At 45.9% G+C, this 72,089-nt stretch overlaps 1 protein-coding gene and 1 long non-coding RNA gene across 2 annotated transcripts; one reads left to right on the top strand and one right to left on the bottom strand.

The window, feature by feature from the left end:
• Window positions 1-14,927: 14,927 nt before the first annotated feature.
• Window positions 14,928-15,722, bottom strand: LOC141021544 (uncharacterized). The gene is made up of 2 exons (XR_012182871.1): window positions 15,620-15,722; window positions 14,928-15,113 (listed from the first exon to the last, which is right to left on the bottom strand). It is a non-coding gene; the product is annotated as an uncharacterized lncRNA (long non-coding RNA).
• A 24,686-nt stretch (window positions 15,723-40,408) lies between these two features.
• On the top strand, window positions 40,409-41,219 carry LOC109763175 (uncharacterized). The gene is made up of 2 exons (XM_020322059.4): window positions 40,409-40,657; window positions 40,772-41,219. The coding sequence occupies exons 1-2, from the start codon at window positions 40,573-40,575 to the stop codon at window positions 40,945-40,947; spliced, it is 261 nt and encodes an 86-aa protein (XP_020177648.1). The 5' UTR covers window positions 40,409-40,572; the 3' UTR covers window positions 40,948-41,219.
• Window positions 41,220-72,089: the final 30,870 nt, after the last annotated feature.

The following is a 72,089-nucleotide window of genomic DNA, read 5'->3' on the forward strand; positions in this document are numbered from 1 at the left end:
CATCAAGGACATAATTCTTCTGTGCATCAATGAGGATAAGCCTTAGATCATGGACCCAGTCCGCATCATTGCTACTATCATCTTTCAACTTAGTTTTCTCTAGGAACACATATAAAACATAGGGAAGCAACAACGCGAGCTATTGATCTACAAAATTATTTGCGAAATACAATCAGGACTAAGTTCATGATAAATTAAAGTTTAATTAATCATATTACTTAAGAACTCCCACTTAGATAGACATCCCTCTAATCATCTAAGTGATCACGTGATCCAAATCAACTAAACCATGTCCGATCATCACGTGAGATGGAGTAGTTTTCAATGGTGAACATCACTATGTTGACCATATCTACTATATGATTCACGCTCGACCTTTCGGTCTCCAGTGTTCCGAGGCCATATCTGCATATGCTAGGCTCGTCAAGTTTAACCCGAGTATTCTGCGTGTGCAAAACTGGCTTACACCCGTTATATGTGAACGTAGAGCTTATCACACCCGATCATCACGTGGTGTCTCAGCACGAAGAACTGTCGCAACGGTGCATACTCAGGGAGAACACTTATACCTTGAAATTTTAGTAAGGGATCATCTCATAAAGCTACCGCCGAACTAAGCAAAATAAGATGTATAAAAGATAAACATCACATGCAATCAAAATATGTGACATGACATGGCCATCATCATCTTGTGCCTTTGATCTCTAACTCCAAAGAATCGTCATGATCTCCATTGTCACCGGCATGACACCATGATCTCCATCATCTTGATCTATATCAATGTGTCGTCACATGGTCGTCTCGCCAACTATTGCTCTTGCAACTATTGCTATCGCATAGCGATAAAGTAAAGCAATTATTTGGCGCTTGCATCTTATGCAATAAAGAGACAACCATAAGGCTTCTGCCAGTTGCCGATAACTTCAACAAAACATGATCATCTCATACAACAACTTATATCTCATCAAGTCTTGACCATATCACATCACAACATGCCCTGCAAAAACAAGTTAGACGTCCTCTACTTTGTTGTTGCAAGTTTTACGTGGCTGCTACGGGCTGAGCAAGAACCGTTCTTACCTACGCATCAAAACCACAACGATATTTCGTCAAGTTAGTGCTCTTTTAACCTTCTCAAGCACTGGGCGTAGTCACACTCGGTTCAACTAAAGTTGGAGAAAACTGACACCTGCCAGCCACCTGTGTGCAAAGCACGTCGGTAGAACCAGTCTCGCATAAGCGTACGCGTAATGTCGGTCCGGGCCGCTTCATCCATCAATACCGCCGAACCAAAGTATGACATGCTGGTAAGCAGTATGACTTGTATCGCCCACAACTCACTTTTGTTCTACTCGTGCATATAACATCTACGCATAAAACCTGGCTCGGATACCACTGTTGGGGAACGTAGTAATTTCAAAAAAAATCCTACGCACACGCAAGATCATGGTGATGCATAGCAACGAGAGGGGAGAGTGTTGTCCACGTACCCTCGTAGACCGAAAGCGGAAGCGTTAGCACAACGCGGTTGATGTAGTCGTACGTCTTCACGATCCGACCGATCCAAGTACCGAACGCACGGCACCTCTGAGTTCAGCACACGTTCAGCTCGATGACGTCCCTCGAGCTTCGATCCAGCAAAGCTTCGCCGGAGAGTTTCGTCAGCACGACGGCGTGATGACGGTGATGATGATGCTACCGACGTAGGGCTTCGCCTAAGCACCGCTACGATATGATCGAGGTGGATTATGGTGGAGGGGGCCACTGCACACGGCCGGGAGAGATCAACAGATCAACTTGTGTGTATAGAGGTGCCCCCTGCCCCCGTATATAAAGGAGCAAGGGGGAGGCCGGTCGGCCCCTTGTGGGAATGGAAGGGGGAGAGGGAGAAGGAAAGGGGGCGCCGCCCCCCTCTCCTAGTCCAATTCGGACCAGAGGGGGAGAGGCACGCGGCCTGCCCTAGGCCAACCCTCTCTCTCTCCACTAAGGCCCATAAGGCCCACTATTTCTCCCCGGGGGGGGGGGTCCGGTAACCCTCCGGCACTCTGGTTTTCTCCGAAACCACCCGGAACACTTCCGGTGTCCGAATATAGTCGTCTAATATATCGATCTTTACGTCTCGACCATTTCACGACTCCTCGTCATGTCTGTGATCATATCCGGGACTCCGAACTACCTTCGGTACATCAAAACACAAAAACTCATAAATACCGATTGTCACAGAACTTTAAGCGAGCGGACCCTACGGGTTCGAGAACTACGTAGACATGACTGAGACACATCTCCGGTCAATAACCAATAGCGGAACCTGGATGCTCATATTGGCTCCTACATATTCTACGAAGATCTTTATCGGTCAAACCGCATAACAACATACGTTGTTCCCTTTGTCATCGGTATGTTACTTGCCCGAGATTCGATCGTCGGTATCTCAATACCTAGCTCAATCTCATTACCGGAAAGTCTCTTTACTTGTTCTGTAATGCATCATCCCGCAACTAACTCATTAGTTACAATGCTTGCAAGACTTATAGTGATGTGCATTACCGAGAGGGCCCAGAGATACCTCTCCGACAATCGGAGTGACAAATCCTAATCTCGATCTATGCCAACTCAACAAGTACCATCGGAGACACCTGTAGAGCACCTTTATAATCACCCAGTTACGTTGTGACGTTTGGTAGCACACAAAGTGTTCCTCCGGTATTCAGGAGTTGCATAATCTCATAGTCATAGGAACATGTATAAGTCATGAAGAAAGCAGTAGCAACATACTAAACAATCAAGTGCTAAGCTAACAGAATGGGTCAAGTCAATCACATCATTCTCCAATGATGTGATCCCGTTAATCAAATGACAACTCATGTCTATGGCTACGAAACTTAACCATCTTTGATTCAACGAGCTAGTCAAGTAGAGGCATACTAGTGACACTCTGTTTGTCTATGTATTCACACATGTACTAAGTTTCCGGTTAATACAATTCTAGCATGAATAATAAACATTTATCATGATATAAGGAAATATAAATAACAACTTTATTATTGCCTCTAGGGCATATTTCCTTCATTTCTCTCCTCTATTTGTTAGGCATACCTCCCCTGCCACTTCTTACTATAACCTGTCGTTGTTGGATGCTACTCGTCGTCATATATCCAACAAGCTTGAGTTTGCTCTATTCGGAGCTCATTTGCAGAAGTTGTGGCAATTCTCGTTTCCTTGTGCATCTGTTTTGCTTGGGAGTGTCTTGTGAGGCGCCAGCGGTAGTACCGCGGCCCCGGAGCGGCAGTACCGCTGAAAGCCACAAGTGGTATTACCGCCCACGGCCACAGGCGGTAGTACGGTGCCGGTTCCGCGCTAGTACCGCCTCGACTCGAGACCTGCGTGTCTTGTGTCGGGTTCTGCGGCAGTAGCAGCGGCAGTAGGAGCAGTTGTACCGCTTGTAAGCGGTAGTACCCCTACTACCGCTACTAGTGCCGCTCAACGGCCCTCCTCTTTGTTCCTTCTCCCTTAGGCGTTGTGCGAGGTCCCAGCGGTAGTACCGCTGGGCCAAGCGGTAGTACCGCTGCAGCCAGCAGTAGTACCGCTCCTTAGAGCGGTAGTATCGCCCGCAGCGGGCTGAAAATGGGGATAACGGTTGGATTTTTCCCCTTCTTCCCCATTGAGTCCTATCTCTTGAGCTCGTGTTCTTCCCCCATTGTTGACCTTCTTCGAGCTTGCTAACTCTCAATGCCTCGATGGATTCTTGCTAGTTTTGGGGGGAAAAGAGAGAGGAGATCTAGATCCACATTTCCACCAATCACTTTCTCCTCTATGTGAGGGGAACCCCTTGGATCTAGATCTTGGAGTTCTTGGTGTTCTCCTTCTTGTGCTTCCTCTCTTTTTCCCCCATAGCTTTCGTTGCTTTGGTGGAATTTGAGAGTGAGGGTCTTGGGCACTCACTACAAAAAAAATACACTTCCGTGATGATACGTGTTTGTCACAGTAGGTCGCGTTTTTTGTCATGCATGTACATCCATGACAAATTTATGACAGAATCAAGATAGTCATACCTGTGCTGTCGTAGAAGTGTTCCATGACATTACCAAAATTATCATCACGGAAGTGTCCACTTCCATGACGATAAATCGCGCGTCACAGAAGTGCTTTCGTCAAGGGTGACCGACACGTGGCATCCACCTTAACGGAACGCCGTTAAGCTATCGGGTCGGGTTTTGGATCCGATAACCCGTTAACAGCCCCGACCAATGGGGATTTTCCATGTGTAAAATCATCATTGGCTGGAGGAAACACGTGTCGGCTCATCGTTGGGACAGATGTCATCCACTCATTGGACGGAAGGCGCCTATGATACGTCGACACGTGGCACAGCCCAACAGAGGCCCATTCCTGTGAAAAGGCCGGCCCGTTTGACTTGGTCAAAAGCTGGCGGGCCGGCCCATGGAAAGCCTGTTAACGGCCTGTTCGCATATAGCCCATTTACAGCCCGCTAACCCAAGGCCCGTTACGCCCTATCCGAATTAGGCCCAGTAGCGTCATCTGGGCCATCCAATATGATTCCAGCCCGTTTTCACTTCTGGCGCACCTATGGCCCATGACGTCTTTCGGCCCATATGAGGCCCTATGTAACTCTTGGCCTATTAACGGCCCGTGGTGAAACTGGCCCGTAATGAACAATGTATTACTTTACACCCATTAACGGCCCGTATTGAAACTGACCTGTAATGAACAATGTATCACTTTATACCCATTAACGTCCCGTTATTCCGTTGGGCCGTTTCCAGCCCATGTTATCTTTCGGCCTTCTCAGAGCCCATTTATTCTTGGGCTCATTTCCAGCATTCGGTTACTTACGGCCAGTTACTGTCATTTTCTGCTTGTGGGCCAAATTCAACCCATCGTTACAGTCGGCCCATTTGTGGTCCGTTAATACGTTGGGCCGTTTTCATAGCGTCATCAAATATGGCCTATTAACGATGGCCCGTTATGGTTGGCCCATGTTCGGACGATTCCAACTCTAGCCCGTTTACGGCCATAATGCGGTCTGTTTGGCCCATGTTTGGCCAATCGATCATACGGCCCGTATAAGGCCCATTGATGATACGGCCCGTAGAAGGCCCATTGTTTCTACGGCCCGTAGAAGGACCACTGTTTCTACGGCTAGTAGGAGGCCCAGTGTCACTACAGTAAATATTAGCCCATGGTTATTGTGGCCTAGTTTTAAAAAATAGGTTATTGTAGCCACTAGCTAACCGCGAAAAAAGAACTGCAATGACTACAAGCAAACAAATAAACAAGACAACAAGGAAATAAATAAGCAAGCAACTAGCGCTAGGCTATCACGGCTATTACACATATTACATCCACTGGGCATCAAAGTTCGCCACCAGTGCAAATATAGGGAACAAAGCAGCATATCATATACACTGGTTGTCAAAGTTGGCAACCAGCGCAAATAAACGCCGCAGCAAAACAAATCCAGAACTAAAACCACTCCAGAAGATCTCAAGAAACAATATCCTGGGTACCCATAATGCTGGCAAGATGCTTAGCAAGCTTATTAACTTTCTTTTGTTTGGCACTTAAATCCTCCAGCGCTTGCTGTTGCACCACAAAATATGCATCTGAATTCTGCAGGGACTTCCTCAATCCTTCAGCTTCCTGTCGCAGCACATCTGATCGATGTCTTTCAACTTGAAGTTGAGACTCAAGAAGACGAACTGATTCAGGCAGCGAGTTCGAAGAGCTTGTGCCAGCAGTAGTGGCCAGTAACTCGAACACTACATCAAGACAGGACTTTTGGGTTCCCTCACTGTCGTCAAGATAGTTTTTTATCAGCTTTCTTGGAGACCAACAGGGATGTCTCACTATCTTGAACCTTATCTGCATTACTTCTTTTACCATTGGATAACGCGGTACTGTTCTCCAATATTTTGTCCGCATTCTAAAAGAGAAACAAGCAGACACATCACATGTTTACCATGTTGTATATGAAACTCATTTTGGTAAATGAGTTCAGTAGTAAAGTGGACAGGATAACAGCATGAAACAAACATATATCTATGTACCATGGTCACTTTATGGTCTGTATCATTCTAGTTTTTGTTGCCAAATCAAGATAGAGACACAGTTCAAATAATATTTGTTCAAGACAAAGCAGAATAGACAGAATATAAGTGTGGGTAACTATAGAGCAATAACAACACTTGTAATGTGCATGACATGAGAACATAATTGTTTATTCCATTGAAACTGAAATCAACATAGAGCAGGTTACAACAGCAAACCAGTTAAAGAAACGGGTTTAAAACATACCTGTTGCGCCATTGGAGTTTCAATTCCGTCCTTCAAATTTGAAAATAGTTGGTATGAGTAAATACAATAATGCAAGAGCAAAGGTGTATGAACCATAGCTACAGAACCTGAACTGAGAACAAATCTTATTCTCCTTTAAGCATTGAGTTGGGATTCGGAGTGGTGGTCCTCGTGCTTTGGGCACTGCAGTTCCCTTACTAACTGCTCGTGTTTGGGTGCTCTGTGGTGGAGACGGTGATGTGTCAACTGGAACTGGGTTACTATCTGCCGGGGTTGCGGTTAGAAGGGGTGTAGCTGGTTCTCTGTCCAACTGGGTAGGGGTACAATCTGCGAGAGTCTGGGTTATGTATGGTGGATCTGGTCCTTGGGCAAGTACAACCGTGGTTCTATCTGCATCAACTGGTAGCACTATCTTTTCTGAAGACCGTGTTGTTACTCCCTTAGATACTGCCATCACGCTCTCCAATTCAAATGGCTGATAAACAAGAAAAGTAATTGAAAGTATAGACATTGTATGATAGACAGGTGCAATGGATAGTGGGGAATAAAAGAGGGCATGAAATAATTCATATTTATGTTGTCTAACCAAACAGGATAGCATGACACAATTTCACATATATGATGGCAAACTAAACAGGATAGCATGACACAATTTCACATTATGATGGCTAACTAAAAAAGATGGAAAGACATAGTTCAAAATATGAGACTATGTAAACAGGATGACATGACATAACTATATTATGTGTTTATTAAATAGGTTGGCATGCCATAATTCACATACATTCACGGATAGAATGCCATAATTCAAAATATGATGACTGTAAACACTAAACAGGATGAGATGATATAACTATATGATATATTTATTAAATGGGTTGCCATGCCATAATTCAGATAGATGATGTGTATGTACTATGTAAACATGATGGCATGATATAATTCAAATATATGATTTATATAGTAAGCAAGTAAGTAGATGGCAATCCATATATGATGTAAAAACTAAGCAATGCAAGACAACATGCATAACATGGGTAATATAACCCTGCCAAGTTTGAGCATAGACCTCAGGGGGGAAATAGGACTGGTCATCAGTCTCTGAATCCTCCTCTGAGGAGCTCTCTGTAACCAGCAAGATGTCTGCTTCAGCAGGTAGCATTGTCTGCTCTGAATACCTTGTTTTCACTCCAAATACTTCCATCACCGCTTCAAATGGCTGATGCACAGGAAGAGTAGTTGAATATACAAACGTTGTCGACAAATGGAACACGTAATACAAAAAAATGATAGCATGATATAATTCACATACATGATGATTGGCTAAACAGCATGGCATTGCATAATTCACATATATAATGCCTTTGCAACAAGATAGAATTGTATAATTCACATATATAATGTCTTGCAACAAGATAGCAATGCATAATTCACATATATGGTAATTAGACACTGAACAGGTGGCATTCACACAAAGCATGTCTAAACTAATCAATTGACATAGCAATGCGAGACACCATACACATGATATGAGAAACATAACCCTGCCAAGTTAGAGCATACACCTCGGGGGGGGGAATAGGACTGGTCATCTGTCTCTGAATCCTCCTCTGAGGAGCTATCCGTAACCAGCGAGATATGCGCTTCGTCAGATAGCATAGTCTGCTCTGAAGACCTTGTTTTCACTCCAGAATTTGCCATCACCGTGTCAAATGGCTGATGCACACGAAGAGCAGTTGAATGTACTAACATTGTTGACAAATGTAATATGTAACGAAAAAAAGGTTGGCCTGATATAATTTACATATAAGATGACTGGCTAAGCAGGATGGCATTGCAAAATTCACATATATGATGCCTGGCTAAACAAGATGGCGTTGCATAATTCACATAAACAATGAATAAACTAAACAGATGGCATTCGCACAAAGGATGTCTAAACTAAGCAGATGACATATTTGATGTATAAAGTAAGCAATGCAAGACACCATATGCATGATATAACCAACATCAGCATGCCAAGTTAGAGCGAAGACCTCAGGGGGTAAATAGGAGTTGTCTTCTCCTTCTGAATCCCCCTCAGAACAGATATCTTCCTCTCGATTACAATCCGAAATGCGTGGAGGGGGGCTGCCTTTGCGCCTACCATGGAGCGACGCCTGCATGAAATTTTATTGGCACGCAAGGCTCGTCTCTTTTGCTCTACATGTTCAGTTCCATTGTTTACAATAACTGTCATGCATAGGAATAAAACATAGTGAGATTATGTAAGGAGTGCATGCAGAAATCCAGAGTGATGGTAGCAACCTGTGGATAGACCCAAAACCAATAATAGCAGGCAGATAATGGCTTCAGTTAAAAAATACAGATAATGGCTTCTTTACTGTTTGTTTCCCACCCAACATGAAACTCATAGTACACACCGGAGATTAACCAGATAGTAGATAGATACTATTGATAGCGGCCCCGATATGTACCCCACAACCATTTAAAAACTCAAGTTTGACCATTAGTTTGGAGCTGACTCAGAGTCTAATCGGTGAACATGACGATAAAGTAGCATGTAATATTAACCGATGCATAACGTAAGCAGACACGAAAGAGTGCGACCTCTCTTGCGGACCCGTGTAGTCTTCGAGGTCATCTGCTCGGTTGATGATGGTAATGCAGTTTTCATGGCTGCCAGCGGCGGGGAAGAAGATCTGAGGCAGCGAAAGACAGTCTGGAGGCCGGATCCCTGCTGTGTTGGGCCCTTCTGTCGTTGGAGCAACTGAGCTGGGGTGGACGACAGCGCAGCAGGAGCGGGACAAACCACGCAAGGTTTTCTTTGACAACTATCTGTAAGAGAAGTAATTCTGTAAGGGCTCGTTTGAATTGGAGGATTCCAACAATGTAGGGATAGGAAATAGACAGGAATAGGATAAGAATGCACGTGCAAAACAGAGAATTTAAAAACACAGGATTTCTGCCAATTTGGGTGTTTGATTCACAACAATTGGAAGAACACAGGATGCAAAGAAGCATGGTGAGATTAAGTCAAACCACAAGAAAATGTACGGTTATAATGCTATTATGCTACTATCTCTTAGTCTTGTGCTTCATGAATAGGAATTTGAAATGGAGGACACGTGAAAATAAAAATTCCTATGTTTTTTCTTTCAAGGAGACACTATAGGAACAAATGCGTGTGCTCAGTGGACAATATATATAACATGTAGAGTAAAAAAGAGATGCAACAAGTGTACAACCTCTTTTGGCGAAGGCATGTCGATCTCAGTGTGATTGGATTGGCCGGTGAGGATGCTCCAGCTGACTTTGCTGTCGGAGGAGGGGAAGAAGATCTTAGGCTTCTGGAGATGGAGCCCGAGGTACTGCTCCGCTGTGATGGAGGGTTTCGTCGTTGGAGCAGCTCCGGTGAGTTGTACGACGCCGAGACTGAAGCAGGACAAGAGAGACAATAAACAACGTTAACCTGAGTGGAACTAATAGCATCTCCAATACATGACGTAAAATACATAACCACAAAGTGCTAGATGTAAAATATATCAGCCGCTCATCTCTGAACTTAACTGTCGAAACTGAACTTAACTGTCGCAACTGAACTTATCTGTCGAAACTGAACTTAACTGTCGAAACTGAATTTTGCTATCGAAACTGAATTTTGCTGTCGAAACTGAACGCACTAGCAAGGTGAGGCTACGCGTCGGTCGACTGACTTTTTCATCTCTGGTCAGTCGATTTTGCAGCCGTTGGATACGAAATCAAGGGCCTGCGGTTCATCTTCAACCTCCACCCCCCTGAGCCGCCAGCCACCACCGGCCAAACAGCAGCCCCCCGCCGCCCGCGGCCGGCGGTGCGCCGCCCCGCCCGCCCCGAAAACACTCCCCACCGCCGGTCCGCCGCCGCCCCGGCCATCCCTCTAGGCTCCCCGTGCCGAGCTTTTTCTCCGACGATCCCCACGCCACCGCCCCGCCAACGCCCCGCCACCGCCGGCGACCACCGCCCCCATCCTGAACCCTAAGATAGATAGTGGGGTACCTCTCCGGCGAGCCCCCCTCCCCGCTGCGGCTGGTTCTTCCTTCACCCCGGCGAGCCCCCCCCCCCCCACCCCTGAAAATCGACTGACCCAAAAGTTGATTCAGTCGATTGAAGTATAGCTAAATCGGAGCAGCATCGCAAGCAAGAGCAAGAGCGAGAGCAGCAGCGCGAGCAAGAGCAATAGCAAGAGCAGACCAGGCAGGGGACCGAGAGCAAGAGCAGAGCAGCAGCGCGAGCGAGAGCTAAAGCAGCAGTAGCTCCTACTGATGTGGACGTCGCCGCCGAGGGAGCGACGCCGTGGAGGAAGTGGCCGGCGATGCCGCCGTGGATGGAGCCGCGCCGTGTCGGCTCGGGACCGAGCGCCGGCAGCACCATGAGATCGAATCAAGAAGAAAATGCGGCGATTAGTGTACAACCTCTTTGGTGGCGCCGATTAGGCCGCAGCTTCATCCGAGGAAACGGTGATGATGATGCTCTTCCGGTGGTGCAGGTGAAGACGGCGGTGTGGGAATGGAGGTGGCGCGAAAGACGAGGGGAACGTCGGGGCAGCTCCTTGGAGGTGGAGGACGGGGTGGCTGAACCGGCGGGACGATGAGATCGACGACGGATCCTCATCCGGTACGGTGGATGAGGGATGTCGAGGTGTTGCTGTGGACGACGTCGTCGGGGAAGAGGCTCCGGCTGGGTGGCGGACGGAGCAAGGTGTGGGGTTTCGTCGCTGGTTTTCGCGGCCTCGGTGTACGAATGGGTGGGCGGATGGGATGGCAGTGGGGAACCATGGCTTAGAGACGCGCTTGTTTGAAATGTGGGGTAAGTTACGAAAGTACCCCCACCTATTTGAGGCGGTTCTTTCGGTTCAGGGGTACCACGGGCATTTCGCGTGTCGGGATTTCACAAGAGGTGGGAGTTTTCACGCACGTTGTAATTTCGGAATAGCAAGGCGCGGGTTGAGATGGAGGGAGTTGTCGGAGCACAACGAGACAAAGATATATCTTAAATATTTCGGGCTAACAAGGCGCGGGTTGAAATTTCTGGACAAGCCTAACGTGTACTGTACCAAATCAATGCGCACTACAAATGTCATTCAAAACTTTGAATTCATGTTATGTTCAATTAACATATTTCGCTACGTGTATAATGCATGCAACCTACTACTCAAATGAACGTTTTAGTGCATTCCAAACGTATATACTACCGCTTCAATATGAACTAAATTTGAATTCCTTTCTCTATTTGAATAAGATCTACAGTAATGATTGTTGTGAAGTCAAAGCATTTGATTTCGTTTCTCCGTTTTAATAAGATCTACAATCATCATTATTGTCAAGTTAAACCATCGTTTGTGTATTATCTTCACAGCACACCACATGATTAGTCTCGAGTTACATATGAACTATGTGTACTATATGAACTCGAACAAGATTTTTTGAATCCACTTTATTTTGATTTCAAATCACATTACATTTCTAGCTCTAGCTAGATCTTCATAATCTAAACCATGTCTCATATGTATAATGTGTTTATCACATTATGTATGGTGCCCCGCCCCCTACGCCTACAAGTATTTAGATGTGAGTTGCAAACACCACACATTACCACAAATTCAAATAAAATGTGAGAATGTTCGATATATAGTATTGTTTAGATTGTTCGATATTTAGTTGTAAGCTGCAAACGCCACACATTATCACAAATTCAAATAAAAGGTGAGATTGTTTGATGTATAGTATGGTTTAGATTGTTCGGCATTTAGCTGTGAGTTGCAAACGCCATGCATTATCACATTATGGTATAACATGTGCACAACATGTGTATCACCGCTATATTCATGCATGCAATGTTTAAAACACTATGATCTCCTATTCAAATATATGAATCCGCTTTCATATCAAATTATGATCTTTGTTAGTCTCTTACACCCACACAATCCTCTAACCTTTGTAGCTACCACTAACTTTCTCTCGTGCATGCACACGCCCTCCTCGCCCTCCCCCTCCCTCGGCATTCTATCCACGGGCACATTCATTTTTTTCTTTAGGTCGTTCTCCCAGAGTCTCCACAACTCCTTTCCGACACACACCGATCGATAAACCTCTCCAGCGATGCCTGCCTACAACATACACACACACCTTCAATCTCCTCCTTTATGTGTCCTTGCCTCGTGTCTCTCATACGGTCAGACACACGTGTAAACTCTCGCCCCTCTTTTCATCGATCTCACAACCGCACACTCCTCCCCCTATCTAGCTAGTAGTTGGCCTCTCGCACCACCTCCTAGCTCCATTCTCTCTGTCTATCCGTCTCGCTGGGCCTTATTTGCATCTAACAAATGGACGTACACCGACCGATCTCTCGCTATACATATAGCTAGCTAGGTCCTTATAGCTCGTTTTTACCCACACGTCAATCGATTTACCTCATTAGTTGTGTCTCTCCCTTCCTCTGACAAACAACAATTGATCTACCAATCTAGTTAGGTTTGCTTACCAAACACATGGTTCCCCTTCATCATCCATGGATGCGTCCCGACAGATCTATCACGCACAGGCACACACAGAAACACATCCCCACTCTTATTGATAACATTGCAGTTCCACCCTCAGTTTGTCTAGTAGGCCTCTCCCACCATCTTCGAGAAGCAACTCCATCACCCATCCAGCACTCTACCCCTCTCTCTTCCTCTCCCTCCCTCTCTCTCTCTCTCCTCTCTCTCTCTCTCTGTCCCATCATATTTCCCGTCCTTCAGTTATGTATGGATGTCGACCGATCTCCCTCAAGACATAACTGGGTCTCTCCTTCTCAACACATATACGAGTCGTTCTACCTCTATAGTTAGGCCTCTGCCTACCCCTCCCCCACCCCTCCCCCCACACACACCGATACATCGAGCGCTCTAGTCATGTCTCCCTGCCACACACAAACTTGACATGTGCCCTCTAACGTTCCAGTAGGCCAGTCACCCTATATCTTTGACTTGCACACACACACAATTTCGATGGCTCTCTTCATCGATCTCGCACCCACCCACTTGATCCTCTCTTCGACTCTATCGATAGCTATGACCCCTCCCTCTCTTCTCGTGGAATGCCCGACCCTCTATGTATGATATGGATAGGCCTCCATTTCACACACATTGCATGCAAAATTTTGTTTGAGATGCCATCGACAGATATTCCCACAAATAATTCACGAAATCAACCCCCCACCCCAAAGCAAAAAACACTCACGAACGTGTTTTGTATCTCTCACACACACCCACGTAGGTGGGGGCGTGCACGAAGAGAAGAGGTGCATGCACGGCGCACGTACTCCCGTCTCTTTCCCAACCACACCCGCGCAGGTACACGGTGGAGCTCATTTCTGTACGAAAAAGGCAGCCCACGTGGTAATTTGGCACGTGTACTGGTTGTCCACTTGGTGGAGGGAGGATCGTCTACCACGGGTGAACAAACAAATTGCGACTTGACGTGTTATGTTAAAAAAAGAGGCAAACCATGTGGGGCCTACCTTAGAGGCAAGGCTCTATACACTGGAGTACTTTTGATGTGTCCCGTCAGCTCGCAGAACGAGGAGAAGCTTGCTTAGTACGCCGTCTCCCCCGCCCACGGGCGCGGTGGCTCGCAGGATGAGGTGAAGCTTGCTCCGCCTTACGCCCGCTCCCTCGCCCATGCGCGCGGTGGCTCGCAGGACGAGGAGAAAAATTTACTACTCCCTCCGTTTACTCCTCGTCCCTACTACTACCTTGGTTATAGAGATTATATCATATTGTTTGGAATATATATGTCCTTTAGTAGATTTCAATATGAACTACTAGTACATACTCCAAACACTGATGTATATAGACGTATTTTAGAGTGTAGATTCACTCATTTTGCTCCGTATGTAGCACTCTCCCTCGCCCCTCCACTACTGGAATCAGGCACTTTGCCATCTGCCATGGCAGATGGCAAAGGCATGGACGGCTGATGGCAAAGGGCTTTGCCATCTGCCAGCAGATGGCAAAGGGCCGGCTGAATAAACTCTGGTAAAGGCTTCTTTGTCGTCTGCTGGCAGATGGCAAAGAGCTTGCAGTCTTTGCCATCAGCTGGCCGATGGCAAAGCCTGAGGAACGGGGTTAGCCACGTTAGGAGGCTAACGGCGTGCTTTGCCATCCGCAGGAGATGGAAAAGGCTGCAGGCTCTTTGCCATCTGCCAGCTGATGGCAATGGGTGCAGGCTCTTTGCCATCTGCCAGCAGATGGCAAAGGCTGCAGGCTCTTTGCCATCCGCCAGCTGATGGAAAAGGCTGCAGGCTCTTTGCCATCCGCCAGCTGATGGCAAAGAATGCAGGCTCTTTGCCATCTGCTGGCGGATGGCAAAGAGAACAAATAGGCCAGACGAGCGATTCACAGGTTGCTGCCACGTGGCCTCTTTGCCATCTGCCAGCCGATGGCAAAGCTCTTTGCCATCTGCCAGCAGATGGCAAAGTGCCTATATTGCCTCATTTAATTTTGTTTTTTCTTATATCAATTCATTTTTCACAGAAAATCAAACATATATATATATATATGACCAATATAGCATATTCAACACATATTACCAATAGTCATGAACGCAAATATATCCAACACATGTTACCAATAGTAGCAAGTTTCATCCATACATATACATAGTTTCATCAATATTACACAGTTTCATCATAGGTAGCAAGTTTCACAAAGTCAAAACAAAAACTAAAGACAAGCACTCCATCAACCCAAGCTTCCGTGATCTGAAGCAAATCTACAAAATGGGAAAGAAGAAGACTAGAAGAAGAAGACTATTATGATGCAACTAAAATGTGAAGATTATTATGATGCAACTTATATATGTAAAATAGGTCATTTTGGAGCTAAGTATGGTTATTATGTCATTTTTGAGCTAGCTAAGCATACTAAGTCATTTTGGTGTAAAAAATGCTAAGTAAGGTCATTTTGGAACTAATAAGTTTATTATGTCATTTTGGAGCTAGCTAAGCATATGAAGCCATTTCGGGACTAAAATATGTCATTTCCTAAGCATATTATGTCATTCTAGAGCTAGCTAAGCATATTAAGTCATTTGGAGGAAAAAAATGCTAAGTATAGGTCATTTTAGAGCTATCCTAGGTTAAATAGGTCAATTTTGAGCTAGCTAAGCATATTAAGTCATTTTGGAGGAAAAAATGCTAAGTATAGGTCATTTTAAAGCTATCCTAGGTTAAATAGGTCATTTTGGAGCTAATAAGCAAAGCACTAGGCAAAACTTACCGTCAACCCGTAGGTGAAGGATCGGGGTTCTTGCTCGCGGTAGTAGCAGACGGAGGAGGATCGGGGTTCTTGCTCGCGCCAATGGCAGACGTCGATGCTTGTCATGAGTTATGCTGCACCAAATGAAAGATCATTTGCAATGTCTCGTTAGCATGATGCAACTCAAATGTGAAGATTAATAAGTAATGTCCATTCAAATGAAACTTACCGTGTCCGCCGGAGCAATGACTGGCATCGGCGGAGGGGTCTGACCGTTCTTCTCGCACATGGACTGCACATTTAAGTGTATCATCATCATGAACATAAAAAAATGGAATACCTAACATGAACTATAATATTAATCTTCATCGTCTATATATGCTTCGGGGTCAATAAATGCATCATCATCATCATCACTATCAGTAATGACGTGCTCATCATCATCATCAATAAATGCATCAACATGTGGAAGGCCTCCTTTACGTAATCGGTCAAGCATTGACAGGTCATCCACAACAGTAACCTCTTCTTGTTCCGGCTCTTCTTGTTCCAGCTCTTCTTGTTCCGGCTCATGCTCGGATTCACTGTCGCTGTCTACTTCAATGTTCTGGGGTGAAGTAGAGCGGTTCTTGTAACGTTTTTTGGAAAGACGTGTTTCTTGGAAGAACTCTCCTTCATATGTGTCTGGGTTAATGTGAGGTTCATAATCCTCTTCATTGGGGGGAGGTGGTCTAACATGTGGCGGCACTTCATAAACGACATCCCAACCATTGAGATTTGGATCACTTTGGCAGGCCCAAGGTAGATAGAAAACTTGGGTTGCCAGTTGAGCCGTAATATAGACATCGGGAACATCCAAATGGGTGCTTTGTTTGATTTCGACTAGCCCTATATGTTCATGAGTCCTTCTAGTCTCCTTTGGCTGGAACCAATAACATTTGAAGACTACGACGTTCGGTGGGTTTGCACCATAGAATAGAAGTTCATAAATTGCTTCAACTCTTCCATAATACTCGGTATCTCCTTCGCCGATAGCAGAGACACTGAATCTTCTAAGCTTGATGTCAGTGTGTATAAGATATTGCTTATAAGATCACTTTCTGGTAGCGACGACCGGAACAAAGCAAATAGGGGAGGGGGAAGAGATGATAGTCGAGCTCACCCCTAGACCGTACATAGAGGTGATAGTCGAACGACGAGGGCAACGGCAATGGGACCAATGGTGCTCCTCAAGATGAAGAGAAGATACCTGCACAGGAAAAGCACCGGCACAACCAACATAAGCACTCACACAACTATCTAATAAACATAATCAACAACATCATCTCACAGCTCAACAACACCTAACCAAAAGAAAATACGCAAGAAAGAAAGAACCCAAAAAATAATATGTTATGTGTTCGTGTGGCCTTTGTTTGCCATGCTTCTCCAAGTAATGGGAACTACTAGTAAGAGGGAGTTCCTGTTTCTTATGTGTTGAGTTGCTGACACCATAAACAATTTGTTATTTTGATTCAGAATATATCAAGCAGCATCGGAGATGGAGCCAAATGGATGGTCAACATTCAAGCCAGTATAGCATATGCAATTGTAACATTCATAGCAAAAAGACTATGTTCAAAGAAGACTATGTTCGCTCTTTAACCACAAATTCTCGGTCACATCGGCAGTCCCCTGCACATCTAGCATACTAGCTTTCTTCCCTTTCTTCTTACCATGGCTCTCAAGAAAAGAAGCAATGTTTTAGATTATCTTCTTTGAATAGATCATGTGCAAAATTACATTCTATCAATCATAATGATAAGGTTAAGGGCCTGTTCGGAGACTTGCTAGCTTCTCAAAAACTTCTCATATCGAGCTTCTAGCCTCACTTCTCACTTCACGTGGAGTGCAGCAAACTGTTCTGGAGCGAGGCAGCTTCTCCCCAGCCCCTGGGTGAGCTGGCAGCCCAACTGGGTCGGTGAAGCCCAGCTTCTTGCCACCTTGGGCCGGCTGGAAGCAGTCCATTTCGGGCTAAACTGCAAACAGGCCAAAAAAGGGAGAAACGAGCTGGGCCTGGTTCCTTGAGTGAATGCCTGTGCATATTTTTTCATAGGAGATAAATTGTATGAATTTTGGCTGTACATAGATCTGCTCTGCGAGTTGATTGCTCTATTTCTTGGCCTTGATTTTGCTCCAATGCTCACTACTTAATTTTCGTGGCTCGTTGTACAATTAATCTACGGCTGCCACCGGCTAAACAACACGTACTTTCGTATGCAGAACCGGATAGTTTCTAGCATGACATACAAGAGCAGAGGTTTCATTCTCGTACGTGCCTAGTAGTATGAATTAGTAGTAGCAATATATTAGCCTAGATGAAGATCGTTCTTTTTTGCTAGTGTGTGTACTACAGTGCCACAAATATTCCCAGTTAAGACAAGTTATAATAAAGACGAATAACCAGTTTTGTTATATGTCATACAACAAAAGTTTACGCATATGAACTATATAGCAGTACATTTGCACACATATACCAGTAGCAGTATAACTACACACATATAGCAGTACATTTTCTGCATAGCCAAAAAATGCATTTCACTGTTCTGAAATTTGTTCACACATTAGCAGTCATTGCAGTACCCACATAGCAATATGCATTAACTTGTGATTCCAGAATTAAACAACCAACAACATGCGCCAGGGTAGGCGCAACTGGTCGGTCTCCTCCCTCGCGGTGGGGCGGGAATGGACCGGCGGGATGGCCTATCCTCCGGCCATGTAGGGGAAACCGACGGCGGCGGAGACCGGTGAGGGCGGCGGCGGCGAACGGTGAGGGCGGCGGCGACCGATGAGGGCGGCAGGGAACCCTATCCAGCACGCACGGGAGTGGGCTGGGATTGTTTCGGGGTGGCTGGTTTTTTTTAGGGAGGCTGGGGGTTTTCTTTTCTTTAATTTTTCACTCTTTGCTTTTTTTTAGCAAGGAGAGAGATAGTCCCACCTCTTTGCCATCAGCCAGCGGATGGCAAAGGCCCACATCTTCGCCATCAGCCAACTGATGGCAAAGCCCCACCTCTTTGCCGTTTGCTCGCAGATGGCAAAGAGGTGGGGCTAGAGGGCCATTAGAGCGCCGTCATCCACTGGGCCCCACCCACTTCTTTGCCATCTGCCAGCAGACGGAAAAGATTCTTTGCCCTCAGCTGGCAGATGGCAAAGAGGTGGGTTGATAGGCCGTTACAGCACCGGTGTCCACTGGACCCCACCCACCTCTTTGCCGTCTGCCAGCGGACGGCAAAGATTCTTTGCCATCAGCTGGCAGATGGCAAAGAACTGGCTGATGACAACCAGGTTCTTTGCCGTCTGTCAGTTCTTTGCCGTCTGTTTTTTGTAAGCGGATGGCAAAGACGTTCTTTGCCATCCGCTGGCAGACGGCAAAGAGCTGACTGATGGCAAATTCCATGTTTCCAGTAGTGCTCGACCCTCGCCCACGTGGTGGACGTGCAGCAATTCATTCGGTCTCATATAGCCAGAACGATCTATACTGCACTACCATTATTGCTCGACTTCCCGAAGAGGCGAAGAGCCAATCGCAAGGTTAATATTTTGGAGATGCCAAGCGCAAGGTTATAGGAGAACGAGTAGTAGGTGCCGCGTCATTTATAAATAAAGTTTTTTTTCTTCAGTGGCACGTACGCAATATGATAGGTTCATATGGAGAGAAAAGGAAACCGCTCCACTATATACATAGTCAGGATGGGCCAGCCTACACGGTTGCTTGCTGGGGTTGCTCTCTTCACACTCTCTCACACAAAATGACTGTGGCCACATCTCTAACATCCCGGCGGATCACGTCCGCTTGGGGAAGGGGTGGATGCTTAGTGTAGATGCGGCGGCCGTCGCCGACGGCGAAAACCCACTGTTGGCACGTCCCGATCAGGGGTCCCCACCGTTCTCTCTCACAAAGCCGGTGAGGTTGCCTTCGTCCCTTGCTCACTACCGCGAGGTGGGCAGTTGCCGCCTCCCGCCGCCCTCCTCAAGGTTGAGCTACGTCCCTCAGGTACAACTCCCTTTACAGCCGGCTTGCACCACTGCTCCAGCTGCCCACATCACTCCATGTGGATATTTCTCTACTTCTTTGCCCCGCACATACCTCTACTGGCTTCTACGTACTGTATTTGTGATGAGTTTATGTCTCATCAACTAGTCCCAGTAATCTTATTCTAATCACGCTTCTTCAATTTCTTTGCCACAGGGATGCTCATCTCGATTTTGGTGAAACTGCACAAAATGATCCGATGGTCAAAAGGTTGCAAACTTCATTTATTAGGAAACTCGAACGTTGCCAGCAAATTGAAGCCTGGTCAGGGTTCACGGTTCAAGGGCTAGGGACTGCATGGATCTTTTTTTCTTTAGCTGCCTCTGTTCCAAAATAAGTGTCAACTTTAGTAGTAGTACAACTTTGTACTAAAGTTTGCACAAAGTTGAGACACTTATTTTGGAACGGAGGGAGTACATATTTGCTATGATCTGTCAATCATTGAGATGCAATAGCATGCATGTTAGTCTCCTTTGTATTTGATGAAATGTTGCAACGGGCAACCTTAGACGCAAGATACATGTAACAGAAGCTGGAAGCTTCATAGCATTGTACAAATTTATCTCGCTGATAAATTACAGTACGTACTATACTAGTACTTCCTTCGTTCCTAAATATAAGTCTTTGTAGAGATTTCACCATGAACCACATGCGGATGTATATAGATGCATTTTAAGTGTAGATTCATTCATTTTGTTCCGTATGTAGTGGAATCTCTACAAAGACTTATCTACTAGTAATAGCTAGCCCCCACTACTAGGAATTCTCTATCCTCTCCTTGAGCCACATCATCAAAATTGATGTAGCCGTTAGATGAAGTAAATCAGTCCATAATAGCCATCTAATCTAGACGTTGAGAGGCTCCGCACTAAGCCACATGCAAGCATGCAGAAATACCGTGGCACATGCATGTGAGTGGGTTTTAAATCACATCAACATGTCTGCATGCAAGCATGCACCAATAGCATGCATGTAAGTGAGCTTTTAAGTCCCATTAACATGTCAAAAAGAAAAATATAATCCCATTATGCAGTAGGAGTTGGCTGATCTTTTTTCCTTACGTGGGATGATCTAAATGCTGATGGGAGTTTATTTAGTTTGGCTACCACATTTGTCATGCGGTTATAGAGTTTTTTTAGTTCTATGAAATCAATAATTTTGCGCAGAGAGATATACCGCTGTTCCGCGGCAACGCGCGTGGACTCATCTAGTAATATTTAGGAACGGAGGGAGTACTATGTAAAGAGTTAGGTGTCGCACGGTGATAGTGTGAGGCGGGCCATGTAATCACTGAGCCTGCGTGTTTTCACTGCTCTTGCACGCCTCCGCTGTAAGAATGGAGAAAATTGTAATCTAGTAGTAGTACCTCCTTTCGCCGAAAGCGTGAGACATCCAGCAGTCCTACCACCTCAGTAATAAAGACCAATGAGCCGTCAAATCACATAGACCCAGGAGTAAGTTGGACGGACGAAGCAACCATCACTCTTGCGCCAGTGAGAGGTCGCGTCCGCTCTGCCCGGGCATGAATGCGGCACCGATTCTTTGGAGCGGCGCTGACCGTTTCGGGCGGGAAGCGCGCGCGGGCGATGGAGGGGCTTTGGGTGGGCCAGGCTGGTCAGGAGCGGGTGTGGAAGCTGTCCGCATGTCCCTACCGGACATGCCCGGAAACGAGAGGATGCATCGACTCTCGCGGCTAAAATCGTACACTACACAACATCTCTCTATAGGAGTAGGTCGATCTGTCGCTCTCTCTAACACACACATGCTGTTAAACACACACACACACACACACACACACACACGCACGCACGCACACGCACCTTGGTCCCGTTGCACCTTCTAACGTGACTTATTACACCTAGACGGAGGGAGTAGTAAGTATACGAGATACGGTGGCACACTGACTTAAGTCGAATACAAGTGCCCAAAATTTGTGTGCATGTTATAATAAGGATTCACTTAAAATAGTACGTGAGCGAACAGAGAGATCAATTGGACAGTGTTCCCGAGCAGTAGCGAGATGTGTGAGGTAAGATACACCGCTGGCGCTTTTAATTTTTCTTATTAATTTTTTTGTTTCATCCTCTGACCGGTGGGACCCAACGTACTACGTGGAGAGAGGTAAGGTGACTAAGGCTGCATTATTTCTGCACCACTGTGGATAGTCTTACCACCAAAGCCACATGACACAATTATGATTGAAATCCCAATGACTCCCACTACAAAAAAACACGGCATGCTTGTCACACGAATGCAGGAATGTATAAAAGGGTATTTCCCTCTCGTTGAACATAACGGGAGGGTTGTGTAGCTGGTTAGCCTGTTCGCTCATCAAACTTGAGGTCTCGGGTTCAATAACTACACTTGAGCATAATTTGTGCCAGGAGGATTCTTTGACTGGTCAAAATGTTTTCTAGGGTTTGCACGCTTCACACTCTCTCTCTAGTATATATATACACGCTGGAGCCTCAGTGCTTGTAGTTGCTCTCTTCACACTCTCTCGCCCTCTCCCGCTGGAGCCTCAGCGCTTGTAGTTGCTCTCTTCACACTCTCTCGCCCTCTCCAGATCTAAACAAGACTTCGTTGGCCTCTCTCTCCCCTCACTGCTGCTCAAGGAGCCGGCAGGATCCGTCCGCCGGGAAGGGAAGGAGGCTTAATGTTGTCGCCGTCGGCGAGGGACTACCGGCGCAGTTGTTCACTTTCCACCCAGCGGCGGCGCGGGAGGGCCTCCGACCCCTTCTTCTTCGCCGCCGTCCCGTCGCCCACCGAACCACGCCCCAAGAACCTTAAGGTATAATTTACTTACTCCACATGCATTTCTCTAGCTGCATGTATACCATGAATCTAGGACGTGGTTCAAAGAGGAAAGGAGTGGGGGAAAGTTGTGGGAAAAGTTGTATATAGCATGAATCTAGGACGTGGTTCAAAGAGGAAATGAAGGGGGAAAGTTGTATAGCATGAATCTAGGACGTGGTTCAAAGAGGAAAGGAATGGGGGAAAGTAGTGGGGAAAGTTGTATCGCATAAATCTAGGACGTGGTTCAAAGAGGAAAGGAAGGGGCGAAAGTACTAGTTCAAAAAGGAAAGGAAGGGACAAGGCTGTAGAGTTTGAGCATGACTAGATTTGCTGCGCTCACATAGGGAAAGGTGTCTAAAGATAACAAAACTGGGACCAACACAAATTGCTCCTTGGTTGTTTGTTCTTTGTTGCAACAGACTGTGCATGACCACAATACATCGGTAGATGCACATGGTGCTGGTGCGTCCACTGTCCCGTGCAAATCATTAGCTGTTGTTAATCTAAGGCCCTGTTTGGTTAAAAACTCCCTAGTCCCTACCTGCTTGGTTCCAGGGACTAAACATGGACTAGAGGTTATTAAATGACATGCTAAAAGACCATGTTACCCCTAGTAATGAACTAATAGAGACAAGGTGCGATGCGTGGCAGGGGAAACTGTTGGAAAAAGTCCCAAAAAGACTCCCTCGGGGTCTTCTTTCTTTAGTCCCAAATGCCCACTTTTAGTCCCTAAAAGTCCCTCCTGTTTGGTTTAGATGGGACTGACACGGAGTTTTTTTAGTCCCTACACCAAAATGTCCCTGTAAACAAACACCCTCTAATAATGCCGCTGGAAAATTGATGCAATGCCACAGTTAAAAGCAAATTACATGTTTAACAAATTTTATTGTTAATATAATCTCTATGTTAATATTAATCAATGCCACCGTTTGAGAAATGCTACTGTCTTGCTTTCTTTCCCATTTAGATAAGGTAGATGCTTCTTTTTGTTGGCTTCTGTGTCATACACCGTTATTGACCACTAATTGTTTCCTTTGCACCTCTGTGTAAACAGGGTTATCTACTTCACCTCGTTGCCATTGTGACCTTTTGTTGCACTGCACAAAACACTTTTGTTTTAAGAGTGTTTTGTGCAGTTCAACCAAAATGTCACACCGACAACGTTGCTTGATTGCTTGATCTTAGTGGAACTGCACAAGAGGAGATCTTACTTCCTATCCGTTAAGGCGAATTTGGTTCAGATCTTCTTCTTGTGAGTTGTTTGAATTCTGCATCATGAGAGGTCAGTACTAGCCTTCTTTCACATGATTCTGCAGTGTGCTTTCATATGTTGTGCTACTTGTACGATAATGTTGCTTGATTTTAGTGAACTGCACAAATGGAGACAAGACTTCCAATCTGTATGTGCACCGTAATATCCCATTGAGGTAAGATAAGGATATTTCACAACTGTTGTCCTGTATTTTGCCACTTTCATCAGAAAATTAAGTTTAGTACTATACTTGTGCTCCCTAATTGACATGCCAAATCTTACATTGAAGGCGAAGCTTGTCTGTTATTGAACCAAGTGATGAAGGGGAAGAACAAGCGGAAGAAAAACAAAAATCCACTCCCGGTGCTCTAATGAAGCACTGGAACTGTGATGACACAAGTAATGATATAGTTTTGCATCTTGATTTGTTGCTATGGCTGGAACGAGCAATTGTTTTGCCACTGATTTGATGCCACTCTTAATGTAATATGTAATTATCTCTACTTGTGCTAACAGGGATCTTCTTTGAAGATACCATATATTTTAGTGGAACTGCACAAGAAGATGTTGGAAACATTAAACTAATCGAGGAGTGTATAGTAAGCACGGCCACCACCGTAGATAGCAACAGATGGTTCCGAAGAAGTGCTTCATCTGTATGCTCTACACAATAAGCCTCCTAACAAAGGTTGGTACTCGCCCACTGATTTGATCCATATGATTGAGCTTTGTCATCTCTATTGGTGTTGTGCTACTGTTTAGATACTGTCATGAAAAAGTGGTATTGTCCTTCAGAAGTGCTTCATCTGTGCTGTTTTAAATATTTCCTTTCTTTTTTCGAGCAAACAGGGATGCTAGCATTTAGTAGTCCTCTTGTCTTTGCACAACAGGATCATCTTCCTCTGAAGAAGAATATGGAGTACGTGAAGTGACTAGTTCCGATTATGCCAGGATGAAGAACCCTGTCTATCTTCTCATCAGACGGAGCAGTTGAAGGATGGTTACATTACTCCCCACAAGACCAAACTAACTTCAGCTCAGAAGGACCGACAAATCTCCATTTTTTTGCTGTGATGCGCGAGTACAATGTTGTTATAGGATTCTTTCTGGTGAGTTCCATTTTTCTAAAAGTTTGCTCTACATGGACCATGTATGTGCCTGTTGAAACTGGTAATTCATAGTACAGTTTGCTTTATACTAATCACTTTTTTGTATTTGTGCAAACAGGGGTGCTCAGCTTGATTTCAATGGGAACTGCACAAAATGTTCATGAATACATCGAATCATTCATTTCCACCACAAGAAAGGAGGTGCCGATAAGTTCAAGGCGTTGCAACATATAAGGGCGAAATCATACAAGCTACGCGCGAATTTGGTTGATTTTGGTGGAACTGCACAAAAAGAACAGCTGGTTTATTTAGCACGAGGTGCCATGTCAATGTCCGAACTGATGGCAAACCCTGCCCATTCCACAATCCTAGGCATTTGATATTTTGGAATGGGACAACCTTGTCAAATTTTGCTCATTGATTTTAGCAAGACATGCGTTTGATATTTTCGAATGGGACGCCCTTTGCTGTCAGCAGCGTCGTTCAATTTTTTATTTATTCTTTAGTTGTGAAGTAAATATTGCCTCTGACATGTGAGTCGCTGAGATGCATAACCATCGATTGTTCTGAATGTTCTCTATGAATTGCCAGGCCTCTGTGTTTGATTGCAATGTACTGAAACGCTAAAAAGCTGCTCAAACTCTTTGTACTCCTTCTGTTCCTTTTTTACTTCGCACATTGTGAAAGTGCATACTTTTTTGTATAAGATTGGTCAAAGTAGAGATACTTTGACTGCAGACAAAACTTGTATGCAGACTAGAAAGGACCGGAGGGAGTACATGTGAAACTGCTGCAAACGAGGTGATCACCCTGGGAATATGCTAGTACATATTGCTTTGCATGTTCATCCAATGCCAGTGATATAGGAATTCGAACTAATCAAAATAAATTCATTCATACACGGTCAGATTTCATATAAACATGCCGGATTTGATTACATTTTATACATTCTTCAACTAAAAAGGGGTGCGCTGGAGGTATAATTAATTATCCGAAGCTACCCACCTGTGTCCCGCTGAGCCGAACAGAAGCTTCAGTGACTTAACTGCAGGTGCAGTTGCGTAACTGACATGTGGCCTGTTGGGCCCACGTGTCAGTCAGCCAACTGCACCAACAGTTAAGTAGAAGCAGTGTTCTTCTCCAGCCCAGCTCTCCGACTCCGCGTCGCCGCCAAGAAGCTAACCGGCCGTCAATGGTCAACCCGCCTAGCTTGGCTTCAACCGGAGGGTGGCAGCGGTGGCCTTACTTGGACCCGAGCGGCGGCGACCTACCGTGTTCTACTCTTCCTTGTTTTCTGTGTGGTGCGGCCTCGTTGGCAGCGGGGCGGGGCCTCGGCGGAGCCGGCGATGTCCTCTGTCTCGTTGCCGGCGGGCGGCGCCTCAGCGGAGCGGTGGAAATCTTCCCCGACGTTGCTGGCAGGGTGGGGCCTCGGCTGAGCCGGCGATGTCCTCTGCCTTGTTGTTGGCGGGGCGGGGCTTCGATGGAGCCGGCGGTGTCCTCTGCCTCGTTGTTGGCGCCGCGGGGCCTCGGCGGAGCAGGGCCTCATCGACGCCAGTGGAGCGGGGACTCGTCGGAGCCAGCATTGTCCTCTGCATCGTCGTCGGTCTCGCCAAACAGCGCCTCGCCCGCTTCATCGCCCTCTTTGCTAGCCTCTTTGTAGGCGGCCACAGCCTCCGCCACCCGCATGCGGTACCGCCAGCGCTCGAGGCGGCCCTTGCGGGCGGAGCGGTACGAGTCGAGCAGCGCCTCCTGCTCCGCCCGCTCCGCGGCGATCTGCTCCTCCGCCTGCAGGTGCTCCTGGAGGAGATGGTGGTTGTAGGCGGCGTCGGCATGCGCCTCCCGAAACTGCTCCTCACGCATCTGCCTCACCTTGTCCATATATTGGGCACGTGCCTCGCCGATGGTCATGGTGCAATGCACCGGCGAGGATGGCGCGGAGGAGGGGGTTGGCACCGGATCGTCGACTACCATGTTCTCCATTGGGACGTCGTCGTCCTCCGGCTGCCTGCCGGCCAGCCGGTCGGCAGCAATGGCTGCCATCTCCTTGTGCTCCATCGTTCGCCCGTCCCGAAGAGCGCTGGAGCGCGAGGAAGCCATGGTGGGCAGTAGTGGTGTGGACAGGAGAAAGGGAACGGATGTGGATGACTGCGGCTATGGCCGGTGCAGCAGTTTATATAGCAATGGTGGGCGGGCGGGGGGACGGACGCAAGTGCCTCCTTATTATATATATATATATATATAACTATAATTTATTTTGCTTCCTCCTGGTTTCCTGACATCATGGTCCCACACCATTGTCAACCTATGTAGTAGTCAATAAATGAGAGAATTGCACAAGAAGCGGCCGACAGCTGGGACCAAGCAGCTTGAGCAGTATTTGTGTTTTTGAGGTGTGAGCACTGCAGAGTTTTTCGATGTTTAGCCCAAATATTAATTTTTCTCCTCTGAACAACAAAGAAAACATCGCTGCAGGTATTAACTGGGCGGGCTGTGGCCCGTCTAGCCCAGGCTAGATATCCAGCCCAGATATTAATTTTTTTCAAGCTAAAAATGGCTAGCCCAGCTATACTTTTTTTAGGAATACCCAGGCAAGGTCAAGTTGTTATTCTCTGTCCCGCTGGGCTGCAATTCTTTCCTAGGAGGGATGCATTAGGCTTAACAAGAAAATGGGCTTTAAGAAATAATAAATGGGATGTAATTATAAAAATTGGGCAGTAACTATAAAAAAATGCACCAAACACGTGATTACTTTATAAAATATTATTTTTGGATATTGAAAATTTTAATTTCATTAATTGTTGCGAGCGCAATGTTTCGTTGGATTTTTACGTAATATAAATTTATATTGAAATTGTATTTAATCTGACTAGAAATTTCGGGATAAAAATATTTCGGATCCCATCAAAATGTGGGAAATTTTATTGAATTCTGTTTTGAACGGTTGGTTGAAATGGGTTGTACTTTTAACAAACTGTAAATGGGCTGTAGTAAATTCCATTAGAATTCAAAAATGGGCTACACATTCTTACAAATCTCAAATGGGCTATAAGTTCTCTGCCACACGCTTCTGGCCTTACTAAGTTGACGCGTCCCCTAAAAAACAGAGTTGACGCGTATGCAAGGCTTTGTCAACTTATAGTCAACACACGGTTCTAGCAGCAGTGGCCGTTGGATGTCCATCCAATGGATGCCGTGCTTCTTCTTCAATCTCAGATATTCTAGCTTCACCCGCCCAAAAAATGATTCCTCCCCCTGACATCTGGGGCGCACCGTTTCGGAAGCTGACCTGTGGGCCTACTAAGTTGACGTACCAAAGGCTTTGCCAACTTAGTCAATATAAAGGATTCTAGCTACAGTGACCGTACGATGTCCATCCAACGGTCGTCGTGCTTCTTCAACCTCTGGTCTTCTTGCTCCAGCCGCCCAAAGCAGCGCCGGGCATGCCGCCTGCTCCTGCCTCCCGTGGCCGGCTGTGCTGCCGTGGAGGCCTCACCGCCCCCTACTACTCCCACCGCTGGCCAGGCCATCCCTCCACTCACCCACACCCCCTATTATTCTGCGGCGACGACAGCCTCACACCGCAGCTGAACTAGTGAACCCTCGTACTCCTCTCCGCGCGGGCTTCCACTACTGCGTCTTCCCTGGCTCCGCGTCGTCCCCTTCCTAGGCCTCGCCGTCGTCCAGACCACCGCCCTGGTGCTCTCGGCGCGGCGTGGTCAACGTGGTCAACGACCGACTTCCATCAGAAGAGTACTGTACGTGGAGAGGCTGACAGCTGGGTCCAGGCGGCCGCAAGGAAGTGCCTCCTTATTACGCGCAAAATAATTATTCCTCCACCTGACAGCAGGGACCCACCGGACGGGCCACCTTATTTCGCGAAAAAACGTTTCCCCCCTGACTGCTGGGACCCACCGGACGGGCTAGCGTATTTCGTGAAAAAAACGTTCCCCCCGCTGTCAGCTCGGACCCACCGGAAGTGCCTCCTTATTACGCACAAAAAAATGAATACTCCCCCTGCTAGCTGGGACCCACCATGGTGGGAGGCTGACTTGTGGGCCTACTAAGTTGACTGGGACGGGGGCCTTTGTCAACTTTAGTCAATATGAACGATTCTAGCTCCAGTGACCGTACGATGTCCATCCAACGGCCGTAGTGCTTCTTCAACCTCTGGTCTTCTTGCTCCAGCCGCCCAAAGCAGCGCCGGTTGTGCCGCATGCTCCTGCCTTCCGTGGCCGGCTGTGCTGCCGCGGAGGCCTCACCGCCTCCTACTATTCCCACCGCTGGCCAAGCCGCGACGGTAGCCTCACACCGCAGCCGAACCAGTGAACCCTCGTACTCCTCTCCGCATGGGCTTCCACTGCCGCGTCTTCCCCGGCTCCCCGTCGTCCCCTTCCTAGGCCTCGCCGTCGTCCACCGCCCTGGTGCTCTCGGCGCGGCGTGGTCAACGTGGTCAAGGAACGACTTCCATCGGACGTGGACTGTACGTGGAGAGGCTGACAGCTGGGTCCACAGCCGCAGCAAGGAAGTGCCTCCTTATTACGCGGAAAATAATGATTCCTCCACCTGACAGCTGGGACCCACCGGACGAGCCACTGTATTTCGCGAAAAAAACGTTTCCCCCTGACTGTTGGGACCCACTAGCTACATCTGCGCACGCAAGGAAGTGCGTCCGGGCAAAAAAAAACGATTCGCCCCCCTGACTGCTGGGACCCACCAGCTACATCTTCGCAGGCAAGGAAGTGCCTGACAGTCAGGACCCACCTGGTCGAAGCGTACGTAGCGTTGTCATTCTGGTCGCGAACGCGTACGTACATATATACTGGTGGATTTACAGGCGCGCACGTGTCGTAGTAGAGGCGCGTACGTGTCGTAGTAGAGGCGCGCACGTAGCATGTACACGTACGTACAGCGGCCAGGGTGCAAGAAAGAAAATACGGCCACGTATGTGTACATACGGGCGGGGTCTCGAACACCTACTCGCGCATACGTACGGCCAGGGCTCGTGTACATGGCTGGGTCGGAACGGAGAAACAGCGTCGTCGTCGTGTTCATGGGGAGGCAACGGAATGCGTCGTGTTCATGGAGAGGTAACGGAATGCGTCGTGTTCATCGGGAGGCAACGGGACGTGTGGGAGCCAACCGGCTGGGTCGGAACGGAATGCGTGGTCGTGTTCATCGGGAGGGCTTGGACGGAACAGGCGATGGAAACGAGGCCCGGCGTACCGCACAACGGAGGAAACGGACCTCCTACGTTCGGAACGGGGTCCTGTTGATCGGGAGGGGTCTGGCGTACCGCAAAATGGAGGAAACGGACCTCCTACGGTCGAAACAGGGGTCCTGTTGATCGGGAGGGGTGTGGCGTACTGCAAAACAGACGAAACGGACCTCCTACGGTCGAAACGGGGGTCCTGTTGATCGGGAGGGGTGTGGCGTACCGCAAAACGGACGAAACGGACCTCCTACGGTCGAAACGGGGGTCCTGTTCATCGGGAGGGGTGTGGCGTAGCGCAAAACGGACGAAACGGACCTCCTATGGTCGAAACGGGGGTCCTGTTCATCGGGAGGGGTGTGGCGTACCGCAAAACGGGACTCCACGGGATACTGTGATCTCCACCGTCGACCTCCTCCAACCTCCACGGGCTACCGTCGACCTCCTCCAGCCTCCACGGGCTCCTGTTCATCCAGCCTCCACCGCGCGCTACTCCACCGGCTACTGTTCAACCACCCCTCCACGGGCACCCCTCCACCGTCTACTGTTCATCTAGCCCTCCACACCACGGGGTCCTGTTCAACCACCCCTCCACGGGCACCCCTCCACCGTCTACTGTTCATCCAGCCCTCCACACCATGGGGTCCTGTACATCCAGAGGCAACGCCACCGCTCACTGTTCATCCAACCCCCCCTGCAACGCTCACTGTTCATCCAATCGATCGGCTTCAGTTAGCAACAGTAGCAAAGGAATCGCTCGATCGGGTTCAGTTAACAGCCATTGATCGATCGCTCGGGTTCAGTAACGCGTAGCCTGCAGTGCAATCGCTCGGGTTCAGTTAGAGCCCAATGCCTCGCTCGGGTTCAGCTAGAGCCAATCCCTCGCACACACGCGCGTACGTGTACGAGAGAAACGCGCATCGCTCGGCCCCCGACCTCCCACTCTAACCGGGAACTCCCCGAAATTTTCCTCCCCCTCGCTTCTACCATGGTTTTTTCCGTCATGGACGGCCCAAAGAATGTCATGCAGCTGCGTCTCCGGCCTGCCCAGGACGAAAAGCCCATTTTCTGTCATGATTTTTTGTCATAGAAGTAGGCGCCCACCACATCTATGATGATACCGGGTTTTGTCACAATTATCGTCATAGAAGTGTCATATGTATGACAGAAAAAAAATTCGTTCGGCCCAAAATGTCACGGATGTGTCTTTTTTTTGTAGTGACTCAGTGTGCCCTTGCCATTGCATTTGGTGCATCGATTTGAGTTCTCCACGGTGATACGTGGAAGTTACAAGTTGAGAAGCTTATTACCCTTGGGTGCTTGGTACCCTTGAGCTTGTTCCTCCTGGGTGCTTGGGCGCCCTAGACGGTTGGTGGTGTTCGGAGCTCAATCATTGTGGTGTAAAGCTCCGGGCAAGCGTCGGGGTCTCCAATTAGGTTGTGGAGATCGCCCCGAGCAATTTGATGGGTTCGGTGACCGCCCCCAAGGGTTGCCATTTTTACGGGTTCGGTGACCGCCCTCAAGGGTCCCTTAGTGGAATCACGACATCTTGCATTATGTGAGGGCGTGAGGAGATTACGGTGGCCTTAGTGGCTTCTTGGGGAGCATTGTTGTGACGCCCGGATAATTAAGCTACAGTAACCTATGCTAATGATGCCACATCACCTCGGTTACTATTGATAAACTCGCGTTAGTTCGAAACCGATTCAAATTCAAAATCAAGCAGACAATAAAACTTTTCAAATATTAAAACTATAATGTTCGGAGTGAACCAAATATTTCATAGGAAATTATGGTGGAGAAACCACACCTTTATAAAATGTTTAAATACTATAAGGTGAATAAAACAGTAGCAAAAACTATTATTTAAGTACTTTTAAATATTAAATAATTATGAAACTATTTTAGCTTGGGTAATAAATTAAGGTGACAGTGATATATTTGATGATACTAATTTAGGTGCTAACTTGGTATTAATAAAAACTAAAATAACAGAAACAAAAAAAAACAAAAAAAAAATAGAACAAAACAAAAGACCTAAGCTACTGGGCACTTTTGGCCCATCTAGCAACTTACCCAGGTCAGCCCATCTCTCCCTCCTTCAACCTGTAGCAGGGGCATCGTGGAGCACATCCACGGACACCATGGCGTCGTGGCGCACATCCGCGCCCCCCTCGCCCTACTTAACATCGCCAGGCTCCCTCCCTCGATCCCCTCCTAACCCTAGCACCAATCACTCCCTCCCTCACTCCCTTTCATTCTCTCCCGAACGCTTCTGGCGCCGCGGCGCCGTCGATCCCACGGCCTCCATCCACCCCGCGCCTCACGGAGACGTCCCGGAGGACCACCGTCGTCGTCCACGTCGGCTCCGCCCTTCGGCTCAAGCCGAGGCCCTCTCCATCAATGGGATCGAACCCTCCATCAACCTCTGTCGCCGGTCGTCTTCGTCGGAACCGCCGCTCAAGCGCCGCCCCGTCCACCCCAAGCGCGCCCCGACCTCCCCGGGGTGAGCCACCACCGTCCCCCGCTTTTCCCCCTCGCCCCTGTCGCCGAAGCCCTCGCCGTAGGCCGCCTCCGCCCACCGCACGCCCGCGCGCCTCACCCGAGCAACCCGCGCCCACCTCGTGCTCGTGGCCACGCCCAGCCGCCTCCTAGACGCGCTGTCGTCGTGCTCCGGCCGCCTGGACAGCCCAGAGCCCGTGCGTGGCCTCGCCCAGCCTCCCGCACTCTGTCACCGCTGCTTCTGCGTTCTGCTGCTAACACTGCTGTTGCCTCCTCTTCCCTGCTACTCACGTCGCGCGCCGTGCTCGCGCACCGCTGCCGGCTGCGACCCAGCCGCCCCTGGCCTCGCCTGGCCTGCGCCCGCGCAACCACGCACCCTTGTCCAGCCACCCGCTTGCTGTACTGCTGCTAACTACTGTAGATGCAACTAGCTTTACCAATATTACATTGAGTAACTCTCTAGACAGCCCCTAAACAAAAACTAATCAAGTGCTAACATGAGTAAAAACAATATGAGTAGAAAGTATACATGACAAACTCCATTTTATCCCACTGGACTAAATCCTTTCGATGCCTGGATTAAATCCTATGAAAATTGCAAAATGCTTTGTTGTGTTAACAGGGAACAGAAGTAACCCCTAGCTATGTGTTCCGTGTGTGTGTATGTGTTTTCTGTGTGTGTGGCCAGCCGTGACTAATTTCCAGCCATGTCCAATTAGTTTAGGATTAATTAGTAGTTAGGTTATCTACTAGTACATGACATGTGGGACTCCCCCTTGATTAAATTAGTGAGTTGTTTTATTAACATTTGAGACAATGGCATATGGGACCAGCCTACACTATTCATCCTTTAACTATTCAATCTTTGACTAGGTCAACCCACCCCACTGGCATACTCATAGGCTAGAATAACACTAGGAGACAAAAATAATTACTGTTATAATTTCGAATTAAATTAAATCTAGTAATTTCTAGAAAATGAATTAAATTTTAAAAATTAATATAAAATAATCCGTAGCTCGGATGAAAATAATTTATACATAAAAGTTGCTCAGAACGATGAGACGAATCCGAGTATGCATCCCGTTCGTCTGCCACACATCCCTAGCATAGCAAACACGCAACTTTCCCTCTCCGGTTCATCTGTCCGAAAACGCGAAACACCGGGAATACTTTCCCGGGTGTTTCCCCCTTCGCTAGTATAGCCTAGTACTGCGTTAGGGCACATCTAGCACTGCGTTTGCCATGTTACGTTTTTGTGACGCTTTGATTGCTTTGTTATTTATTATGTTCCCCCTCCGTTACTTCTTTCCGGTAGACCCTGAGACTGCCGGCGACCCCTAGTTCGACTACGGTGTTGACGACCTCTCCTTGCCAGAGCAACCAGGCAAGCCCCCCCCCTTGATCACCAGATATCGCCTATTCTTCTCTATACTGCTTGCATTAGAGTAGTGTAGCATGTTACTGCTTTCCGTTAATCCTATCCTGATGCATAGCCTATCATTGTTGCTGCAGTTGTTAACCTTACCTGCTATCCTACTGCTTAGTATAGGATGCTAGTGTTCCATCAGTGGCCCTACACTCTCGTCCATCTGCCATGCTATACTACTGGGCCGTGATCACTTCGGGAGGTGATCACGGGTATATACTATATACTTTATATACATGACACATGTGGTGACTAAAGTCGGGTCGGCTCGTTGAGTACCCGCAAGTGATTCTGATGAGGGGGCTGAAAGGACAGGTGGCTCCATCCCGGTAGAGGTGGGCCTGGGTTCCTGACGGCCCCCGACTGTTACTTTGTGGCGGAGCGACAGGGCAGGTTGAGACCACCTAGGAGAGAGGTGGGCCTGGCCCTAGTCGGCGTTCGCGGATACTTAACACGCTTAACGAGATCTTGGTATTTGATCTGAGTCTGGCCATTTGGTCTATACGCACTAACCAACTACGCGGGAACAGTTATGGGCACTCGATGTCGTGGTATCAGCCGAAGCTCTTCTTGACGTCAGCGACGGAGCGGCGCGCGCCGGATTGGACTGGAACGCCTGCTAGGCTAGGTCTGCTTCCGGCCGCGTACGCAACGTGCAGGTGTGCAATGGGCGATGGGCCCAGACCCCTGCGCGCATAGGATTTAGACCGGCGTGCTGACCTCTCTATTGAGCCTAGGTGGGGCTGCGACGTGTTGATCTTCCGAGGCCGGGAATGACCCAGGAAAGTGTGTCCGGGCAAATGGGATCGAGCGTGTTGGGTTATGTGGTGCACCCCTGCAAGGAAGTTTATCTATTCGAATAGCCGTGTCCCTCGGTAAAAGGACGACCCGAAGTTGTACCTTGACCTTATGACAACTAGAACTGGATACTTAATAAAACACACCCTTCCAAGTGCCAGATATAACCCGGTGATCGCTCTCTAACAGGGCGACGAGGAGGGGATCGCCGGGTAGGATTATGCTATACGATGCTACTTGGTGAACTTCAATCTACACTCTTCTACGTGCTGCAAGATGGAGGTGGCCAGAAGCATAGTCTTCGACAGGATTAGGTACCCCCCTCTTATTCTGGCATTCTGCAGTTCAGTCCACCGATATGGCCCTTTACACATATACCCATGCATATGTAGTGTAGCTCCTTGCTTGCGAGTACTTTGGATGAGTACTCACGGTTGCTTTTCTCCCTCTTTTCCCCCTTTCCTTTCTACCTGGTTGTCGCAACCAGATGCTGGAGCCCAGGAGCCAGACGCCACCGTCGACGACGACTCCTACTACCCCGGAGGTGCCTACTACTACGTGCAGCCCGCTGACGACGACCAGGAGTAGTTAGGAGGATCCCAGGCAGGAGGCCTGCGCCTCTTTCGATCTGTATCCCCGTTTGTGCTAGCCTTCTTAAGGCAAACTTGTTTAACTTATGTCTGTACTCAGATATTGTTGCTTCCGCTGACTTGTCTATGATCGAGCACTTGTATTCGAGCCCTCGAGGCCCCTGGCTTGTATTATGATGCTTGTATGACTTATTTATGTTTTAGAGTTGTGTTGTGATATCTTCCCATGAGTCCCTGATCTTGATCGTACACGTTTGCGTGCATGATTAGTGTACGGTCAAATCGGGGGCGTCACAATTGTGCCTCCACACTGCTCCAAATGGAGATTAGCATCCGCAAGGGTGTGAACTTCGGGATACATCGTCGTCTCCGCGTACCTCGGTTATCTCTTACCCGAGCCCTTTACTTATGCACTTTACTTTGCGATAGCCATATTGTTTCTTGTCATATATCTTGCCATCACATAGTTGTTTATCTTGCTTAGCATAAGTTGTTGGTGCACATAGGTGAGCCTAGTTGTTGTAGGTTTTGTGCTTGACAAATTAACCGCTAGGTTTATTCCGCATTTGTTCAAGCCTAAACCGTAATTATTTTAAAACGCCTATTCACCCCCTCTAGGCGACATCCACGATCTTTCAACCGGTACTTGTTATCGATTACCTAGGGACAAATGACTTTCTTGTTGACAAAAGCTATCCACTTTTATTACCTTGCAATTTACTTGTAGTTTTTTATTCTCGCAAAGTACTCGTAGTTTTATTCTCGCAAAATAGTTTCATAAAGCAAACGTTAAGCGTGTGTAGAGTTGTACCGGTGGTCGGTAGAACTTGAGGGAATATTTGTTCTACCTTTAGCTCCTCGTTGGGTTCGACACTCTTATTTATCGAAGAAGGCTACAAACGACCCCCTATACTTGTGGGTTATCAAGACCTTTTTCTGGCATCGTTGCCGGGGAGCAATAGCATGGGGTGAGTATTCTCGTGTGTGCTTGTTTGCTTTATCACTAAGTAGTTTTTATTTTCTGTTCTAAGTTGTTCTCTATCTTTACTTATGGATATGGAACACGAAACACCAAAAAAATTAGTGGTACTTGCTACTCATGGAGATGGGGAACCTCCTAAACTCCTCGATGCTTGTTATGTGAAAGATATTATGCACTACTTTGATAATCCTGAGAAAACCCCATTCAACTTGATAATGGGAGTAACGTTGGATCAACGTGAATACTTTAGGGATTATCGCTTGACACAAAAAGGGAAACTATTATGGGATCAAATTCATATGTTGCATTGGTATGCTCGGGAGCTATGCTTAAGATATGATTATACTTGTTGCTCTAGGATGAAGGCTCCACACCTCCCCTTTTCATGCAAATTTAATGATAATGAAACATTGGCTTCTTATGCTAATGGTATATATGATTACTATGATGTGGAACAAATAGAAGAATTTGTTGCTTTTAAGGGTGCTTATGAAATTGAATCTTTGTTTGAAAAGCTTGAAATTTTTGATGATTCTGTTTATAGACCTGAAAATTTTGCTATCCTAAAATATTGCTATGATAATTATAAATGCAACTACGATATTGATGTATTTACTGAGAATGTCTCCGCTATCCAAGAAGAGACTAATATTTTGCAGGAGTCTATGGAATAAGAAATTGATGAAACTATGAGTTCATTGGATGAAAAAGATGATGAGGAGAACGAAGAACAACAGAGGAAGAGCGGATTAGCTACCCATGCCCACCTTCTAATGAGAGTAACTCTTCAACTCATACATTGTTTAATTTCCCTTCGTGCTTACCGAAGGATGAATGCTATGATATGCTATGATCCTATTGATTCATTTGAAAATCCCTTTTTGATGAACTTGATGCTTGCTATGCTTGTGGCCAAGATGCCAATTTGAATTATGCTTATGAAGATGAACTTGCTATATTTCCTTATGTTAAACATGAAATTATTGCTATTGCACCCACACATGATAGTCCTACTATCTTTTTGAATTCTTCCCAACTACACTATATCGGAGAAGTTTGCTTTTATTAAGGATTACATTGATGGGTTGCCTTTTACCGTTGCACATGATGATTTTGATGAATATAATATGCATGTGCTTGCTGCCCCTACTTGCAATTATTATGAGAGAGGAACTATGTCTCCGTCTCTTTACGTTTCCAATATGATAGAATTGGAAGAACCTGCTTATACTATGTATTGGCCTTTACTTGATGTGCATGAATTGTTCTTGTATGACATGCCGATGCATAGGAAGAGAGTTAGACTTCGTCATTGCTTGATATATGTTGCTTTGTGCTCACTAATAAATGCCAAATCATTGCTAATTAAAATTGGTTTTGATATACCTTGGGATCCGGGTGGATCCATTACTTGAGCACTTTATGCCTAGCTTAATGGCTTTAAAGAAAGCGCTGCCAGGGAGACAACCTGTAAGTTTTAGGTAAAGCAAACGTTAAGCTTGCATAGAGTTGTATTGGTGGTCGATAGAACTTGAGGAAATATTTGTTCTACCTTTAGCCCCTCGTTGGGTTCGACACTCTTATTTATCGAAGAAGGCTACAAACGATCCCCTATATTTGTGGGTTATCAGACGCCGGATCTGCTTTGTCGATGTTGCTCGACCTTTGCCGCAGGTAGCCTACGTCCTATCGTCATGCGGTCATTCTACCCTCTCCATAGAGAGAAATCCTGCTCTGAACCTGAATTTAGGACGACGATACTTCCTTCCCTGTTGGATTGGAGATCCTGTTGCAGAGGCGCCAATGACGGAGGCACCGCCACGGATGTTGACGTTTTAGGCAGCGCAGGGCGGGAGCTGAGGTTGATGCAAAGATGGAAACATCGGTATCGAGAAGGATTGAGGTGAATGTAGCGTTGAAGGCGACCAATGCTAGATGGTTCCTCCATTGCCTTCGTATCCACATCTGGATCTACAACCGGAAAGGAGCTCTTTTTTCTTGGATCCATACAGGACGATCTGACTTGGGCTTCAAATTATGTCCCTGGATCCAGGAACATGTTAACCTTTGCCCAAAAATATTCGAGACTATTTTGAGGATTCTGAGAATTTAGAATGAGAGATGCACTCTCTCCTTGAATTCAACAGGAAAAAAGAGTCTATATGATTTGAAGATCTCCGTATAGAGCTAAACGAACTAGAAAGGCTGAGGATAGGTGGAAAGGAATAACCTACAGGATTCTGGAATATAAGCTAAGAAAGGGGGGGTAGGTTGGAGGCAGGGAGAGAGATGGCAGTCGTCGAAACAGAAACAAAACAGAGAAACAAAGGATTCAGATGAAACTGAGAAAATTAGCAGAAGAGGATGGATATAGATGCGGGGCACAGAGATGATGCACAAAAGGGAGGCAGCGGATGATGGACTACAAATGTAAATACCGAGATCGGGGAAAAACATCGATGCCCAACAAAGATTGGGGGCAAAAACAAAGCAGCGGAAGCAAGTCGAGACCATCCTAGAAGATTAGAATGAAGGAGAGATGAGCTGAAGGGGTAAAACGGCAGAGCGAGTAGATCATGAAAAGAATCGACTTGGCAAGGGGGATTCAGAGGGAGAAGACAACAGCATGACACTGATCACCGCAAGCCGCCACTCGGGCACTGTAGCGCCTAACTCTTGCGCCATGCATGTCGAGTTACTACTACTCCAGATCCAAGAGAACACATCCTCCGGGAAGGTATTAACTTTGATCGCTGACACCTCATCCCAGATATTGTTGTACTGGATCAGAACACGCATGCTTAGAGCGCCACCAATATCCCTGACCCAACTGTTGTTATTGGGGATCCCATCGGCCACAAGCTTTGTGTTGATCTTTTCTAGGCGCTACTTTGATCCAAACAAATGGGGTGATTTTACCTATCGTACGTCCTCCGATCCATCTATCTTTTTAAAAGAGGGTTTCGCGGTCATTGCCGATTTAAACCCTAACCAAAATATGTAAGTTAGCATTGGCTTTAGGGCCGGGATCAACTCAGGACCATGCCACGGTTTTGTGGTGCCTTCGTCAATCTAAGCTGTTGTGTGAGCTCAGTGACTTAGAGGTGCTCATAAAGATCAAATGTACGTGCATGTACGTTCATAGAAGTATGTGTGTGTAAATGAGCGTCTATGGTAGTATCGTGTTAAAAGAAAATCATGACGCACCATCCCGAAGCGCCAATACAGTCAGACATTTGGTTAGCAGAGAGTTATCTAACATCCGCAGTCGAAAGACCTAGATTCATCCAACAGTGATGCACCGGAGCTTTAAAATAACCATCGCAGCTCATCTTTAGCCATCAACGTTGACCAAATTACTCTACCCTCGAGCTCTGCCGTTGCGCCACACATGCCGAGTGACGAGGCAGTGCATCGTCATGGATCGACGATGAATAAGAAATATCTGGAAAACCCATCATCAACAAATAAAAATCAGTGTTGATGAATAAGAAATACTCCCTCCGTTCCTAAATATAAGTCTTTGTAGAGTTTTCACTATAAACCACATACGGATGTATATAGATGCATTTTAAGTGTAGATTCATTCATTTTGCACCGTATGTAGTCCACCTAGTGAAATCTCTACAAAGACTTACATTTAGGAACGGAGTGTCTGGAAAACCCGTCAGCAACAAATAAAAAATCTCGCCGTTGCGAATTACTAGCAGCAGCAGGTGACAAGGACCCAAGAGCTGGGCTCGCGCGGGCGACCTAACTCCATCCACTGGCACGCCCCGTACGTAACCACCGCTCAACCGCCCGCCACATACCCCCCACTGACAGCAGTGCGGATATGTGAATCTGCCAGGGGCCCCGCTTTATCAGGACCCCGCGCCTACGTGTGGCACGCCGCCTACGGCATTCCGGCACGTGCCGGCCGCCCCCCGTTAACAAACTCCCACCACCCGCGTCCGCTACCCCGTCGCTTGCACCACGGCCCCACCATAGACCACCGCGTCGGTCCGGAACGTCAGTGTCCTGGAAAATCGAAGCATCGGCGCGTGCGTGCGTGCCCGGGCTTCCACCCCCGCCCCGCGTGTACAAATACGAGCGCCCAGAAGAGGGCCGGAGACCCCGGTGTCATAACCGGCAGTGCGAAGAGGACTGACTAGAAGCGGTGCCTCTGAGGGTCTGGTCTTTTGTCTACGGCGGTGCATATCTGAGTATCTGACGACCGCCCGCCGCCGGCGATGGGCTGCTGGTGGGAGCGCCTCGTGCTGCCGGTGCGAAGGGCGTGGCTCGGCGTCGCCTCCCGCTTCGGTGTGCGCCAGTCCGGTAAGGCCGCCCGCCGCTAGCTCACCGTTCAGCCACATGCTGCAGAGGCTTCCCTCGTCGGTCCACCTAGTCCTGGGCTGACTCCGGCGTCGCTGGTTGCTTTTTTGGTTGCAGGGCTGTGGAGGCTCCGGCAGGAGGTGAGCACGTGCGAGTACGAGGACGTGCGCGTGATGTGGGAGATGCTGAGCCGCACCGCGTCGGCGCCGCCGGCGCCGGCGACCAGGCGCCACAGCAGGTTCCGGCAGCCGCGGCCGTGGGCCGACAGGCTCCGCCTCTGCCGGGACATCTAGACTGGGACCGTCGACCGGGGGCCGCCGCTTGCTTGCTTGCTTGCGGCTTACTGCTTGGTCTTGTGTCCTGGTTAATCTAGCTTCTTGATCTGTATTGACCTTCCCTTCCCTTCCATGGGTTCTCGATCTTTTTCCTCTGCTACCGCCGCTGTATGTACGCTGCTTGGGGCTCTGAGGTGTACTCCATTCCTCCCCGTGTATCCGGTCGATCCGCATGTAGATGGGTGATACCTCTGGGGTATGTGAATGAACAGAGCTGTTTCGTTCGAATACATATTACACGTCTCCTTTCTTCTTTGCTTTCCTTGCACACTTTGATCTACTAGAAATATTCAGCATGCGAATGAAAACTTCAGTCAATCCTTTGTGTTCCGCAGCCCTGTTTGTTCAGGCTTCAGATATAGACAAACCCTACTATCAGCAAGGTGCCCTCGGGTTCAGGGAACTCATCAGGTTTGATGCTCCACTGGACTGGAATATCCTAGACCCAGTTGTTGGTTGGAAAGTTATTTCTGCCGACCTACCAATTAATTAGTAGCACCAAGATTTTGACGTCTCAGTCCTGACTCCTGACCCGTCCGTCTCCATACGAGCCCGATGCGCCGTGCTGTAGTTTTCATTGCCCATCATCAACGCCTCCGGTGATCCGATCACCACACCACACAGACACTGTACCGGACGCAAAACAACCGATAATAATTGCCTCCAACCAATATCTATCTGACAATCTCCCGTGAACCGCACTTCAACTAACCTAAGATGACTGCAATGGCTGTCGACCAAGGAATCTATTTAGGCTAGTCATAGTGGGAAGTAACTTAGACTAGTGTCATATGCATGACACTAGGTGCAAAGTAACATACAAGTAGTATCATAGATGATTGCATTTATTACATTATAGACTTATTTTGCTTTGAGTTGCGTTATGTTATAGTAACATATTAGGCTAGTCACAATGGGCAGGAACTTAGGAGTAATATCACACACTTCAATACAAGTTTGCTTATGTGGTACATATTTAATGAAGAGAGAGGTGCTTGTGGTAACTAGCTAAATTACCGGAACATCACACACTCCAAGAAACAATGAGTCTATATCCTAATAAATACATCGCTGCATGACACTACATACATGTTCCTACCCACTATGGAGATAGTATAGGAAACTGTGTAGGTTACTAGCTTATGTTCCTGCCCATTGTGACCAGCCTTATGTTACTTCAAACACCTCTTTCCTCATTAACTATATGCCATATAAGCAAATTTATCTTGAAATGCGCTATGTTACTTGCTAAGTTACTCCCACTATGACCAGCACTATGACCAGCCTTAGCGTCTTTAAGCAGCAGTAGCTTAAGCCGTAAGTATTCCTCTAGAAAAATGGAAAAGGAAAAGGCGGGGCTTTCGGTCGACCGCTGGACTGACTTTTGAGGCGCCTTTAGCGTAGACAAAGTAGAGGAGGCCGTTCCTGCTTCTTGATGCTGAACCGCCCTATCCGACCAGTGGCTTCTGTCGGTGCCGCGATTCTACGCGGATGCTGCTGCCACACGAGTTTCTGTCAGGTTGGGATAATGGAGTACTGTATTCTGTACGATTATTCGACCGTGCGCACGGCGCACCTTCGGACTAAATCTGCGCTGATATCAGCTGTCTTTTAATTAGGCTTTCGGCCTTGTGGTGTGCTACTAGGATTGTTCCTGGTTCTTTCTGAAAGAAAAGCATTAGATAATGGTTGGTGTGTACTCAACGGGCAACCTAACCTGCCTCCTGCTGGAGACTAGCACGGCGTGGGATTTGCCAGTAGCTCGTCAATATCATCTCAAATATATAGCTTTGTCGCGATTTCTTGTTTAGAACTAGTGGCCTCGCGAAAAGAAAAGAAAATTGAAATTGGTGCAACTTGACACGTTTCCCCCCGGAAACAAATGGAAACTATGACTGTGGAAATAAACCTTTATAGCAAAGAAAAATTAGACACGATGGGTGGGGCTGCTTTATTTGTTTTCGAGGTTATTCTTGGTTGGAGAGAGCACTACTGCTGACTGTTGGTGGCTGCTGCCGCAAAACAACAAAATCCTTTCCGTATATGCCTTTGAACTTGACAAGTCTTTTGTTCCCTAGTATAAGGAATTTTTACTTATATATCATATTACCTTGTTCTTTTCTCTTTTTTTCCCGGGAACCTTGTTTTTTTTCTCGAGTTATTAAGTACTCCCTTCGTTCCTAAATATTTGTCTTTCTAGAGATTTCAACAAGTGACTACATACGGAGCAAAATGGGTGAATATACACTCTAAAATATGTCTATATACATCCGTATGTGATAGTTCATTTGAAATCTCTAAAAAAACAAATATTTAGGAACGAAGAGAGTAGCAAAGTTTGTTAATACGGAAGCTTAGATATGTTGCTACACTATGCGGTCATGACAGTGTACCTTTTTGTTTTATTGCGTGGCCTCTTCTTTTTAGATTTCCAGGTGGAGGCACGAGCGGATTGTTTCACTGAGGAGAAGAGTGAGTGACCAATTGCCATACAGATCAGACATACTAGTTGATAGAAACACGCTAAAGGACACATGAATATCAACTCACTCTATATTTCTGAATCCACATACCAAAAGATTTGCGACCGCTAACAGGACCATCTAGCCTGTCCATCGGACCGGATATTCCACACTTTAACTCGGAAGTCACGGTGGAATACGTTAAAACCGTTGTCTTTGACTTGTCCATTCAGATGTGCACCTCTTTCGTGTGTTTAATACTCTCCCACGTACGCAAACAACTCGAGCGTACCTCTCCAAACAGCATAGGCTGCATATTTATTCGAAAAAAAGAAGCATAGGCTGCATAGCGCCATACTCTACTTTAGCCACAGAACAGAGCCACTATAGCCGTCCGGGTCGACAGAGACGCGACAACGGTCAGGTATGTTAATATGCTATGTGACCGATATTCATACTCGTGAACTCGTCTGTCGGCAGCTTATTCCAATAGAAAGCTGCGAAAGGCCAAAACTAATACGACACTGATCATTGTTCAGCTCTCAATCTCTGAAGTCTGAACGTCTATTATGTTGTACTCCTAATATACAATGGAGTACACTGATCGCAACTTATTAAGTGCAAGCCTAATGTACAATGGAGTACAACGTCGTCACCAACCTCGATGCTCGTGCTCCAAGATGAGTTGTGAGAAGTCCGGCCCCTGAACTACGGGTTCATGGCAGTAGTCAAAGTTGTAATCTCTTCATCTTAAAAAAAAAGAGAAAAGTATATTTTCCGTCCCTCAACTCTTGGCAGAATCTAGATTTGGTCTCTCAACTCCGAAACCGGACAACTTGCACCTTCAACTACTAAAACTGGACAATGTTCGTCCCTGGACACGGTTTTGACCGGTTTTGGTGTTGACTTTCCCCGGTTTTGACCGTGTTTCGTCTCAAATTCGTGTACTTTCTTCGAATCCGTTTATTTTTTCAGGTCCGCATACTATTTTCAAGTTCACGTGGCTTTTTCAAATCCGCGTACTTTCTACAAAAATTCCTGGATTTGAAAAAAGTACACGGATTTGAAAGCAGTACATGAACTTGAAAAAGTATGCAGATTTGAGAAAAAACGTGGACTAGAAAAAGTATGCGAATTTGAAAAAATTACGTGGATTTCAAAAAGGTATGTGAATTTGAATTTTTAGGCGAACGTGAAAAATTACACAGATTTGAAAAAAGTACATGAATTTCAAAATTTTCACACATTTGAAATATATACACGTATTTAAGTCCGCACCGGTCAAAACCGGGGTGAATCAGCACCAAAACCGTTTAAAGCCAAGACCAGGGATGAATCTTGTCCAGTTTCGGTAGTTGGGGGTGCAAGTTGTCCGGTTTCGAAGTTGAGGGACCAAATCTAGACTCCGTCGAAAATTGAGGGACGAAAAGTATATTTTTCTCTAAAAAAATATGTTCAATACAATAGCCATATGAGCTGCCCTACATATGATTTATCTGATGTATTTGTAGCAGTGATGTCATGTGGACAAATATGAACATATGCCTAACCGAGACTAACACTACAAACAAAACACTTTCGTGACAAAAAGTGTTTGTCACAATAGGTCCGCCTGTACATTATTCAGAGATAGGAGTATATGTTGCTCTGTACATTAGATATTGGTTTCAGCTTCCTGCTGGAGACTAGCACAGCGTGAATTTGCCAGTAGCTCATTAATATCATCTCAATATATGGCTTTGTCATCACATCTTATTTCCGACTAGTGACTTCGCGAAAAAAAGGGAAATTGGTGCAACTTGGCACGTTTTCCCCCGTACATTGTTTTGTTCCCAGTAAGACCTTGTTCGGTTAAACCTCTTCTGGAGGGATTGGAGAGGTTTGGAGGGGATTGAGTGAGATTTTGACTTGTATGTGATTTAATCCACCCCAATCCACTTGAATCCTCTTCAATTTTGTTGCAATCGAACAAGCCCTAAAGGGGCTAAATTGACGATATGATTGGGAGAACTTTATTAGTTTTCCAGGCTATTCTTGGTTGGAGAGAGCACACTGCTAACTGTTGGTGTCTGCTGCCGTAAAACAACAAAAGGCCATTCCGTATATGCCTTTGAACTTGACAAGTCTTTTTGTTCTCTACTAGTACTACTACTATAAGAAATTCTGTTTACATTTCATAGTACCTGGTTTTTTCTTGACTTATTATGTAGCATAGAGTTTGTTAATACGGACAGCCGACGCATAATATTTTCTTTTTGCAGGCATTCATGATTTTAATCATAGATATGTTGGTCCACTATGAGGTCATGATACTGTACCTTTTGTTTTATCGCGCGGCCTCTTCTTTTTAGATGTCCAGGTGGTGGCACGAGCCGCGTGGATGCGTCCCCACCATTTCACTGACGAGAAAGTGAGTGATCATAATATCGTCACTCATGATGACGAGAAATTACACGTAGCGTGATGAATATCAACTCACTATATTTCTTTATCTATAAAGACTTATATTTAGGAACGAAGGGAGTAGCATAGAGTTTGTTAATACGGATGGCTGACACATAATATTTGCCGATATTCATGATTTTAATCATAGATATGTTGGTCCACTATGAGGTCATAATACTGTACCTTTTGTTTTATTGCGTGGCCTCTTCTTTTGAGATTTCCAGGTGGTGGCACGCGCTGCATGCATGCGTCCCCACCATTTCACTGAGCAGAAAGTGAGTGATCATAATATCGCCACTCATGGTGACGAGAAATAATATCAACGCACTGTGTTTCTTTATCCACAAGACGAAAATTTTGCGACCGCTAAAAGGATCAGTCTATTCCTCCGACCGAATATTCCACACTTAAACTCGGAAGTCACGGTGAAATACGTTAAAACCGCTGTCCTTGACTTGTCCATTCAGATGTGCACTTACTAAGATGCTTCGTGTATTTAATACTCTCCCACGTAAGCAAACAACTCGAGCGTACCTCTCCAAACAGCATAGGCTGCATATTCATTCGAAAAAGAAGCAGCATAGGCTGCATAGCGCCATACTCTACTTTAGCCACAGAACAGAGCCACTATAGCCGTCCGGGGTCGACAGAGACGCGACAACGGTCAGATACGTTGCTATGTGACCGATATTTTTATACTCGTGTGTCGGCAGCTTATTCCGATGGAAAGCTGCAAAAGGCCAAAACTGATACGACACTGATCATGGTTCAGCTCACAACTCTCTGAAGTCTGAACGTGTATTAAGTTGTGGTTTTGGTATATACCCATTGTAAATTGGGCTTGCACCGGGAAGGAAAAATCTCAGCTAGCACGCGATCATGGTTCAGCTCTCTGTAACTCTCTGCTAGCAGTGCAGCTCCAAGCTATCAAAGCCATCAGTAATCATCACTGACCGGTACTGTCAATATGACCAATCGGCGATGACTTTCCTCTGAGACCCTCTTGATAGACATCACTGACCAGCCAATTCATCTGTGTTGACCACTCTGACAGGCACATTTTGTCCGGTAGTTTTGTATTGGTAGGCGACAAAAGCTTCATAATTAAGAAAAAAAGTTTCCCCGCTTTATATTACTCCCTCTGTAAACTAATATAAGAGCGTTTAGATCAACACTCTTATATTAGTTTACGGAGGGAGTATAAAGCAAACCATCACTACATCGATCCAAGTACAGAAGAGGAATAAACTAGTAACAGAAAAACGGCAAAGATACATCATAGAGTTCTGCGTGGCAAGGATCAAGCTTCATCATTATGGCCGCTCAACCACGTTTAATGCGCATGCATGCGCACACAGAGAGAGGGATTTTGGGCGTCTTTGAAAGGCTTCTAGAACTCTCCGCCGTCAAGTGGAGTGGTGGTAATGGCCAGCACGCACGGAACAATGCTCGGTGCAGCCGGTTCTAGAGGTTCCCTAGCATAGCTTGCGCGGCGACACGCCGCGCCCTTCAATACTTCGTATTGAAGTGGATCGTAAAAGGCACTGTTGTAGTTGTAACGATAGAATCGTTCATAGCTAGAACTCAGAAAGAGTATATGCGATGAGTCTAGTAATAAAAGGTGGAAAAGGGGTACATTTATTGCAGCCATGCATTATACATACTGACTGAAGGGTGCCAACCCAAGAGGTGTCCTTCAGCCGGCGATTGCAACACGATCTGTATCACCTAGGACCAGGTTTGAGGCCGAACCGCCGCAGCGACGACGGGAGCTTCGAGGTGTCCTCAAGCCGCTGCGCCGGGCCGTTCAGGGCGTGTAGATGACTACCGTGGCCAACGTGCACTGCCGCTGGGACGGAGGTGAGCCTCTTCTTATAGGCCTAGTCGATACCGTGGCCAACGTACACTGCCACTGGGACCGATCGAAGGTGAGCCTCTTCTTATAGGCCTAGTCGATACGTTATGTACATATATATTGGTGGTGTCTTTGTTTGTATACAATGAATCTTAATTTAAAGTAAGCGACATATGTGAATAAGGTTGTAATAAAAAAGAAGTCATGCATAGAAGCAAATCAGAAATGATACATTTATTGTCACCATGTGTGGTGCATATTAGGAGGGATGAGTTGGCACTTTTCTAATAAGATTGAGCGCATCATATTCATTTCTGGCTTAAAACATTGTACACTAGTAGAAAAAGGCTCATCTGTCCCGGTTCTAGAGGCCCATTTGTCCCGGTTCAGGAACCGGACTAAAGGGTCGGTACTAAAGCCCCATACCTTTAGTCCCGGTTCTTATACCAACCGGGACAGATGGGCCTTCACGTGGCCGCTGCGGTGAGCCCATGCAGGAGGGCCTTTGGTCCCGGTTGGTAGCACCAACCGGGACCAAAAGGCATCCACGCGTCAGCAGCTGGTAGGAGCTGAGGTTTTTGTTTTTTTGAAAGGGGGTTTAGGGGGTTTTGGGGGGTTAATTTAGGGTGTTAGCTAGCTAATAGAGAGAAGTGTCCTCTCTTATCTCCGTGCTTGGTTTACCAGCGCTACTGCTATGTCTAAACATGGCTTAGATTGAAGTGAAGGCAACATGTGGTGCATGTCGAAAGTAATACTAATCCTAACTTGATCAAGTTAGGATTAGTATTACTTTCGACATGCATCACATGTTGCCTTCACTTCAATCCAATCCATATTCATTTCACCCACTGATATATAATAACTCTTCATGCTCGCATCATGCATCATCATAATAACAAGTCCTACTAATCATCATCATACAACTTTTACTTGTCATTAATAACAAGTCATACGATCATCATCCTTATAGTCATCGAACCAACCCTACTTAATTGTTCTTAGCACATGATCATGAGTATTAGGTAGGACCTAAATACCTTCTTTAAGGTAAAATAGCATAAAACAATATAGGCCCTGACTCTCCATTATGGAGAATGGAGATCATCCTGTCTCCAATTCTTGCGCTTCGCTTCCTTTTGCTTCCAAGAATCTCCTTACTACTGTCCATACATTTTTTCCATTCTTGGTTTACCATGTGTTCACCGGTTTTAGAAATCCGGTATGGACAGGTGAGATTCGTAGGATGACCTGGCTGTATGTTTAAAACATCAAGGTGACCATTCTGATACATCAAATGAGGCACACAATCCATCAGGATTTTCTGTTGAAAAATATAGTAATAACTTCGTAGTTAGCAATGATGTACTAGTTTTAGAAGTATGCAAAAGATGCACGGATGTCATAATAGTAAAAAATCTTACCAGGGTATCTCCATGGAAGTTACCGTGGTTCAACACGTGCACTAGTGGCACATATTAACCATAATTTGGAGGAGTATGATAATAGGTATTGTAATTCTCAAGTTCAGTACAAAATGTAATCAGATGATTTTTCTCCTGATAAGTTAATTCGGAGCCATCGGTGTAGTGGGTTTTGTCTACCATCTTCCGCACATTGTTTGAAGAATGAAAATAACCTATCAATGGAAATACGCTGTCAACTATTTTGAAATAAACAATATAAATTAGTTAATAACTATGTTTGAGAAACTCACATAGCGGTAGAATTGGAAGCCTATCAACAAGGACCCAAATGTCCATATTGTCTTGCTCGATGTCAGGATCACCAAGATCCATGGTGACAAGCATATCCTCATAAAAACCATACATCTTACAAAGTGCTTCCCAATTTGGGCAACCAAAATGGGTTATGCTCTGAGAATTGTACAGATTTACTTCAAAATCCATACCATGATGGGTCCTTAGGTGATTTTTTTGTTTCGAAACTTTCATGGTCTTCAAAACCTATCCTCTCCAAGACATAGCGTCTTGCATGGTATGGGATAAGCTAGTCAAATTGTAAAAGATGAAAAATACACGTTGAAATAGTTGAAGTCGTGCTTAATTAATTACGAAAAAAACACTTGTCGTCGTTGCGTACCGTTTCAACATCGAAGGTCTCCTGGAGCTTAGTGCTAAAGCGCCGATCTTCGTCCAGGTGAGGCCTGTCGCACAGACCTCGGTCGTCGTTGCACCAGTCGCACTCCCCGGGGAGACTTTCGTCGTCCGAGTACGACATTTTCTATGTTCATAATTCAAAGATTAAACTTGTAGAATTAAATATATGTACTACAAAAACTAAATTAGATCATTATTATTCATCACGGGTTGACTATCTATCTGTCGAGTCTTTTCTTGAAAACTCTCAGCTCACGTGGTGTATATATTCGACCGTCGGTGATGGTAGCTCCTCCTTTCGTTCCCGAGTGCATTACACCAAATTGTCTAGCACACGGGAACGAAGGAGAAGCTACCCCCACGACAACAGTCGGGATTCTTCGTCCTCTCATATATGGTGGAGACTCTCCTCACTGATTCCTCTCTGACATTTGCGACCGTCGGTGATGGTCGGTACTCCTCCTTCCCCTAGTGCATAACAAAGGTCTAGCACAAGGATAAGGAAAAGAAACGACCCCCACGACAACAGTCGGGATTCTTCGTCCTCTCATATATGGTGGAGCCTCGATAGACTTAAAGTCAACCCGAAATATCGTTTAATTATCTTTCTAAAATGAACTACTTCTATAGTAAAATAAACTAGTTTTATTAAATCAACTAGTTCAACTAAGCACTTACTATAAATAAAATAAAGTAGTACTTACTAAAAATAAACTACTTCTATAGTAAAATAAACTAGTTTTATTAAATCAACTAGTTCAACTAAGCACTTACTATAAATAAAATAAAGTAGTACTTACTAAAAATAAACTAGTTTAACTAGTTCTATTATTTCTCTAACTAATTCTATTAAACACTTACTAAAAACATCTAATTCAACTAACCTAAAATGCACACTAACCTAACATCTAATGCACTAACCTAAATCAGAGAATGTTCAAATAAAGTAGTATTGCTTGGTTTTTTTAAAGAAACGTTCAAATAGAAAATTTAAAAAAAGTAAAGGTTTTGCCTAATGCATTCTTCATATAGAAAATTGTTACTCTGTAATTTAAAGTGAAGAGACTACAGAAATATCCATTTCAAGATTACATGAAAAATTTACCAAAACATAGGTGCCCTATAATTTAATGATTCAGTCCTGTGACTATACATAATAATCTGTACAAATTACTAGTATATATACATGGGAAAAATACAAATATGAAAAAAAATGAAAAAAGAGAGCCAGGGCGGCGGCGGCTCACAGCGGGGCCGGCTGGCGAGGGCGACGGCGGGGGCGGCGAGGGCATCGACGACGGTGACGGTGGGGGCGGTGGACGGCGTCGGCGTGCAGGATCCGAGGCGCGCGGGGGCACGGGCGACGGCGACGGCGTGGGCAGCGGACGACAACGTCGTGGGCGGCGGATGGCGTCGGCGTGGGCTCCGGGGCCGGGGCGACGACGTCCGGCAGCCTGGCAGCGTCGAGGAGGTCCACGCGCGTTGTCAGGGGCAAACTGCAAGATGAAAACCAAAATTTTCAGAAGTGTTCCTTATATACATGAAGGTTTAGTCCCGGTTCTTGGCACGAACTGGGACGAATGCACCCCTTTGGTCCCGGTTCGTACCACCAACCGGGACCAAAGGCCTCTTTTCAGCAGCCCAAAGGGCAGGAAACAGAGACCTTTGGTCCTGGTTGGTGGCACTAACCGGGACTAAAGGGGGCCATTGGTCCCGGTTCTTGCCAAGAACCGGTACCAATTCCAGCCTTTAGTCCCGGTCGGTGCTACCAACCGGGACCGAAGACCCTGCACAGTGGCGTGGTGGTGGGAGTTTAGTCCCACCTCGCCAGTTGAGAGCGCCGCACCCCAGTTGATAAGCTCCGCTGCCTCTTCCTTCTCGAACTCCTCTGAATTGCAGGCCTATGGGCCTAATCTAATACTGCTGTGCCTGTGGGCCTACTGGGCCTTCTGCGGGCCTGAATCCTGGCCCATTGATGGGTTTCTAGTCGTATTCAGGCCGTGGTGGCCCATTAGGTGGCATTTTTTTTATTAAATTTATTATATTTTGTTTCTACTTATATATTTTATTAAAGTTTATTTTATTTTATTTTGTTTCTATTTATATATTTTATTAAAGTTTAATTTAATTTATTTTGTTTCTACTTATTTATTTTATTAAAGTTTATTTTATTTTATTTTGTTTCTACTTATTTATTAATGTTTATTTTGTTTCTACTTATTTATTAAAGTTTATTTGTTTCTACTTATTTATTTTATTTTGTTTCTACTTATTTATTTTATTTTATGATAATTTTTTTGCTATTAAAGTTTCTAACAAAAAAAGTTTTTTATGAAAATTCTTTTTTCTTTTAATGTTCTGAACAGAAAATACTTTGATAATTTTAGTTGCATAAATTTTATATAATAGGGTTGAACATCGAATGGAGTTAAAGTACGTTATTAAAAATGAAGGAGAGGCGTAATGCTCACCTGCACTTTGGTTAGCTCCATGCAGTCTACACCATTTCCACAAGGCCTGGAGCTAAGCAACGTGCAGGTGAGCATTGCGCCTCTCCTTCACATTTCTTCGTGTCTGCACTCAGGGCTTATAAACCGCTGCGAGTCCCTCTCAACTAGGGAGGTGGGACTAAATTTTAGCCACCGCCAGGACAAGGTGGGTATTGGTCCCGGTTGGTGCCACCAACCGGGACAATCTCTTTCGAAGTATCAGGGTTTCGGATGAAAACTCATCTGTTACAAAAGGATTTCATTTTTTGAACTTATTTGAACTCCAGACTCTTTGTGTGTTCAAAATGCACCATTCAAAGCCACATCATCAATTTTCAACCCTTTCTGACTTCATTTGTTATTTTTCATGCATTCACTCATATTTTTGAGCTAAATGACCCTAAAATTGAAAAGCACTACAAGTGAACTCTGAAAAGGTTGAAAGTTGCCATGCTATCATCATTTCAGCCACATAGCATGTGCTAAAAAGTTGAGAGGGTTACGCCAAAAACTGGATGCACTTCGTGTACAAAACGGACAATCTCTTTCGAAGTATCAGGGTTTCGGACGAAAACTCATCTGTTACAAAGGGATTACATTTTTTGAACTTATTTGAACTCCAGACTCTTTGTGTGTTCAAAATGCACCATTCAAAGCCACATCAGCAATTTTCAACCCTTTCTGACTTCATTTGTTCTTTTTCATGCATTCACTCATATTTTTGAGCTAAATGACCCTGAAATTGGAAAGCACTACAAATGAACTCTGAAAAGGTTGAAAGTTGGCATGCTATCATCATTTCATCCATATAGCATGTGCTAAAAAGTTGAGAGGGTTACGGCAAAACCTGGATGCACTTCGTGTACAAAACGGACAATCTCTTTCGAAGTATCAGAGTTTCGGACGAAAACTCATCTGTTACAAAGGGATTTCATTTTTTGAACTTATTTGAACTCCAGACTCTTTGTGTGTTCAAAATGCACCATTCAAAGCCACATCAGCAATTTTCAACCCTTTCTGACTTCATTTGTTCTTTTTCATGCATTCACTCATATGTTTGAGCTAAGTGACCATGAAATTGAAAAGCATTACAAATGAACTCTGAAAAGGTTGAAAGTTGGCATGCTATCATCATTTCACCCACATAGCATGTGCTAAAAAGTTCAGAGGGTTACGACAAAAATTGGATGCACTTTGTGTACAAAACGGACAATCTCTTTCGAAGTATCAGGGTTTCGGACGAAAACTCATCTGTTACAAAGGATTTCATTTTTTTGAACTTATTTGAACTCTAGACTCTTTGTGTGTTCAAAATGCACCATTCAAAGCCACATCAGCAATTTTCAACCCTTTGTGACTTCATTTGTTATTTTTCATGCATTCACTCATATTTTTGAGCTAAATGGCCCTGAAATTGAAAAGCACTACAAATGAACTCTGAAAAGATTGAAAGTTGGCATGCTATCATAATTTCACCCACATAGCATGTGCTAAAAAGTTGAGAGGGTTACGGCAAAAACTGGATGCACTTCGTGTACAAAACGGTCAATCTCTTTCGAAGTATCAGAGTTTCGGACGAAAACTCATCTGTTACAAAGGGATTTCATTTTTTTGAACTTATTTGAACTCCAGACTCTTTGTGTGTTCAAAATGCACCATTTCAAAGCCACATCAGCAATTTTCAACCCTTTCTGACTTCATTTGTTATTTTTCATGCATTCACTCATATATTTGAGCTAAATGACCATGAAATTGAAAAGCACTACAAATGAACTCTGAAAAGGTTGAAAGTTGGCATGCTATCATCATTTCACCCACATAGCATGTGATAAAAAGTTGAGAGGGTTACGGCAAAAACTGGATGCACTTCGTGTACAAAACGGACAATCTCTTTCGAAGTATTAGGGTTTCGGACGAAAACTCATCTGTTAGAAAGGGATTTCATTTTTTGAACTTATTTGAACTCCAGACTCTTTGTGTGTTCAAAATGCACCATTCAAAGCCACATCAGCAATTTTCAACCCTTTGTGACTTCATTTGTTATTTTTCATGCATTCACTCATATTTTTGAGCTAAATGACCATGAAATTGAAAAGCACTACAAATGATTCTTTTCAGTTGCATAAATTTTATATAATTGAAGTTGCATAAATTTTATTTTTTATTGATTCTTTTTAGTTGATTCCTTTTCCTATTAGAGTTTTATTAAATCTTTTTAGTTGATTCTTTTTGCTATTGTAGAATATTATAGTTTTGTTTGGGTAAAAAAACACACCTTTGGTCCCGGTTCTAGACACCAACCGGGACTAAAGGTGGTGGGCCAGGAGCAAGGCCCATCGGTCCCGGTTTGTGTCTGGAACCGGGATCAATGGTCTCAAACGAACCGGGACCAATGGCCGCCGAGGCCCGGCCCGCGCCCTGGCCTCATGAACCGGGACCTATGCCCCCATTGGTCCCGGTTCATGAGTGAAACGGGATTAATGGGTTGCCCTGCCTAGACCAAAGCTCTGTTTTCTACTAGTGGTAGTGGAGCCTCTTGCAGGATTGATGTCTGTGATGAAGTGGTACAAAGCCTTAGCAAATTGTTACCTGCGGCCTACAGGTGGCTTGTTATGTCTCAACCTAAGGACGTGCATGTTGAGGTTCTATTTCGTTCGACGATCTTAAAAATAATTTAGTGAGATTTATCCATGAATGTTAACTGGGCAGAGAACTAAAAAATAAGCCAAGAACATCCCTTCCATGCCCGATTAGTTGCTTGCCATACTGTTGTCCAAAAAGCATGAAATGCAGAAAATATGAAGTGAACTGAATTTATTCCTATTAGAATCTTGGCATGCATTGCTGAGTATTTGTCTTGAGTCAATCCAAGACATGATGTAATTAGTAACAGAAACATTCTATGAAATGAATGAATAGCTGCTGAAAATAATTAATCTGAAATCATGATGAGAAGACTCTATAGTGGAAATTGGCTCCATTGGCCCGCAGACTCGCAAAGTAACTAAATTAGGTGCTCTTCAGCCGGTATGGTCCTCACACTACATCAGTAAGGAATTGTAAAAACACACAGAGCCATACACATCAACATGGGCTAGAATAAAGAACTTTTTTCCTTCACTTGTTATATATGAAAATCAATATATGAGCTGATTTAAAAAAAAGAATCATTTCCTTCACTTCAAGAAATTGTGACTATCCGAAGGGTGTGGAGAAATAGCAAACAATTAATTTTAAGCAAGATATAGCCTGTTTGATATAAATGTGATCTTGGAACATAAATATAAATATGAAAAGGGCCATATATACAACACCAATATATTTTTATGTATGAAAATCATGGGTATAAAACTATGAATGCACATGAGGCAGACTTGCTCAAAACTGATTCCATGCCTGGGCTGAATAAACTGTGAACCAATGAGCTATGAATGCACTTGAGGCAGATTTGTTCAAAACTGATTCCATGCCTGGGCTGAGAACAGCGAGCATCCGGTTCCTCACCTTCTACAAGTGGTGGAATCAAGAAATGATGCAAGTGATATGTGAAACATTTTTTCTTCTACACCACAAATGTGATAGCCTTTCTTTTAAGGAAGCCCAAGTGGGATAGTTAATTGGAACACAAATAAGATTCAAGTTCACCACCCGGATGCTTCTCCTTTTCAAGCCATCCGACAACGAAGCCCTGCGGGCAGTCGAGTGGCTGTGGTGGCCGGCATCGATGCGTGCGGCTTTCAATGGGTGACGCGAGTGAACAACGAAGACATGCATGTCGTGCTGGTCATGCGAGTGGTAGAGCTCCGCTGGTTTGTTCCTGCGTCGGCCCGGCAGCTGCAGCTCTAGCGAGCCACAACGAGGACGCGTGGTGTTGATGGCCAGTCGCAGGGACCGCTAGACAGCACACAACCTGATGGTCGCGGCTTCGCACGTTGGAGGCGTCCGAGCGTTGGGACGGCATGGCGAGGCGCATGTATCACCAAGGGATGCGCTGGTTGCCTCCATGCATGACAGCAATCACCGCATAGCCTCGCCATTGTGCGCACCAACATGACCTCGTCCAGTCGGTGGTCCTGTCCATGTCGCCGCACCTTTGCATGTGCTCTGGCCGTCGCATCCCTCTGTCAGCGACCGACAACCATACACACCAGTCGTGGTGCCGCCGCCATTAGTCGAATCGCCATGGAAGGCCACGGATACTATGATCCTTCGACTGCATGAACCGAAGCACGAACATCACACACAGATGGCGCAAAAGCAGGCGACACACCGCGAGCTCCGCATGGTCGCGCCGGAATCACATGTGAGCTGTGTCGACGCCCACCACCCACGGGTCATGTGCACCGCCGCGACACACTGTGTGAGCCCCTCCGTGGCCTCATGCTCGCCGCCACAGTGTCGCTCGTGCGGCCGTGTGCCTCTCGCTGGTCGTCGCCCTGGCTGCGGAGCGCGAGCTCTGGTGCCACGCCGCGCGCCACTACCGCGAGCTCACCGGCCGCTGTCTACCGGCACCACCACTTCCGACTACACAGGTCAGAGGCTTCCCGCAACTGCAGCCTCCATTCGCTGTTGTGTCTGAGTGGCTAGCAACGTGCCTCCTTCCCAGATCGACGCCCAATCAGAGAAGAAGACGTACATAGTAGGAAGAAGGGAAGAGGGCCTCGCCGACGAAACTCACCCGCATAGACCTCCGCTCCGAAGGCATCGTCAGTGAGCCATGAGCCACATAACCACTACGCCTGGAGCGGCCGCTCGCACCTCTGCGAGAACTTCCCGTAGGTCGTATCACCTCTCCCTCATGCAGCATCTCACGCACGCAGGACGGAGGCAAGATGGGGATGGGAACCAGTGGGGACTCCGCCCAGGCCAGTGGGATTGTAAGAAACCAGCTATTCCTCTCTTGATCTATTGGTTTATCTCACGAATCAGTGGCAATTTGAGGTTACAGACTTGGAGTTGGATACACGAATTGGGAACAGACGAAGCAAGGTAAGAGCCACCGCCGGGTTCGCCGTTGATCCACTGGATACCTAGCTCCAGCGGGTGAGGACGCGTTAAGTAGCTGGCAGCGTCACACCCACTCGAGGCCGCTGGTCTTGCGGTTGGGCCGCCTCTGCCTGATGGACCGAGCCGGTGGCGAGGCCGGTCCGTTGCTGGATGTTGGCGTTGGGCTGCTTGTGGCCTTGACACCCCCTCCTTATTGCGATGAGGCTTGCCCCAAGCCTCTGCAGCAGGAAACCGAGCTTGTAGTTCTTCCTTGTCTTCCCAGGTGTCGCCGATCGCTGCAGGGTCAGACCATCGAACGAGGACTTGTTCGACCATGCTGCCATGCTTGCGACGCCATCGTGAAGCCAGGACCTGGGCTGGGACTACAGGTATATCAGTAGCAGTGGGAAGTTGTTGTTGAACTGGCGTACCTGGTAGGAGAGCTTTTCTCAATAGTGAGACATGGAAAATAGGGTGAACTGTTGCATTTGTTGGTAGCTCCAGCTTATAAGCTACTGGATTGATCTTGGTGATGATGGAATATGGTCCATAGTACCAAAAAGAGAGCTTGTGGTTAGCTCGTTTGGCCACTGAAGTTTGCACATACGGCTGCAGTTTCAGATAAACCTTGTCGCCGATCTCGAACACACGCTCAGAGCGCTTCTTTTCTGCCTGTTGTTTCATACGCAAGCGAGCTCGCTGTAGATGCTGTTGCAGCAGGTCCTGGATGGTGGCGCGCTCGTCGAGCCAGGTCTGCAGAGCGGGAACAGAACATGAAGAGGCCGCGGTGATGCCCCAATGGCTGGGTTCATGACCGAACATAGCCATGAATGGTGTCATGCCAATGGCCGAATGTGGCGCTACATTGTACCAGAACTGTGCCAGGGGAATCCAATGACTCCACCGCTTGGGGCAAGAATGCGTGAAACAGCGAAGGAAAGTTTCAAGGCATTGGTTCACGCGTTCGGATTGCCCATCTGTTTGCGGGTGGTTTTCCGTGCTCATGCGGGGATCAGTGCCAGCATGGCGGAAGAGTTCTTGCCAAAAATGGGAAGTGAAAACAGGATCACGATCAGAAACGATGGATTGAGGGAACCCATGGACGGGGTAGATGCGTTGCATGTAGAGGAGGGCAACGCGCGAAGCAGTGTAAGGATGGGCAAGTGGCAAGAAATGAGCAAACTTGGTCATTTTATCGACCAAAACCCAAATGCAATTATACTGACCTGATTGTGGGAGACCATCGATGAAATCCATCGTGATCATATCCCAGGAAGTAGTGGGTATAGGAAGTGGGTGGAGCAGCCCTGGTGAAGCCATCCGCTCTGTTTTCGCCTGTTGACAAATTCGACAGCACTGAACGTACTGAAGAATATGAGCCTTCATTTTCGGCCACCCGAACAATCGCCTGACATGCTTGTAAGTGGCTGGGAATCCCGAGTGTCCTCCCACCGGGCTATCATGAAATGCAGAGATGATCTGCTGCTGCAGTGCTATGCTGCCTCCAAGCCAGATGCGGTCTCTGAAACGCAGGAGTCCTTGCGACAAGCTGAAACGCCCTTTTGGGTCTGGTTGAACAGCCAGCTGTTCCAAGAGACGTTGAGCTTGAGGATTGGAGTTGTAGCTTGCTACAATATCGTCGAGCCACGCTGGTTGATAGCTCGTGATTGCCATGACATGTTCAGAGTGGTGTAGGCGAGATAGAGCATCCGCGGCTCCGTTTTCCACGCCCTTCTTGTACACAATCTTGTACTGCAAGCCTAACAACTTGGTGAAAGCCCGCTGTTGCCATGGAGTCATGAGCCGCTGCTCCTGCAGATAGACTAAGCTGCGTTGGTCTGTCTTGATGATGAACTCTGCAGACTGCAAGTATGGTCGCCACTGATCGACTGCAACGATCACTGCCAAATACTCTTTCTCATACGTGGATAACCCTTGGTACTTGGGGCAGAGTGCTTTGCTCATAAAAGCGACCGGGTGTCCTTCTTGCTGTAAAATTGCTCCAATGCCTGTATCACACGCGTCAGTTTCCACCATGAACTATTTTTGAAAGTCTGGCAGTGCAAGCACCGGTGCTGTGACTAGTCCTTGCTTGAGTATCTGAAAACTTTATTCAGTGTTATCTGTCCAGACGAACGGCGTCCCCTTCTTGAGAAGATTGAAAAGAGGTCGAGCTAGGATCCCAAATTGCCTGACAAAGCGCCTGTAGTATCCTGCCAGCCCCAAAAACTGCCTGACTTCCTTCACATTTGTAGGTGTAGGCCACGCTGTCACTGCTTCGATCTTAGTGAGATCTGTTGCCACGCCGTCAGCGCTGATCACATGCCCCAGGTAAGTTATTCTTTGCTGCCCAAAACTGCATTTGCTTCTCTTCACCTTCCACTTGTCACGACGAAGGAGCTCAAACACTTGTCGGAGGTGTTCTGCATGTTCTTGCAGAGTTTTTCTGAACACGAGTATGTCGTCGAAAAAGGATAGGACACACTCGCGCATCAGCGGGTGAAGCGTGCCTGTGATAGCACCGTTGAAGGTAGTGGGTCCTCCAGCAAGGCCGTAAGATAGGAATCTGAATTCAAAGTGCCCGGAGTGAGTTTGAAAGGCAGTCTTGAACTCTTCTCCTTCTGCCAGCCGGATTTGATGGTACCCTGCCCTTAAGTCAAGCTTGGAGAACCACTTAGCTCCGTGCAGTTCGTCCAATAACTCCTCAATTACAGGCATCGGGTACTTGCCCACTATAGTCACCGCGTTGAGCTGTCTATAATCTATGCAGAGTCGCCACGTACCGTCTTTTTTTTCTTGACTAGGATCACTGGCGAGGAGAAGGGACAGTGGCTACGCTGAATGACACCAGATCGCAACATGTCCTGTACTTGTTTCTCAATCTCATCTTTATGCTCAGGTTTGTGTCTATATGGCCTCAAGTTCACTGGTTGTGCTCCTGCCATGAGTGGTATTCGGTGATCGCAATCTCGACGTGGGGGAAGTCCAGTTGGTTCACCGAACACATCTTCAAACTGATCAATAACTTTCTGAATATTGTTTGGTGTGGGTGTATACACCTCATCTTCTTCAGTGATCTGATATAACTGCACAACTTGCGCTATCGAACCCTGTTTGTGCAAGGACTGCAGTTGCAAGGCGTTGATCTCTGGGCAAGCATCCACACGCTCTTGATGGCCTCGTAACTGTGCAGGTCCACGCGGGGTGGTAATCAGCAGGTGTTTGCCACGCCAGTCCACACTCATCGGGCTGTGTTCTTTGAGCCAGTCCATACCGAGGATGGCGTCATACGCGCCCAATGGCAATACCTTCATGTCCGTGCTGAATTCATGCATCTGAGACACCCAGCTGCAGTGAGGTATATGAGAGAAACAGCAGAGCTCGCCTCCATCTGCGACCTTGATGCGGCAGGGTCGGCGAAGAGGAACGACGCCTGTCAGAACTGATGCGAGGCGTGCATCGATGAAGGACGTGGAGCTGCCAGAATCCACCAGCAGCAACACCTCGTGGCCTTGTAGCCACGCGTGGAGGCGAATCGCTTTCGGTGACGTGCCACCAGTGAGAGCATGGCGAGAGATCGCCATGGCTGTTTCGGCCAATGCGTCGCCGAGTGGTGAGCCGGAAGAATCGCTGTTGGAGTAGAGGCCGAACAGTTCAAGTAGCTCTTCGAGAACGTGGAGTTGAACGCTGGTAGGATAGCCGTAGTACTGCCCCCAGTGCTCCCCGCACTTGAAGCATACGCCCTTCGCGCGACGATACTCCTGCAGCGCCTTGAGTTTGGTGCCGTCCGCGCGGCTGGCTTCTACAGTGCGCCGATCCGTGGCTGTCGGCGTCGTTGGTGGCCGTCCTTGGGGTGGTGGAGGTGGAAGTGCCATGGGCACGCCCGCGCCATTGCGGTGACTCCAATCCGGAACGGTGGTACGCACTATGCTGGGACGCGCACGCTCCCGCGAAGCGCCATCCGCCACTTCCTCCTGAAGTAACGCTAGAGCGCACGCGGTGTCGAGGTCAGGTGGCCGCTGCACCAGAACCACCGCGCGGATGTCGGGTCGCAGTCCTCGACAAAATGGGTAAGATAGTAGTAAGGATGAATGGATTCAGAATATGCAGATAAGTGGCTAATGATCAGTTCAAATTGCTCAATTTAATCAGCTACGGTAGTTTTCTGTGACAGCGAGTAAAATTGGCGGATTAAGAGCTGGTGACGATCACGACCGAATTTGGTACACAACAAATTCGAGAAGGATTCCCAATCGAACTCGGTCAACTTCCTCTGTATCGATTGTAACCACACCGATGCAGAGCCAGAAAAATTCAGCGATGCCATCGGGACCCAGAATTTCTCATGGATCTCAAACATCTGGAAGTACTACTCGCAAAGTGTCTTCCATAGACGCGGATTCTCGCCCGTGAATTGGGGAAACCCGATCGATGGATGAGCCTGACCAATTCCAGCAAGGATCTGACTAGCATGCGCGTATGGAGATGCGATGGTAGACTGAACGGGGATTTGTGACTGACCGGGGTGGCCACCTATGCGAACATCGGCGCCAGTCCCCGTGGCAGAACGTCGATGCCGCGGTCGATTGACCCGAGGGCGTCGCCCTCCGCACGCTTGCTGGTGCCGACGTGGTCACGCAGCGGCGCTGGCGGTGCGGGTGGTGGTGGTGCTGGCGCCTCCACCGGCCGCTCCTCCGTGGTGGTCGCGGGCCGCACTTGGAGTTCAGCTACCGCCGCCGAGAGCTGATCCACGCGCCGCTCCAGATCGGGGCGCCACTGGCCCAGATCGTCCAGCTTGGCAGTGTGGGAGCAGATGTCGGAGTGGATCGCGTCAAGGGAGTTGGTGAGCTTGTCGAAGTAATCCTTGAAGGAAGGATCCATGGCGCTGAGTCGATCCTTGATCGATTTTTGCAACCTCGTCTCGATCAGATGCGCCAGAGTGTGGATCTAAGGCTCTGAATACCAGATGTAAGCAACCAGCTATTCCTCTCTCGATCTATTGGTTTATCTCACGAATCAGTGGCAATTTGAGGTTACATACTTGGAGTTGGATACACAAATTGGGAACAGAGGAAGAAAGGTAAGAGCCGCCGTCGGGTTCGCTGTTGATCGACTGGATACCTAGCTCCAGCGGGTGAGGACGCGTTAAGTAGCTGTCAGCGTCACACCCACTCGGGGTCGCTGGTCTTGCGGTTGGGCCGCCTCTACCTGATGGGCCGAGCCGGTGGCGAGGCCGGTCCGTTGCTGGATGTTGGCGTTGGGCTGCTTGTGGCCTTGACAGGGATGGGTTGGTCGATGCAGTGGCATGTCTCGGTAAGCAGCGAGGTAGCGAGGCATTCTTATATCCATTAACGGTGGTGGGACGGTAGAGTTCGAGATGAATACATATCCTTCTAGATAGCAACATGTTGGAGAAGAAATCTTCAAAACGACGACACGCATGCAGATCCCAATGATCATGACCACCCCATGCGATTTGCAAATACGATGCAACTGAATTTTTTTAGAAAACCTACACGTTGTCATGCAACGTGGTCACATCAACCCATGCTCTTGCATGCATGTAGCCAAGTAATGCTCGAAAAATCACGCCGAGCCGGTGCATGCACCTACAAAAGACCAAACCATACATGCAGCAAGCCATGCAAGAGTACGCATACAATTTGGTCAACCGGACATGTGCTGGCCCACACGCACCCAACCTGAGCATATCTAAAATAGCTACACCCACACGTAAAGGCAGTCGGCCGGTTTACATGCAGCCGGTAGAGTCACAACCAAATCTACCCTGTAGGGCCCAAAGAAATACACGCGTCAATATTCCATAGGCACTCAAAATCTATCCTACCAAGTGGGTAAACGTGGTGACGAAATCTTCCCCGGATATAGTGTTCTGGTTACAAGATAGATGACCCTAACATATGAGCTCAACCTATCAGTGGTTGAGATGGCAGAACCGCGTGCAGCTCAACATAAGGCTAAGTAGCGCTCGAGCAATTCTGGTCCGTGGGCAGACAGGGAATGGGCCAGATTCGGTCCAATGGCTTATATATTTTTAATGTTTGTTCTTTTTAACAAATTATAGGAAATTGTTCACGACTTGTACAATTACCAAATCTATTCACTAAATTGCAAGAAAAAATCCAATAAATAGAAATACTTGTTTTGGGTACGAGAGTAACAGTTTCCACTCAAATATAATTTTTGAAAGTCATTTTATACAAAAACATGCATATAGGCCTTTAATAAATCCCTAATAAAAATTTCTAGGGTTTATTATTTTGTATTTTGGTTTTGAACATCCAATAAGAGTCATGCGTGCGGAATTTATAAACTTGTGAGTTGGATCAAGTTGAAAATTTCAAAATGGCCCCCCAAATCCAAATTTAAACCCAAGCCCACCTTAACTGACACTGGTCAAGGGGTAAAGGACCTTCTTCTCCATTTTCGGATACCATTTCCTAGCGCTAGCTTCAGACGGTCCCAAAAGGTTGTTGGGAACATTTTGAATCACACTGAACAGAGTGGCCTGCTGAGGTTGAAGCGCTCGTTTCATCCCTAGAAATAGGGAAAACACTTGGAATGGGAACAATTGGATGATACTCCTCAGACTCAACCCCTTAGAACTACCAAGGTTCACTACCTCATTTCACGTACTAGTGGGAGGCTTGTCGATTAGTAAGGATAACTAGTGAGAGAAGGGCGTGTCCAATGGTACATTCAGACTAAGTTACCCAAAAGAGTGTCCAGGGACCCCTGGATCTCGCGCCTCATTGCACTCAAGTAAGTACTCAGAGGGTATAATGATGGGTGCATTTAGTCCGGGATGTAGCTATTATTAGAGATCATTCTCGTAAGGGAAGGACTGCCCGGTCGTATCATGTCCCTCAAAGTTAGCAACCAAACTACCGACATCTGTCTACAAATATAAGAGACAAACGGACCTTCGTCAAAGATCATTGGACTTCACGGGCAATTGACTCGTAAGCTAGCTCTTTGTAGATTAGATCTACACCATTGTAACCCTACCACTGTTTTTAATTAATAATGTCAGTAGGCAGGACTTAAGGTGTTATCCATCCGGGAGCCAGGACCTGGGTAAACTCACTGTGTCACCTTCATGTCAGTGGTGCATTAATCATTGACACGATATGATTGGGTGATCCCGATGTTACAAGGGAACGTATCTCCATAACATCCAAATCCCCGACCGAGCATACACATATTTATCCCTTCTAAGTGTCTGTTCAGGCACAACAGGGTGTAGAGCCTTAGACCCTCTTCAGGTGAAACAGTGAATAAGAAACCCACAAATAATTCTATGAGTATTATAATTGGACATCCAAAGTGCCATCTTTACTAGGTTTTACAATATGCAAATATGAATCATCTATAATGACTAACAATTTGGCTGATAATAATTATAGTGATTCATTCTCCAATTTCAACAAACTTTTATTAGGTCAATGCGCATCGCCCCACGACCAAGAAACTATAAAAACTATCATATTTTCTTAATGTTTTATTCATGTATTGCATTACATAGAGATCCACCTCACTAGGATTTCCCTTCTGGCCCTCCATAAAAGAATTTTGCTCTTCCTATAGGTGAGGCAGAGTAGAGCTTGTCATCTGTTACTTTAGTGGGCGCATCATTGCTAATTAGGGTGCTTATACCATCCTTGTGGATGAGCCAAATATCATGGATAGACGCAGCTTTATTCGAGTTAGAGGCAAAGGTTCCTCTTCCCATTGGAGGAGGTATAGTAGTTTTAGTACTTATATTAGAGCATGGCCTCAAATCTTTATTTGTGTTGCTTTCACGGATAAGCTATCAAATAGTGATGCTGGGAAGTAACCTACGGGTCTTGGGTTTCTGTCAATACCACAAGACAACCACCAGTCCCCTCTTGAACTTTCCTGCAATTTTATTCATGCAAATGGATAGGTCAATTGTTATGTTACAACTGGACCAAAATTTGACCACTTCCACATATTTAACGAGTCAAAGTTTAGCACATGTACCTTTTACACTTTAATGGTGATACTATGTCGTTTCCCATTGATACCAGACACTAGGGTTATGATGTCACCGGGAGATATGGGGGATCCCTTCACCAGCTGAAAACCAGGACAATCGAGGTTGACACACCCTGTACTCCGATGACTATCTTTCTGCAGTTCAATTCACGTCATCTAAATGTCATGCCATAGTTTTTACTTACACAATCATATTTATTTTACAGTATGACCAATTTTTTATGATTCTATCTTGTATAGACTGTTTACCTCCATCTTCAAGTTTTCCCTCATTATTTGATTATCTCTATCAAGCATTACACAAGACTAACCAATAAATATTTTCCTAGTTAAAAAGACCTAGAGAAGTAGTTTAGCCAATCCTCTTGTGGACTTTCTTAATGATATAGTTTCTTAAAATCAGGTACCTTGTAGAAATATACATCTTAGAAAAATAAAGAAAGGAAATACACTTTTTAAGGGCTATATTAACGAAATAAACTTACTGTCCAAACTGTGAAAAAGTGAGTATGTGAGTCCTTAAACCGAGATGGCCAAACCTACATAATTATTAGCAATAATGAGTAAATTTTAATAAATACTAAAGTACCACAAATTAGCACCAATGTAAAGAAAGGAAATCTAGAGAGTAAAAAGATGACTTACCACCCAACCAATGACAATTGAATTGAGATTTTTGTCCAAATCGCCTTCAAGTTTTGTATCCAAATTGCACCCCCTGTCATTTGTCCATGATTAAGATTGAATCCATAGACATCCATCACAGCAGATAACCCATAGTATCCTTTATCTTTATCCTCAGTCCAATGTGCAGCAAACTTCAAAACAAGTAAAGTCAAAGATGGTACCGATTCATACATTTCCCAAATATAGCGAACATTTTGCAAATAAATAGCTTTGTAAGCTTTATGGAAGTTAAAAATTAACTAAAAGCTTTGTTGAGTAAAGAGGTGAAAACAATATAACTCACATAATATTTAATGTCACCATCATTTTCCGATGGTAAAGCTTGTACATATTGCATCTGAATTGGCATTGGTGTAATAGGTGTCGAATTAAAATCGCGATCCACATATTGTAAACTTGTTGTGTTCTCGTCCATATGGATGAGCTCTGATGAAACATCAATATTTCCCTTCAAGACAAATAAAAATTATGTAAGCATGCATATCTTTACTTATCGAGATATTCTTCCAAGTGATGTTATATGGATCAATAGCTTCTTGTTTGTGGGTGAGTAAATCAACACAACAAAAAATGGTGAAATTATATTGGAGGGTTAGAGGAAATTAGGATCCTTCTGTTACCGAGTTCACATCTATGTCGAACCTTATGTTGGGGAACGTAGTAATTTCAAAAAATTTCCTACGCACACGCAAGATCATGGTGATGCATAGCAACGAGATGGGAGAGTGTTGTCCACGTACCCTCGTAGACCGACAGCGGAAGCGTTATCACAACGCGGTTGATGTAGTCGTACGTCTTCACGATCCGACCGATCAAGTACCGAACGCACGGCACCTCCGAAGTTCTACACACGTTCAGCTCGATGACGTCCCTCGAACTCCGATCCAGCCGAGTGTTGAGGGAGAGTTTCATCAGCACGACGGCGTGGTGACGATGATGATGTTCCATCGACGCAGGACTTCGCCTAAGCTCCGCGACGGTATTATCGAGGTGTAATCTGGTGGAGGGGGGCACCGTACACGGCTAAGAGATCTCAAGGATCAATTGTTGTGTCTCTGGGGTGCCCCCTGCCCCCGTATATAAAGGAGCAAGGGAGGAGGAGGCCGGCCCTAGGAGGGGGCGCACCAAGTGTGGAGTCCTACTAGGACTCCCTAGTCCTAGTAGGATTCCACCTCCCATATGGAATAGGAAAAGAGGAAGGGAAAAAGAGAAGGAAGGAAGGGGGCGCCCCGCTTCCCTAGTCCAATTCGGACCAGACCAAGGGGAGGGGTGCGGCCACCCTTGAGGCCCTTCTTCTTCTTTCCCGTATGGCCCAATAAGGCCCAATACGTATTCCCGTAACTCTCCGGTACTCCAAAAAATACCCGAATCACTCGGAACCTTTCCGAAGTCCGAATATAGTCGTCCAATATATCGATCGTTACGTCTCGACCATTTCAAGACTCCTCGTCATATCCCCGATCGCATCCGGGACTCTGAACTCCTTCGGTACATCAAAACTCAATAAAACTGTCATCGTAACGTTAAGCATGTGGACCCTACGGGTTCGAGAACTTTGTAGACATGACCGAGACACGTCTCCGGTCAATAACCAATAGCGGGACCTGGATGCCCATATTGGCTCCCACATATTCTACGAAGATCTTTATCGGTCAGACCGCATAACAACAGACGTTGTTCCCTTTGTCACCGGTATGTTACTTGCCCGAGATTTGATCGTCGGTATCTCGATACCTAGTTCAATCTCGTTACCGGCAAGTCTCTTTACTCGTTCCGTAACACATCATCCCGCAACTAACTCATTAGTCACAATGCTTGCAAGGCTTATAGTGATGTGCATTACCGAGTGGGCCCAGAGATACCTCTCCGACAATCGGAGTGACAAATCCTAATCTCGAAATACGCCAACCCAACAAGTACCTTTGGAGACACCTGTAGAGCACCTTTATAATCACCCATTTACGTTGTGACGTTTGGTAGCACACAAAGTGTTCCTCCGGTAAACGGGAGTTGCATAATCTCATAGTCATAGGAACATGTATAAGTCATGAAGAAAGCAATAGCAACATACTAAACGATCGAGTGCTAAGCTAACGGAATGGGTCAAGTCAATCACGTCATTCTCCTAATGAGGTGATCTCGTTAATCAAATGACAACTTATGTCTATGGCTAGGAAACATAACCATCTTTGATTAACGAGCTAGTCAAGTAGAGGCATACTAGTGACACTCTGTTTGTCTATGTATTCACACAAGTATTATGTTTCCGGTTAATACAATTCTAGCATGAATAATAAACATTTATCATGATATAAGGAAATAAATAATAACTTTATTATTGCCTCTAGGGCATATTTCCTTCAGTCTCCCACTTGCACTAGAGTCAATAATCTAGTTCACATCGCCATGTGATTTAACACCAATAGTTCACATCACCATGTGATTAACACCCATAGTTCACATCGTCATGTGATCAACACCCAAAGGGTTTACTAGAGTCAATAATCTAGTTCACATTGCTATGTGATTAACACCCAAAGAGTACTAAGATGTGATCATGTTTTGCTTGTGAGAGAAGTTTAGTCAACGGGTCTGCCACATTCAGAGCCGTATGTATTTTGCAAATATTCTATGTCTACAATACTCTGCACGGAGCTACTCTAGCTAATTGCTCCCACTTTAAATATGTATCTAGACCGAGACTTAGAGTCATCTAGATTAGTGTCAAAACTTGCATCGACGTAACCTTTTACGATGAACCTTTTGTCACTTCCTAATCGAGAAACATATCCTTATTCCACTAAGGATAATTTTGACCGTTGTCCAGTAATCTACTCCTAGATCACTATTGTACTCCCTTGCCAAAATCAGTGTAGGGTATACAATAGATCTGGTACACAGCATGGCATACTTTATAGAACCTATGGCCGAGGCATAGGGAATGACTTTCATTCTTTTTCTATCTTCTGCCGTGGTCGGGCTTTGAGTCTTACTCAATTTCACACCTTGTAACACAGGCAAGAAACTCTTTCTTTGACTTTTCCATTTTGAACCACTTCAAAATCTTGTTAAGGTATGTACTCATTGAAAAAACTTATCAAACGTCTTGATCTATCTCTATAGATCTTGATGCTCAATATGTAAGCAGCTTCACCGAGGTCTTTCTTTGAAAAACTCCTTTCAAACACTCCTTTATGCTTTGCAGAATAATTCTACATTATTTCCAATCAACAATATGTCATTCACATATACTTATCAGAAATGTTGTAGTGCTCCCACTCACTTTCTTGTAAATACAGGCTTCACCGCAAGTCTGTATACAACTATATGCTTTGATCAACTTATCAAAGCGTATATTCCAACTCCGAGATGCTTGCACCAGTCCATAGATGGATCGCTGGAGCTTGCATATTTTGTTAGCACCTTTAGGATTGACAAAACCTTCTGGTTGCATCATATACAACTCTTCTTTAATAAATTCATTAAGGAATGCAGTTTAGTTAATCCATTTGCCATATTTCATAAAATGCGGCAATTGCTAACATGATTCGGACAGACTTAAGCATAGATACGAGTGAGAAACTCTCATCGTAGTCAACACCTTAAACTTGTCGAAAACCTTTTTGCGACAATTCTAGCTTTGTAGATAGTAACACTACTATCAGCGTCCGTCTTCCTCTTGAAGATCCATTTAATCTCAATGGCTCGCCGATCATTGGGCAAGTCAATCAAAGTCCATACTTTGTTCTCATACATGGATCTTATCTCAGATTTCATGGCCTCAAGCCATTTTGCGGAATCTGGGCTCACCATCGCTTCTTCATAGTTCGTAGGTTCGTCATGGTCTAGTAACATAACCTCCAGAAAAGGATTACCGTACCACTCTGGTGCGGATCTTACTCTGTTTGACCTACGAGGTTCAGTAATAACTTGATCTGAAGTTCCATGATCATCATCATTAACTTCCTCACTAATTGGTGTAGGAGTCACAGGAACAGATTTCTGTGATGAACTACTTTCCAATAAGGGAGCAGGTACAGTTACCTCATCATGTTCTACTTTCCTCCCACTCATTTCTTTCGAGAGAAACTCCTTCTCTAGAAAGGATCCATACTAAGCAACGAATGTCTTGCCTTCGGATCTGTGATAGAAGGTGTACCCAACAGTCTCCTTTGGGTATCCTATGAAGACACATTTCTCCGATTTGGGTTTGAGCTTATCAGGATGAAACTTTTTCACATAAGCATCGCAACCCCAAACTTTACGAAATGACAACTTTGGTTTCTTGCCAAACCACAGTTCATAAGGCGTCGTCTCAACGGATTTTGATGGTGCCCTATTTAACGTGAATGTAGCTGTCTCTAATGCATAACCCCAAAACGATAGTGGTAAATTGGTAAGAGACATCATAGATTGCACTATATCCAATAAAGTACGGTTATGACGTTCGGACACACCATTATGATATGGTGTTCCAGGTGGCACGAATTTGTGAAACTATTCCACATTGTTTTAATTGAAGACCAAACTCGTAACTCAAATATTTGTCTCCGTGATCAGATCGTAGAAACCTTATTTTCTTGTCACGATGATTTTCCACTTCACTTTGAAATTCTTTGAACTTTTCAAATGTTTCAGACTTGTGTTTCATCAAGTAGATATACTCATATCTGCTCAAATCATCTGTGAAGGTCAGAAAATAATGATACCTGCTACGAGCCTCAATATTCATCGGACCACATACATATGTATGTATGATTTCCAACAAATCTGTTGCTCTCTCCATAGTTCTGGAGAACGGCGTTTTATTCATCTTGCCCATGAGGCATGGTTCGCAAGCATCAAGTGATTCATAATCAATTGATTCCAAAATCCCATCAGTATGGAGTTTCTTCATGCGCTTTACACCAATATGACCTAAACGGCAGTGCCACAAATAAGTTGCACTATCATTATTAACTTTGCATCTTTTGGCTTCAATATTATGAATATGTGTATCACTACGATCGAGATCCAACAAACCATTTTCGTTGGTGTGTATGACCATAGAAGGTTTTATTCATGTAAACAGAACAACAATTGTTTCTCTAACTTAAATGAATAACCGTATTGCAATAAACATGATCAAATCATATTCATGCTCAACGCAAACACCAAATAACACTTATTTAGTTTCAACACAAATCCCGAAAGTATAGGGAGTGTGCGATGATGATCATATCAATCTTGGAACTACTTCCAACACACATCGTCACCTCGCCTTTTTACTAGTCTCTGTTTATTCTGCAACTCCCATTTCGAGTTACTATTCTTAGCAACTGAACCAGTATCAAATACCGAGGGGTTGCTATAAACACTAGTAAAGTACACATCAATAACATGTATATCCAATATACCTTTGTTCACTTTGCCATCCTTCTTATCCACCAAATAGTTGGGGTAGTTCCGCTTCCAGTGACCAGTCCCTTTGCAGTAGAAGCAATTAGTCTCAGGCTTAGGTACAGACTTGGGCTTCTTCACTTGAGTAGCAACTTGCTTGCCGTTCTTTTGAAGTTCCCCTTCTATCCCTTTGCCCTTTTCTTGAAACTAGTGGTCTCGTCAACGATCAACACTTGATGTTTTTCTTGATTTCTACCTTCGTCGATTTCAGCATCACGAAGAGCTCGGGAATTACTTTCGTCATCCCTTGCATACTGTAGTTCATCACGAAGTTCTACTAACTTGGTGATGGTGACTAGAGAATTCTGTCAATCACTATTTTATCTGGAAGATTAACTCCCACTTGATTCAAGCGATTGTAGTACCCAGACAATCTGAGCACATGCTCACTAGTTGAGCGATTCTCCTCCATCTTTTAGCTATAGAACTTGTTGGAGACTTCATATCTCTCAACTCGGGTATTTGCTTGAAATATTAACTTCAACTCCTGGAACATCTTATATGGTCCATGACGTTCAAAACGTCTTTGAAGTCCCGATTCTAAGCCGTTAACCATGGTGCACTAAACTATCAAGTAGTC

The sequence above is a fragment of the Aegilops tauschii genome, chromosome 4, assembly GCF_002575655.3.
Source record: "Aegilops tauschii subsp. strangulata cultivar AL8/78 chromosome 4, Aet v6.0, whole genome shotgun sequence".
NCBI lineage: Eukaryota > Viridiplantae > Streptophyta > Magnoliopsida > Poales > Poaceae > Aegilops > Aegilops tauschii.

Excerpts from the sequence above, each read along its gene's own strand:
- LOC109763175 (XM_020322059.4), top strand. The coding sequence starts at position 40,573 with ATGGGCTGCTGGTGGGAGCGCCTCGTGCTGCCGGTGCGAAGGGCGTGG. Across the intron at positions 40,658-40,771 it reads CTTCGGTGTGCGCCAGTCCG|GGCTGTGGAGGCTCCGGCAG; the intron begins GTAAGGCCGCCC and ends TTTTGGTTGCAG.